Genomic DNA, 72,089 nt, shown 5'->3' on the forward strand with positions numbered 1-72,089 from the left:
TTCCAAACTGGTGATATTCTCCTTTTTTTGGCATAATGACAGTGATGGTAATAAATTATGAAGAGAGTCTATGTTATTTTTTATAATTGCAAAAAGGCAGAAATTCTGTTTTGGCTTCTCCCTTGCCTCACACAAATGTGTACTATAACTAGGAAAAAAAGCATTACCATGTACTACTATTGCTTCTAAGTAATTTAGGTCAGGGTTAGGTTTCTTGGTCTTTATATTATCCCTACTCTGATTCCTCTTGTTTTGCAGGATACAACAAACAAGACTATTGATGTTTTGGGAATGCCAGTATGAAAGACAGCTAATTTCTCTCAAATACAATGTGGACGACCAGCTTTCCTTCATTGCCAGACAGAAGTCATCCTACTGAATTAAGCTGTTGTTATTTATAGGCCTCTTCTGGCAGCTCCTAATGTACTTCTAGATGCTGTTGTAGCTGGGATGGCAGAAACAGCTACTTGCATGCAAGTGTGCAGTAGTGGGGCAAGGAGTATTGAGCTCTAACATATGCTGTAAGATCTGGAACACCAACTAGCTGGTTGTTTGCCAATTAATGGATTTGGCTATACATATCCCTGTTCTGTATGGGTCTATGAGCCGAGTTTTCATTAAAGAAAAGCCTCTCTTCCACTAACAGAGGAGGCAGAGCATTTCTTTATGAGTTGTGGTTATAGCAGTGTTACATCAGGGCGAGTGAAGTAAGAATCAGCTTACATAGATCCCTCTGGAGCTGTATGCATTGCAGAGGTCCTCAGGGAGTTCTGTCATACCATCCATCTCTTACTGGCCTCAGGGAACCGAGTGCTTGATAATTCACAGGTTTCCATGTCTTTAATAGCTTCGCTTGCAGACTGCCAATTCAACAAGATGAATGAGATACTGACCAGGTTTAACAATGCATTTAAAAGCATATGCTTAATATTGGGTATTCCAATAGACACTGTAAGCCTGCAATGGTGTTTAGTCTCTTTCTAGAAGTCAGTAGAACCGTCATAGGCTTGAATTCCAGCATGTAGTCAAAGTGCCCTGCTTTTTCAGGTCTCACGGTACCACAAGATTGAGAACCAAAGTCCTAAAACAAATCCTTAGACGTTAACACCTTGCATTTAATGAAATTTATGATTCTTCAATGGTAAATATTTTCAGTGAGAGAAAACAACCTTTTTTTTTAAAGAGAAAATTAGAATAAAGGGGGAAAAGACTTCTCAGCTGTTTAACCTTATCATTAGCTAGCTGAAGGAACATGTCATTTTACTTGATGCAGTATTTTTTTTCCTTTTTATTTGTTGTGGATTATTATTCTGCTGTTGCTCATGGGTAACAGAGCCATTTCAATGCTGTAATCAATCTAATAGTGTCATGAATAGATGGCTAAAGTTCCATACATTGGCACTAGTAGCCAGTAGGACATGTTGATGAATGAACTTATATTTTATTTCAGTGTTTAATTGTATTATTGTAACAATAAGTTTCTTTCTTCTAATATTTTTCTGCTCATGCATTTTCCTCTAGTATATTTCTACTTATATCAGTTTGTATATGATTTTTATAGGGTTAAGATAAAATTGTATCTATGTTAGAAGTGTAAAGTCAGAAGTATAATTATAACGTCTCAAATACTGAATGACAGAGACAAAAAATTGCGTTACAAATAAGGTAATTGTATGTTGCTAATAAAAAAAAGTCATCCTATCTCTGGCAGACTAAGTAAGGTGATTAACTAGGAGCCATAAACTCTGTCATTTTAATGCTTAATTGCACATTGTTAAGTGTCATAGTCCACAGATGGATACTAATCCCTGAAATGTAGCCAAATTCTAAAACCTGACAAGGACAAGTAGAGGTCTGGTAGGGAAAAAGGCATGGAGGTAGATTTTGAACAGCGGTATGTGCTAATTTGTTTCTCCTCCTGTTGAAAACACAAGCAGTTCTTCCCTTTGATGCATCATGGTAAAGAGTTATGATCTTTTTTACATAGCTGTTCCAAAAATCGGTTTGGTCTTCAGGATGACAATTACATTGCTTTCACAGGTCTTGTGTTATGACTCAGTCTAGTACAAGTTCTAGGTTGCTGCCTGCAAATTATATGTGAGCTGTCACATGTGCCTGTGACAACGAGGACACCAGATGCAAAAGACCTCGAGTTTGATTTTGGTGGCTTTTTCATATTTAAATCCTATCTACCATTTAAGATTTTTCTTTTGTATTAATTTGTGTCTAAATCTGGCTAGCACTACCAGCTCCCCGTGATTTTAACCTCTAGGTCTTTCTGTAGTTCAGTAATGGTTGTCAACCCCTGCGAACTGAGATCTGGCCAAGTGTTGTAAAATGAAATTGTAAGGACCTTCTGGGAACTGTGGCTCTGATCTTCTGCAAATGCATGCAAGAGCCTCCTTAGGATGTCAACATTAACATGGTTTCTGTGCAGGGTCATCCACGTGAGTTTGCAAACTGAGAGGCTTAATACGGCTGTTAGGAAAATGGCAAGGGAATGAGTATGTACAAGAAATAAACTGCAGAAGTGTTTCCACTGTTACTCACCTTTCCACAGTCAATATACATCCATGCAGTTGTTCTTGATTGATGGTTTTACCTCTTCCCTTAGATTAAATTCCTCTTTAATTTCTTTTAATAACCTTACAAAATACTGTATGCAACTGTATGTAATCTATATGTTAATCCCTCTTTATCATCTGCCTAGTCTTTACCAATACTTAAGAATATGCACTTTCAGCCTAATACTGTTCTTTTTTTAGGTTCCAGGACCAAGGAAGGAGTTGTTCATGGTGTCACAACAGGTAAGACAATTATCTCTCAATTTCAACTTCTTCTCTACATTAGATTAATCAACCATTTAGCTGTTAAATACTTTTTGAGAGCACTACAATTTATGGAAGATAGAAAAACATAGGAAAATTGAGAGAGCTGGTTGGGTGGGATGACTGAAGAGAAATGGCTTATAGGAAAGAAACAAATTTCAGAGTTTTGATCAAATGATCTGAATTTGTCACAGTTATGAGTGCTTTGAGATATTTTTTAGAACTACCTAATCTCTCAGTAGCAAGACTACTTTCAGACTTTGGAATTAATACCAGGCATGTAATATTCACAATAGCATCTCTACACCAAAAATGGAGTAAATTTGCATTTTAAATTGATTTGCAGGAATCGTTTTAGGTATGAACTGAAACCAGTAACAAATAATTTGTTTTAAGGGGCAAAATGAATTGAAGTCTTTGATATCTACAGAGTGCAGGAAAGCCTTAGCTGACCATAGTGCACTGAATAGAATGTGTAATTTTCTGCTATAGAATATGAGACTTCTGGAGATGTGAAGAAAATGCATGGTCAAGAATATTAATTTGTTTTTCCCCAAAGAAATGAGAAAACAAATAAGGTAGTAGAAAAGGATTTTTTTTCCTTAGCGTACAGCCAATGTGTGTTCACATAAACCAGTGCCAAGGATAAACAATGGTACATAAAAAAATGTCAGTACTTAATATTACAGCCCATATAAATGGTTGAAAAGTCAGTCAAGAGTATTTCTAGTAACAAAACTGAAGAGGACATCTATGATAGTCCTTCAGAGTTTAGCCTCTGGCTAAGCATGCGTGCTGTTGTTATGAGGTTTGAAATCTCAGCCTGTTAGACCTCAATTAAGAGAAATGTTCAAAGGGATCATTACTTTAACCAGTAGAGGATTGCAGTAGAATGAGATTTGAGGCACATATATCTAATATCATCACAGATGTGGGAACAAAGACTGACAACAGTTGCAAGCAAGTTAATAGAGGTGATGTACACCAAGCTGGGCTGTGGTAGAATCCAAGTCAAGGGCATTTGCACATGGATGAAACGTGCTGAAGCAATAAGACTCAAGTAGGCTAGCTCAGTGGGGGACTTCTTTCCCATCTCCCAAAAGAAACTACTGATCTCAAACGCTGTGAGTATCTTTCTTTATCTGATTGCAATATGTGTAGAGAGAAAGGAAATTTTAAGTAAATGAATAGAATTTTTGACAGGTTTGAAAAGATGTTAAATTTTGTTCTGGAAGGAACAAAACAGACTCTAAAGTCAAACATAAGGAGAACACATCTGTTATGTGCTGTGCCTATGAATAGAAAATTTGGAAAAGTTACTGTCAATTTTAGGCAAAACAGTGGTTGTTCCTCATGAACTTTATGAAATGGGTGTCACAAAGTGAAACACTGAAAGCTTAGGAGTAATGGGGTTTGTGCCACAGTTTGATTCCTTCTGGCCTGTTCAACTGTTTGAGGTGAGTTTGGCTGTTGAATGGAAATGGAAAATGAATAGAGGGTATTCAGGTTGAAATATGGCTGTGAGAAGACTTCAGGCAAAATCTAGAGAGCATGGTATCCAAAATCAAACAGTATGGACTTGGTACTATAAGAACAGAGACATTTCTTGGGTCATATTTTAAGAATAAAAACTAATTGTAAGTCTATAAAGAGTTGTTCTGGCCAGCAGAGAAGGTAGATGAAAACGGATTTGGGTTCAGTGTAGTCATGCTAGGAGGTATAACATGAAGACACTGAGAAATGCCAATGAAGTTGCTGTAGAAATCAAATCCCTTTAAATCAATGCTATTAAGGTTGATATAACAAAACTGCCCTTTAAGGCACTTGTAAAGACCTACTTGTCTCTTTTCTTAGGACTGGGAGTTCACAAGTTCTGGTCATGTTAGCATATTAACTCCCCAGTGCATCAGGTGAAACCTGAGGTGAAATAAACATTTTATTATGTACATAAAAAAGGTTCAAGAGGTTGGAGACAGTCAAATGCAAACTAGAATCACAGATCAAAACAAGTGTGTTCACAGTTGTACAGTTAGTCCTTTCTTACTGTCTGAGTTCCAAAATCTTGCTATTTTTGAATAGTTAGTGGTTTAAAACCCTATGCTGGTGAGATGACTGTGAGCTGACACACCTCAAAGTGCTATAAAACTAAATACACTCATATATATACACAGTCAATTACTTTCCAAACCCAGACATTCTTGACTGAGGTGTTTCTTGCTTTAAATGTGACCTGATTGTACCAGGTTTAGTGGTATAAAGACACTGTGAAATGAGGATCCTAGGCTGTGCTTCACAGGAATATGGTAAGAGTGTTATTTTTGAAGTCACCCTTTCTCAGAACTTCTGAATATGAAGCAGCTTTGCTCACTGGTTTTATGGGGTGTTTGCTTGTGTTTAGACTTGCCTTCCTAATTATCGTTATCTACTGGCCTTTGACTATAAATGCATAATTCATCCACCTTGCTTATCTCCCAGGGATAAATGTCCAGAAATGAACAGTATCAAAGATAAAATATTTACAGTTCATCTCCTGATATTCAAAATAAAGCAGTATTTGTAAATAGATCAGGGTGAAAAAGCCCTTGGTCCTTCAACCATACGTCAGTTTCCTGAAAGTGAGTGAAGACACAATATCAAGTTATGGACCATAGTCATGATTCAGCATTTTGCTGAATTATTTTGTCAAATCATTCTTGTTTTTCTTAACACAGTTAATCTTTGGCATTCCTGCTGTGTTTATTTTAACTCCATCAGGTATCTTACAGAAAAATTGCATAAATTAAAGGACCACCAATGTATTTATGGCATCTTTGTAAATGAATTCTTCAAGTACTTAAGACTAACTTATTGTCTGAAATAGAGATTCAAAAATATATTTAGTGCAATAAGAGTAAATTCAGAGAAATCCTGTAGTTTTCATCTACTTTTATTGTTCAAAGTTGAAAGCAACTAGTTATCATTTTGAATTAAGCCAAAGGTTTCACAATATTGTATGTTACCCAGGTGCCTATAATAAGTAGGGAAAAGAAAGCTTCAATGCTAATATTTTTTGCACCATGCTGTAGTAAGTATTTGAACGTCAAACTCAAAGTTAGCCTCGGGATGGTCGTTATGCATCGTCCCAGGGTCATTTAATGGAATGGACAGTCTCTGCATAGATGGAAGTAATCAGGCCAGAGCACAGCAGAGCTCTGCAGAAGCTGATTCACTCTGTTTCTCAACACTGATGCAAAGCATGTATCAATTCTACAAAGACTTAAGGGCTTAAGATCATTAAACAACCTGGTATTCAGATTAATTTAATTAGTTGGAATCAACCCCCTACATTCTGAACTGATTTGTTTGTGCATAGTTAATGCTTTCCCCTGCTTACTACTTAATGAAGGTAATAAAATATGTGAGACTGGAAACCTATTTTGGTTTTTCTTCTCCCATCACTGGAGTTTTGGAGCTGGATGGTCACCAGGCTGGACCTAATTATTAATCACTCTGGTGACTTTGATGATATTTGGGTGCTCTGATTTCTGAGCAGTGTATGAGAGATCTTTCATGGTAACTCTCATGCTGTGTCTGTGTGCGGGTTTTGGCTGGGGTAGAGTTTGTTTTCTTCGTAGTGGCTGGTATGGGGCTGGTTTGGATTTGTGCTGGAAACAGTGATAGTGTTGATAACACAAGGATGTTTTAGTTACTGCTGAGCAGAGCTTACACAGTGTCAAGGCTTTTTCTGCTTTTCACCTCACCCCACCACGAGGGTGGGGTGCACAAGGAGTTGGGAGGAGACACAGCCAGGACAGCTGGCCCCAGTTGACAAGAGGGATATTGTACACCGTATGGCATCATGCTCAACGATAAAACTAGGGGTAAGGTTGGTGGGGGGCAGCTGCTCGGAGACTGGCTGAGCATCAGTTGCTTGTTGGTGAGCAATTGTTTTAATATGCATCATTTGTGTTTCTTGGGCTTCATCTCTCTTTCTCTCTGTTATTTTCCTTTTTATTACAATTTGTTTGTGTTATTTTATTTCAGTTAAACTGTACTTATCTCAGCCCACAAGTTTTCTTACTTTTACCCTTTCAATTCTCTTTCCCCCTGTCCTACTGGGGGTGGAAGTGAATGATCAGCTGTGTGGTGGTTAGTTGCCAGCTGGGGTTAAATCACAAAACAGTCTGAAACAGAAGCAATCTTAAATATACCTCTTTTGTTACTACTTTTGTCAGCATCTTATTGTTGTGCCATTAACAGAGTTAGTGGCCTGATTCTTTCCTTTTTGATTTTACTTTGCATGTACTAAGCCTTTCCTAGGGTAATTTGTTTCTGGGAGGAGAAAACAGACTTCAGGCAGAGCTTTTCCAAAACCTTCTAATAGTGGGAACAGCAGCCACTGGGTAGTTGTGCTTGGTAGGTGGGTGTACTTACCAGGACAACATAGAAATGTGGCTTTAATAATGACATCAGGAATTAGGTGTTTTCTATTGAAGCATCCATAGTGCTCTCAATTCCACTCTATTTCTTGATATTTTCCTTTTGAGGTGCAGTTTTTTTAATAGCTTGAGATAATGAAACTGATTATGACTTGGCAAGGAACACAGTGCAACCATACTTTTATCGTTTTATCAGAAGGGGCAAGTGTGCTTAAGGGCAACTGAGCACGTGATCCTTTGTCAGCATTGAGCCTGCTGAATTTGTCCTTTATATGTTCTGCCATTCAACATGTTTTGGAAAAGGGAGTTTTCAAAACAGTGTATGTCACTTCCATAGAAAACAAAGTGAACAGAACGAAAGGACCCAGATTTATAGAATCATAGAATGACTCATAGACTGGTTTGGAAGGGACGTTAAAGATCATTTAGTTCCAACCCCCTGCTATGGGCAGGGACACCTTCCACTAGACCAGGTTGTTCATATCTCCATTCAATCTGGCCTTGAACATTTCCAGAGATGGGGCATCCACAACTTCTCTAGGCAACCTGTTCCAGTGCCTCACCACCTTCACAGTAAAGAATTTCTTCCTGAAATATCTGAACCTTCTCTTTCAGATTGAAGCCACTCCCCCTTGTCCTGTCACTGCATGCCCTTGTAAAAAGTCCCTCTCCACCTTTCTCGTAGGCTCCCTTTAGGTGCTGGAATGCTCCTACAAGGTCTTCCTAGAGCCTTCTCTCTTCCAAGCTGAACAATCCCAATTTTCCCAGCCTTTCCTTATAGGAGAGGTGCTCCATCCCTCTAATCGTCTTCGTGGCCCTCCTCTGGACTCTGTCCAACAGGTCTATGTGCTTCCTGTGTCAGAGGCCTAGGAATGGACACAGCACTCCATGTGGGATGTCACAAGAGGGGCAGAATCACCTCCCTTGACCTGCTGGTCACACTTTTGATGCAGCCCAGGATCTCTCCCAAAAAATGAATGAGACAGAGGAAAATTGAAAAGTAATACTGAAATGTATCCAAAACACATCTTTTTTTTTTTTTAAATATTTTTTTGAGAATAGAATTTTTAAATCTACTTCTGCAAGATGCCATTCTATTTAACATCTCTGTTTGAGGTTTCTTTTTGCTATTTGAAATAATATTGGAAGCAATAGAGAGTTTCTGTCTCATAATGTTTCTCAGCTTGTTTCTGAAAGACTCCATGTACAATCAGGTCTTAACATTCTTTGCAAGATACAATGTGTCACTAGGACACACTTTAAGATACGTGTTTACAAGAACTAGTTATGTGTAGAATCCAAAGCTTTTTGTAGTCTGTAGCTGGTAATAATCAAGTGGGGCATCTTAACAGATATCCTTTTGCATTTACTAGCATTAAGTTAAACCTTCCCTGAGGGCAACATTTGCTTTACAGCAAAAACCACTTTTGATTTTTTTTTTTCCTGGAAAAAACATGGCAGTACAGTAGTGGATGTATGCAATAAAATTTCTTGAGAATTTTTTTCTCATTAGCATGTATAGTTATGGAACAGACTTTCTCTGTTTCTAGTTTCAGACAATGTATAGTCTGTTGTTGTCCTGCTCTGTAATGAAATCTCCTGGTCATAAGAGAGATAATACTCAATTGGTTACTAACTTTTCCCTTTCACTTAGTTAGAATGAGCATTAAATTATCGGCATCCTTTTTCAGTCAGCAGATATTTATTATTTGGGTCTTTAATAAAAATTGCATTGTTTACCTTTCTAGCTTTTTCCTGATTGTTGTTTTTAATGTCAATCATGGCAATGTATTCTGCCTGCCCTGCGATATGGACGGCTGATCCTCTTTATGCAGGAAATTAAAGAAATGTAATTTGTCCACAGAAAGTCTAATTTTTTGCATGCGCTTCCCCAAAAAAAGACTCAGAAAGGGTGGCCTTACTGCCAAGCAGAATCCATCCTGTGCTCAAAAAGGATGCAAATAAAGCTACAAATACATTTTATGGATCAGAGGGAATTTATCCTGGAGGAAAATATAGGATTAGTTAGAATTACAAAAATATATGGATGTTTTTGAAGAACAGTCCCTTGTTTAGATGAGTAAATGTGTTTTTTGCTGAAAATCTGGCTGCATAACTTTAAGGCATGAAGTCATTCCATCTCTTTTCTTAGTTCAAGCTGTCAGAAAGAGCCCTTGGGAATGAATGAGCAGAAAGAACCCAGTGATATTCTGAAAGGTAGAATGGCAACTGCTGATGTATATGTAGGCAACATGAGTTATTGTTTCCCTGGGGCTTGGAAGTTAGCTATTAATCCACTTTGCTTTGGCATCTTTGGCATTCAATCTTTTTGTAGATTACTATTTTATGTGTCAGCATCAGGGCAAAAATCTCCAGAGAGTCTGATAAAAGGTTGTATTTGAAATTCTCTGGTTGAGCATTGGTAGATCTGCTTTTTAATTAAATATATTCTAAAAATGAAAATAAAAAGAATAATCAATGCTTTTGAGTCTAATGAAAGAAATCTTGTCTTCCATGCCCTGTACCATGCAGCAAGTGTTTGGTGGACTAATTGGAATGCATTATCAAACTGGCATATATGACACAGTGAGTTGAACATAATAAGGGCCCTTAAAGAATGACTTTTCTTCCCTAAAGTACAGCTAGACATGAATGAAAATGTCAAATATCTTTCACATGAAAGATATTGAGCCAAAAATAAGGGTTATTTTTACTTCTGCTACTCCAGTGTTATCAGTTGGATAGTTTAATTTCTTAAGATCTACTTGAGGTACAGAAAATGTAATGGCCTTATTGCTTTTCATGATGTTGGACTGCCAGTGATAAATAAAATTCTCTGAAAACCCTATAACTCCCGGAGCCCTAATGTGTTTTTCCATCATCTGTTTCTCCTCAGTGGCTGAGAAGACCAAAGAGCAAGTGTCCAATGTTGGGGGAGCTGTGGTGACAGGAGTGACAGCGGTGGCCCAGAAGACAGTGGAAGGAGCAGGGAACATCGTTGCAGCCACTGGCTTGGTGAAGAAGGATCAGTTGGCCAAACAGGTTTGTTTATTTACAGTCTTTTCCAGGTGAAGAAGTGAGCAATGAGTGGTCTCCATGAACTGAGGGACAGGTGGAGTGCTTTCTTTTCTGTCTGCCAGTGCTATGAATGCAGAATCATTTGTGTTACGTTAAACAAATGAACAGCAAAAAAAAAGTCTGCTGTTTATAGCTTGTAGTTTGAGTGACTTGAAGAATTTGGGAACTTGAACAGGATTAGGCATGAAACTTTACTATTCTGAAATGCCTTAGCAAATTTGTATCATGGTTTAAAGTGTGATCTAGTGATGATTCTGAACTCAGCAGCCTCTAGTGGAGGCCAGCCACTGTAGAATAGCTGTTTGGTTGAATGAAAAGGTAACTGTTTTTCCCAATAACTCAGGATTAAAAAGCAACCTGCTGGTGCTGAAAGGTCAAACAGCAAATCTCAGGTTTAACGGCACAATTTGTGTCCACTGTAGCTGAAGAGCAGAAGGGTTTGTGTACCAATCCACTGACTGGTTAGACATATTACATCTGAAGTCAAGATCTAGCTGAAGAGTTGCTATCTTCCATTAATACAGCGACACTACCTCAAAAATGCCTCCAAGTATTCTGAACTCTTCAGATTAAATTTGCTCTAGCTCATCCTGTAAAGCACTCTGTAGGTGTTTTTATTCCAGCACCAAGGTGAACAGAAGTATTTGCACAATATGAAGTGTTACTACATTTTTGTTGCTGATACACTGTGGTTATGTTCTTCCACTTACACTAGGTGAAAAGTGACCCCAACTGGTGGGAGCAATGATTTCCAAAATGTGTACAGTGTTGTTTGGAGGCAAAAATAACCCAGAGGAGACAAATACCTCCCTTTGTGCTGCTTTCTGTATGAACATTTAAGACTTAAAAAAAATAGGATTAGGAAGAATATTTAGTATTTGCATAAAGATACTGTGTCACAGATTTAGCATGAAGTTCTATTGTGCATGTTATTTCCAGTTGGCATCCAGAGAAGCTGTTAAAATTGAATCCTTAAAAACTTTTAGTTTTTTCCTTGTCTGTTATTGAAGTGTATTCCTATCTGTCTGACAAATCCCATTGGTGCTTTAGTATGGGGAGCAAAAAGGGATATTACATTGTAGTAGGCATTCATTTCACTGTGGTGGATTGTTCTTGAAAATATCTCGCAAGCAGTTTTATTCTCTTTCAAAGCAGTTTTCCTGGTTTTTTTTTTAGTCATTTTTTATTGAGCTATGGGTGAAATGTTGCTTTTTATGTGGTTATGGTCCTTTGTAAAAGCTATGTTGAAGATTTGCAAAATTGAGTATCCAATGAACTGCCAGGGGATACACGAGTATGGCATGGCCACGGTAGTCTATGCCCTTAGTTCCCGCTAAAGCTCTTCCGTAGTTTTACACAGAGAATACTCATTTCTGTTCATAGCTCTTCAAACTCGGTGTAATAAGGATCATCACTGCAGTAATGCACTATTACCTACTTTAGTACTGAGCATAACTAATATTTTTTATGTCAATATACATATAGAGATCCTTATAAAGTATAAAGCAAATGTCTTCTGATTTTCATTTAAATATGTTCTATATATTGTTAAGCTTAAATATAAGTCGTGATGGCTCTAACAGAATAAAATCACATCTGTGAAATGAAAGAACATCCGTAATGTACATGCATATTATTCCATGGCCCTATAAATAGCAACATTATTCTGAACTGGTGCTTTGTTCTTTAAATATGTAAAACCATTCATTTGATTCTTGATACCGGTATTTTTAAACTGAGATTCTCAGTCATCTCTGCAGTATGGCCATGTAGCTGATTAGTATCTGCTGCTCCTAGTGGTCTGCCTTAGGTCTCTGTCTCTTTCTGGTTTTGCAAGGGCTGAGTGATCATTAATATCAAAAATGTATCATGTAGTTTTGCATTCCTGTGCAGCTCAGAGGCATGAGATAGACTTTTGCTTGGCTTTTCCAGGTGAAGTGACAGTTGGGTAGGCCAGTTGAGGGCGTCCAGAATACCAGTGGGACACAGGTCTCTTGTAGGAAACAGAATCTTTCTGAAATAACAGAAGGTGTCAACCAGGCATTCAATCAAAGTATCAATGTAACTTTGTGTTTTATCTCTGTAAGGTTATGTGACTTAAGGCTGTGATTTATCTAGTCTACTCTAAACTGGGAATGAGACCATGATTAGCAATAGCAATCTCATTCCCTGAGCTTCAGTGTGGCTAGCCAAATGCTTTTGTTCCTAGGAACATCTACTTGGAGTTTATAAATTCCATATAAAGCAAATGGCTGTGTATATCATGTGCAAGATGAACGCTTTGGTTGCTTACACAGGGTAAGCCATTTGATTTAACAGGGAATTGCAAATGCAGCATACCACTGAAAGCAGATAGAACCATGATTACAGACTGTTTTTCCACAGAAGGCTGAAAGGCATTAGCCAATAATCTGTTATTTTTAGTTGGCTTCTAAACTTGTGACAAATTATTTCTTCCAGTTCACATGAACCCACGTAATCTAATCTAAATCCTCCAACTGAGCGTAGTAAACAGTGATCTCCTGAGGTCCCTTCCAATCTGAGTTATTCTGTGAACTGCTATAAACTCAACCTCCATGCAAGTGAAGGGGTTTGCATATTTGCCATCTATTACAGAATCAAGGACTGTGAAATAAATATAGAGTCATAGAACATCTCAAGTTGAAAGGGACTCCTAAATATCATCAAGTCCAGCTCCCTGCTCCTTGCAGGGATTAGCTGCTTCAAAACATGTTTCTGGAAGCCTCCTGAACTAATGTCATTGCTGGGATCTGCTGCTAGTGATCTGCTTGCCTGTGTGAAAGCCTGCAGTCTTGTGTGGTGGCTGGCATTTTTCTTGTGCCATGATGGAAGTCTGGTTTTGACTTTCAACCGGTTGAAAACACTTGTAATGTTCTTTACCCGTGGATACAACAATACTTATGCAAAGGAAATACTAAGCAACTTCTTGGAAAAATCCTTTCTTGAGAAGTTTGTCCAAGCTTACCTAGTGCAGCCTTTAATATTGGAGTGCTTTGGAGCATGAAGCAGAGGCTTAACCATCCGACTGAGGCCAGGCTGGAGGGCTGCTGTCACACCACACTGTCACCTACCTGCCCCACAGCTGGTGTAAGCAGGCAGTGCAGAGTGACAGCTGAGACTAGTGAGAGACAGGGATGACTCGACAGTGCCCATCTGAGGGCTGCCCAGGGGATTTCTGCTGTGGCAGAAACTCACTGCTTAACACAGCAAGGGCAGTGGCGGTTAGTAGGCTTGAATTAATTATAAAAGGGCTAGTGTACTGCTAGCACTATGTTAATAAACAACAAAGCATTTATTCTGTGCCTGTACATGTTTTATTTCTGTGTACAGTGTGAATGTGCTTCTAAATTAATGGAGTGAAAAAAAAAAAAAGGAAAATTATCGATGATTGCATTTAATGTAGAGAAGAACATGTGGTTTTCCTGAGTTAAGAAAGCTGTAAAATCCAAAGGATTTTACGATTTGAATTTTACAATATTTTGTTTTTAGCTCAACATGAATGTATGGACCCAAATAGTCTGGAGGGGTACTGTAGTGTATAATACTGCCTGAGAACAAAACACAGATTACAAAGTTTATTGTTTTCACATAGGTAATTAACAACGTAAAGTTCTTAACCTCACTAAATTCATGTAATTTGGTTCCCTAGCATCTAAAGAATAAAACAGTTGGTAAGTTCTATGATTTCTATGGTGAATGATATTATTTATACTAGCAGCAAAATCCCCAGTCATGCTAAAACCTCATGGTTCTCTGCATAATATGTCAGTATGTAGTCAGATAGATTTCATGTGCTGTAGATTTACTAAAGTAAATAGAATAGCAGACCTTGTCCTTGCCATATTTGGGATCTATATGATCTGTATAGGTCTTGTTTGATATCTATATGTGCTAAATCCTTTTTCTTTTTAGTGTCTCTTAATTTAACATATTTATGGTAAATACCACTGTGAACACAAACATAAAACTACAGTAGCAGGTAACATAGGTAGGTAATATACTTACAGAGCAGGTAATATAACTCCTTGGTTTAAAAACAAAGCTTTCAGAGAAAAAGACTTTTAAATGTCAAGATTGGCAATTTAAGCATTAGGCATTTTCTTCTACAGGGAATATTACTTAACTAAGAGCTCTTGCTAATTGTATTTTATGTGAAAATTAATACAGAAGAATGAAAACAATGTCAAGTTTGCAGTATCTCCCCCTCCCCACCCCCATGCATTTCCTGGCACTCCTTAGAATGTGAACACTGTCATAGCATAAACGTTCAGTGCAGTGGATCCCAGGCATAGAGTATTTCTTGTGTTATTAATTTTCTTGCGGGGACCCCTGGTGGCCTAGTGGTTAGCATGCGGGACTCTCACCGCTGCGACCCAGGTTCGAATCCCAGTCCCCCCGGGCAGATGGAGCCCGTTAGCCCTGTGAGGCCATCCATCTATGAGAAGGTCACTCTAAACAAACCTACGTCCTGAGGACCTCACTGCCATTGTCCAAGCTTGCTTGGCCCCGGCAGATGAACCTTAGGATTAAAGGGTGGGCTCAGTTCAGCGCAGGCTGTGTCTCACCTAAAAAAATCCATTGCGCAGGCTGGAAAGGTAAAAGACCTTTCCCCAAATCTTCTTTCGCGAAGACTGGCCATTACTTACTAATTTTCTTGCCCAGAATAGCTACTCTTATGAACAACCAAAATTTTCCATGCACCATTAACCATTGTTTAGAGCCAGTGTGAATCCAGTCTAGGGAATCACCATAATCAAATATACAAATACGTAGGAGCCTTTTTCATTCTTTTTACAGGGAAGCTCCATGAAAATAAAGACATGATGAAACACCCTTTAATTTTAATGAGAGGAGAGCGACTCCCTTTTGGTTAAGACACCAAGCATCATAGGGTACTCCAGCCTGCTATTATTTATTCATTTGGGAAATCTTATTAGTAGAAGGAAAGCAAACCCTGCAAGTGTCTCTGAAAATTTGTCTTTCAGTGGCAGAATGAAGGTTTCTTTTTGCTTTATTAAACACTGTTTTTTTAAATGCAAGTGAAACCTCTTCTTTCAAAGATTTCTGTTTTGTCTTGTTGCAGACTAAGATTCCTGTGTTCCCAAAGAAGTTTTGATTATCACTTGTAGTTTAAAAACCCAAAAAGTTGAATATGAAATCTTTAGGTTTTGCACTTTATATTTTGAATTTTAGATCAGTTTAGAAACCCTTCTGTAGAAGTTTTATGGAGAAATAACCACAAACTTAGGATTGACATTTGACTTTTACTGAAGTTATCTTGGTTATCAATCACAGAAATTTGAATACCAACATTGGACTCCCCAGTGCTGTTTTAGTGTTCTCCTTGCTACTGCATACAATATAAATGCCTGGCTTGGTAGATGAAAAAGCTCCAACAGGCATTTTCTCATTTAGACTCTTTCTATCCTTTGAGATCTATTTAGTATATTATTTTATTTCCTGCTGTGCCATAATACTGACATGTCACATGAAAAATTTTTGAAACTTTTATGTCTAATTTTTTAATGTACTTTTTTTTTTTTGTAAATAAGATTCCAGACATAGGTCTAATCATGACAAAATTTGGATTTAGGTGGAACCATGTATTTTGGTAGAATATGAATATCTCCTGGTTTTCTGACCATCTTTACATTCAGTACACTGTAGAGGATGCGTGACTGTTGAAGGATCACTGCTTTCCATCTTCTTTCCAGTCTGTAGGTGAATCAGTTAATCTTGAAAAGCTTATCTCAAAAACAAAAAGGAAAAGTTAGGGAGCAGAGATATCCAATTGCCTTATTCAAAAGGGGAATTAGGGATTTTTTTCCAGCTTTGCATTATATTTTATGCTATTTGCCAGCTATGTCCCAAAAGGTCAACAGACCCTAAGTAAAAGCAGGACAGTACATGCAAGTTACATGAGACTTAAACTGTTGTTCTTTAGTTGGAGTAAGCAGATTTATTCATCTCTGATAGCACTTAGTATGAGCAAAACGTCAAGCCTAGCCTTGAATTAAGCAAAGAAACTTCAATAAGCTTTTGATGTGCCAAATGCAGAAATAGCCTCCACCCAATTAACTTCTGGAGCTGATGCTTTTCTGTAGACACTATAGAGCGAGCAGGCTGCAGGGGCTCAGCAACATCTAATTTCTCTCCTCAACTACTTCTTGCTGTTTATGGCTCTAATGAAAGGTCACAGTAAAGAATGGATAAGTTTATGATCAAATATATGTAACCTAGATCCCTAGCCAGCCTGCCAGGCAGCAATAGGTCTAACCCTCTGCACTTGAGCCAAGTAGTGCCAGTTTCTGTCTTGCTGTGCAATGCAGAGAGGTGGGATTTCTGGTTGTTCAGGGTGGGCCTGACCATGGTTCTGATGTGACACTCTTGTCTGGTCTGTAGGAGCAATTACAGCAGTTTGGAAATCATAGAATCATAGAATGGTTTGGGTTAGAGGGGACTTTAAAGATCATATTGTTCCAAAGCTGCTGGCATGGGCAGGGACATACTTCACTAGACTGGATTGCTCAGAGCTCCATCCAACCTGGCCTTGGAAGCTTGCACAGTGTGGTTTCTGGTAGGATGACTAGCAGTCAGTTAGTCTTCCTCACGGAAACCAAAGTGCTTTAGGTGGTGTATAGGAGAAGGCCTGCTCAGGTAGTCACAACTAAACATCAGTCAGACAACACTTGCTTTCAAATTTCTATTTGAATCATAATGTACAGAGTACATAGTATGAGGTAGGTTTTTCTTTATCCCTTATGGTTTTATTTCTTGATCTCTGCATAATGTATGAGTGATTGCTGCAAAACAGAAAGGATATTTAACAGCTATTAACACTATTTCCTTTTTTTAATGTATGTAGATGGATTGAGAGTGGAAGAATATTCCCCATTAGGGGATCCACATTGCTCAGGACTGAATCACAGAAGACCCTCTTAAGAGAAAGCATTTGTTAGCTCTTTCTTAAAATTCATGAAGAAAGTGGGACTGTCAGTGAACTGACATATCTCTTTGATTGTGGTGTAGCTGAACTGGTTTATTTTGGTAGGGCTTTTTTTACCGAGCTCAGAATTAATGATGGTGTATTGTAATGATGGTGTATGTGTAACAACTCAATCTGTAAAGCTACTCCATATTCTTTAAACAGGAAACTCCGGTTTATTATAAATCACAAGGCACCCATAGGTAGATGATACTAAAGTTTTGAGTCTGCTTTATGTACACAGTCAAATCTCTTCCTCATGACAGTGCATGTATTTTTTTTGATGGGAAAGCTCATGAATCATCTGCTTTGTGTAGAGGTATGACCGTCAGTAGACTTGTGAAATTGCACTACACTCCTGTATGAACACTGTATTGGAATGAGAGTGGCTTTAATTCAGTGATTTGAATTTATTAATGAAACAAATTACATTACAGTTGATTCCACTTAATGCAGTTTCATTAATACAGTCCTGTTTCCCTTTTCTGTTTCCACATGGACAGATGGTCACATATGTAGCTTAGTATATGTCAATAGTGCTTGAAGCAGCCTCTAATGGTTTCAAGCAATTTTATTTGATGAAATGTGCTAATGTTGCCCACAGGAAATAGGTGAATAAATAGGAAGGGCAGAGAAGTCACAAAGCCAACAAGGAATTACCGTGTTTTTCTTCTGCCTTTCTTTTTTGCTTTATAAGATGTCGCTTCCTTCTCAGCAGGTATGTGCATGTTCTGGTAGCACTTCTGGACATGAGTAGATTAATTTTATTTCACTTTGAACACCACCGTTTGAAATATTTAAAATTAGGATGGGCAAGGTAGAAATTAATATGCACAGAAAATAACAATAATGGGGGGAAAACCAAATGGCAAAAGATCAGTGATTCCAGATAGGAGTGCTAGAGTTTCTGTGTCTGTTTAAGAGAGTGTTGAAATGCTGGTAGGATTTTGGTAGGTCAACTTGTGCTTGGCCTCCCTGATTGGCAGAGAAAATTCCTTTCCTGCTGTGGGACATGTTGTCAGTACTTTTTCTCAGAAGGTAAAATAGGAATATTTGAAGGAAGACCACATTCTGTCTGTCAAAACATTTCCGTGCATTCGCATCTGTGACTTAAGCAGAACTTGAAGGAAGAAAACTTGTGTAGTGTTACCAAAATATCCTGGAGGTTATCGCTCTTCATTAATTCAGGAACAAATATCAGTCTAATGTAAAGGTCTTGTGAGTTTTCCTGGTTTCCTAATGGCTTTCATGCTGTGAGATAACATTTTAGTGCAGACTGATGTTCAGGGTCTACCTGCTGCCTTCCATACTTCTGACCATAATGTTTTCCTAATTACCTGTGGAGAAAATTAATTAAGAAGCTTTTGGGTGGCATCACATTGTTCTTTGTTTTCTAGCAATTGCTCAACCACAGATTTATCTTTGACCCCGAAGAAATGAAGTACCCCAATCTTAAACTGAAAATGCCAGTCTCCCTCAGTGTCCAAGAACAAGAATTATTTGCCAGTTGATAGAAATATGAACACATTCTCCATTAGGAATTGTTCATGGCATGATAATGAGATAATATCTGTAGTATCTACAAATAACAGAACACAATTTTTCATTTCTTTTTCTTTAACTTGTGAGGGAGAGGCAAAAGACACTCCCCATCCTTTTACCAGGAGGCTGCCCTTTACATTTGTTATAAGGGTTTGCTTGTCTGCAGTCTGCTGTTTCATCCCTTTACTTTGGTCTCCCTTCCACCTCCTATATCCTCCATCTCCAGTTTCCATTCTAACCACCCCCATAGTGCATTCCAGGCTGCTCTGAGATTGTATATATAGCCATTTCATTATGGGATTCTCTCAGGCTAACTATGGGACCAGTTCTGTTTCATAGTGCCCCAGTCTCTCCTGTGCATCCCTCTGTGGGATTTCATGAAGTAGTCACAGAATTTTTTTTTTCCCTGCTCTAAATAATTGCCAATCCTATGTTAAATGTTCTGGAAGGTGCTACTTGCTGAGAGGAATACTTGTAAGTTTATTTGGGGATGATTCATATTCATGCCAATTATTCCTGTTCTTGCCCGCTGTTGTGTGAAAGATTCGGCTGTTTCAGATGGGAAATAGTTTTATGTAACCCATGATAGTTGGGCAAACTTAATAGTGGCATTTTTGTGCAACTTGAGGTAAAGGTTTTATAAGCTTGCAAACATTACTAGGTTACAATAACTGTCTCCTTAGCATCTTCTGCCATGTTTCAGTGCTCCTTTCTTCTGCTGCCAGGATGGAGTGTGTAGCCTTGGAAGGTAAGGAGCTTAAATGTGATTCATTCAATGCCTATCTGGAAGTCATTATCTTCAGAAGATTTGTGATGGTAGCTGGTGTGACTTGCTGATGTCGTAAAAGCCCAACACTGCAGCTGGCAGATTTTTTTTTAGCTAGCAGTGAAAGTTTATGGTGCTGAAATGACATTTTGGCAAAGCACTGCAGTGTGTGTTTATGTCTGCCAGTCTGTTCAGCAAAGCACTGCAGTGGGATGCTTAATAGGCATGAGTGGCAAACTGGGGTCCTGGATTGAAGTAATGATGAGGATTGTATAAACTTCAAAGACCGAAGTGTGGAGTAAATACCTCTCTGTGGAGAAATAGATTAATCTGTGTTTTCAGAATGTCAATCCAATGTCAGCTCCCACAAAAACCCCCACCAAAACCCTGTAGGTTAAGAGGGAGAGGGAGGATGAAAGAAATAAGGCAGGATGCTTTTATTAGGACTACCTAATTATTGGTGGTCCTGTCATTACTGTTAGTAGAATGAAAGTTTATATCTGAGTACTTGTGATGATCACCAAATACCAGTGGCATATGATAGCATTTTGGTGGCAATTTTGACCACTGATAAAACTACCTAAACATATGTATCCAGTAATAGATAAGAGCTTGTACATAGCCTGTTTATATCTGGGACTTCTTCAAAGCTGCTAGCACATAATGAAGGAGATGACCCATTTTTTCTACAGTAAACTGTTATTAAACTTTTTGGCTCTCACCTGCTTTCAGCTGTGTTAAATTTGTCCCTTAGAGGGAGTTGAGTGGCCTGTATAATTTTTCAGTTTTTAGGTTACTTGTCTAAGAGTGTTTCATTATATGTATGGACACTGGAATTTGTTACTGGAGAAAGCTACATGGAATGTCTCAGAAATGTATCTGAAAATTTAGATGGTAAATGTCTTTTTTGCCAGTCTAATGCAAAATATTCCCTGTGAGGAAACTGGAGGTGTAAGCTGCTAAAGTTGTCCTCAAAAAAACCATGCTTTTTGCAAGAGTGAAGCAGGCAGAGAGCCTGCTTCTGAAATATATTTGACATATTGATTGCCCTCCATGCTTTTGGTGTTAGCTTTCAGAGCTGTTTCCTTTATTAGCACATACCCAGGAGGTTTGCCAGGCTTGGGTCAGAAAAGTCAAAATGAAGCTGAAGATGAGGAGATGCAGCCAGTAAAGAACTTCTTTTGCTGTGCTTAGTAGGTTAGCTATGAGCAGAGAGAGAAGCCGTCTGTAACTGCCTCTCCTTTGGAAGCGCATAAAACAGGATTTGTGCCTTTGAAGCTGCTTAATCCCTCTGTCCCACCTCCCACTCCATCCTGTGTCAGCCATGCATCTGGAGCTGGGGGACAAAGCAAAGGCCTGAGGCTTTTTTGGCCAACCTTTGCTATACCTGTTCATTGTGTAATGTAATTCTTTCTTTGTGTGCTATTATATGTAAAGAAGATATGTGGATTTATTTTTTTTTTCTTTCTAATTCCCTGTGATGGTTTTAGGGCCCAAAGGGTTCACTGTGGTCTAAACGGACATGCATTGCCCTGGAGCTGTGTGAAAAATTCAATTAGGCATCAAGGTCAGTGTCACTCATGAGAAATGTCTTCTTATCCTTAAAGACAGTATTTATAACAGGGAGTGTCCGAGCTGAAGAAGGGAAGAAGCAGTGGTTGAAACAAACTATCACATCTAAAGAAAACTATTTTTACAGCTAGTAATGCTGAATCTGCTTGGGGAAGGAAATTACAAGAGCAAATGAGCTGGGTTAGAGAGCATTTTTAGGACTTGAAGCTTCTCTTGATTTTATGTGAGCCTTTAGGAAGGAGGCTGGAAGCTGTAAAACCTGTTAGCAACTCTAGTATTGAGAACTGACTATGAGCTTCTGATTGCTTCTAATGCGAAATGTTTGTAATTAATTAAGCTAATAATTTATAGTAAGTTAATACTTTAAAGATGTTGAAATGTGTGGTTTAATTCTAAGGATGTATGCATCGCTGGCCAGTTTGGTAAAATTTATATCCCTAATGCAGTTTATAGATGATAATATGTGCATGAAGCACTTATGCTTTGCATAATGAATATACTTATGTCAATTTAAAATAACAACATTACACTAGTGGCATCAAACACTTCAGTTCATTATTTAACATCCAGCATATCTTAGGCATGTAAGAACTGCACTCAAAGATGCTTGTTTAACCCCTGTCTGACTTAGCTAGTACTTCATGTAGTTGATCTGAACAAATGATTCTTTTCAGATTCCTAGTAGCATCAGTTTTAATGGCTGGGTCATTTTTAATTTTTTGAATGTGATATGTCATCTTACAAATCCCTCAAAATATAACTGCCCAAGTTCAGATAGACATACTGTACGTAAATTGTTTTGTAGAGAGAGGTCAGAGATCAAACAGAGCTGGAGGCTGAATTAATTTCCCTCTCTGGAGAAAATTATTCTAGCAGGTCAAAGTGAAGTCACTGGCAAGGTGATGTAAATGTGAATGTGTTTTGCATGGTTCCTCAGGTGGAAGAAAGATTTCCCCTCTCCTCCTCATCTGTATCATGGTCTTAGAAATTTATCTGAAGTGAATTTGTTGTGTTTGATGGTGCTGGACCAATGCATTTAGCAGCTAAACGCTCTTCCTGATCCACAGCACGGAGACACTGCCCTGTTATGAGCATATATTTGTATAGCAGAAATTTAAAAGGCAGAGACAGGAGGGGTTAGTGATGGCTGTTGTGACAAGAGTGCAGCACAGAGTTGTTAGACCAAGAGGTGGAAGATGGAAACTTTTAATAGGAACCTTATGTCAATTGTTACCTTTTGTTAGCTTGGAATTTATAAAACAGCTTCTTGAAATGAGGGTAATTTTTTTCAAGTATTGTTATTTCCAATAGATTCCAGGTGTCGACTTTTTTAAAAAACATAAATAATAGCTATCCTAGTAGCTTTGAAGGAGGGCATGTGTTCACATACAGCTGACCTGATGTCTAAGCCAGAGTAGTGAACTTGCTTTTCACAGTCATCGGCACAAGTTTCCTTCGTAGTCTATTTTTGGAAGGGGTGGTGTGCTCATCATTCACAGGAAAGGTAACAAATTTAGCAGTGCTTCTTTCCACCTCCTACACACCATCTATGAGATGGGGTTTTTAAGTCTTAGCTGTCTCTGCAGTTTTTTCACTGAACTACATTTCAGATATATGCTTTATAATGCGTCTGGTTGGGCTGCTGTAAATGCCAGCTGTTGTCCAAACTGAGAAATAGGAGAGGCTGGGAAAAGTAATAAAACCAATTTAAAAAGAAAAACTTAGATGTTGCTTTGGAATCTATTTGTGGTAATATAAACACCTCAATGACAGCTGAGAGTAGTGGATTTGTTCGTTCGTCTTTTCCCAGCTTCTGTTTTCCTGAGCTCAGTTATATGCCTCTAGATTGTATGTGGTACATAGTGGGAAGGGAAGCAGCTAAACAGGAGCCTTTGCTGGCCTCCTGAAGGAGAATCAGGTTTGGCAATTCATCCTGGTATCCTCTAGATAGAAAAAGTCTCTTTGTGGAGACAAAGCTGATGTGGGGGATGAGTTGGATTCAGGAAGGATGGAAAGACTGGGTAGAAAATATCTGATGATCAGGAATCAGAGGAAGGAGGAAAGAATGGCCATGTATGAGAGAAGGCAGTTCTTGTATTCATCTAGTATTCAAGCACCATGAGACAACCTCTTAATCCTGTTTCCTTGGGGTATAGGATGCTGGCACAGAACTCCCTCTCCAGAAATCTGTTTCTGCTGCTGGGAACAGGGAAGAAGGGCTCAACCTGTGATAGGGGATGTGCAATGGATTCTATCTTTCTCTTACACCCAGTTGCTCATTTTTTTTTGCCAGCAAAATAGCGTCTTGGAAGTCTAGCAGCCCTGGAATTTGAATATTGCAGCCTGATGTTTTGCCTTTTTGGTGAACATCAGTAATGAACATGAATCCTATGGGAGGAAAAAATTACATTTCAGATTCTTTTTTATAACCACTCTGCATCAGTCCTAATGTTTTTCCCTTTGATAATTGCCAGGAAACTTATTTGGAGCAGAACTTGGTGAGTGCTGACTGTTTTGAATATCGCATCCTAGCACTTACAACTGGAGTTTTTGAATGTTCTGTCTTAGTTTAGAAAGGCAGGGCTTTTGAGTGTTGTTTTTTCAGGGGCACAAATTCAGCTGAAATTTCGAATTATCTGAAAGGACTTGTACAGAGTCCATCATGTCATGTCCTCCTCTTCTGCATTCCTGTTCCATCCTTCAGTGCCTGAGGCATGTTTTAAGCTGTGTGCAAACCATCACATCAGCCTAAGTCTTCCTAGATTCTGTGTTTTGACATTTCACTAGCTCACCTAATTAGTACCCCTTACCCAAGGAGAAAGAAAGTTATCTTATCTGATCATATTCTGAGGATCTTGTGTTTGAATGGGTTTATATGCATTAAAAAAAGGAGAAAAATAATTTTTTAAGATTATTGAGTATAAGAAAAAGATACAGTCATGTGCTTTGTAGGTGCTTATTAATTATCCAAGTTTTTTAAAAAATCTAAATACCTTCTAAAATTACCAGTGAGTTAAAATCTGTTCTTACTTGGTGTTAGGTTCGACTCTCCTTCAGGCACTCTTACAGATTGTGGAGGAGACCTGTCCTTTTGGTTTGCACAGGGTGCACAGTGTTTGACCAACTATTTCATCAGTCTAGTGCAACATCATATTGTGCCATCACAGAACCATCACAGAATGGCTTAGGTTGGGAGAGACCTTAAAAATCATCTAAATACAACCCCTTTGCCATTATCCAACCTCCCTGCCATTATCTTCCCTCCTCCTTTGTCATGATCTCTCTAGCTGTCCTTAGGAAGTAAAGATGACCACCTTGTGTTGGTAGACACTAATCTCCCCTTTACCAGGATGGCAGGGGAACTGCCTGTCCCTCCACCATTGGGCACGATACTGACAATCAAAGGAAGTGGCAACAATTTCAGCAAAGTGTAAAGAATTCACACGAAGTGTCTGTTATGTGCATACCAGAGTTGTAATCGCTTCCTTCCCCCGACCTCCCAGGTAGACTGGTAGGAGATCAGAACTGGATTGATGCTATTCTGCTTTTCTTACAAATCATCAATGTGCAATTCAAGCTACCTTTTTTATCACCTTAATGCTCAGCTTCATTTTTATAAATCTGTCAAAGGCTACCTTGCTTGTCCATGTGTAAACAGGTACAAGAATTTTATCCAAACTGTCTATGCAGTAGAAATTGAACCTGGAGCTTGGCTAGAAACATCTTTATTAAAATATAGTGGTTGCCTAAGGGAAGTAAGAGCTTAGGCTGACTTTTTGATTTTTCTTTACATTTAACTGAGTGTATCTGGCATTCAGGGAGAAAAACACACCTGTCATAGCATTTACCAAACATTCTTTAGAAGGAAGAAAACTTGAAATAATTTGTATTTTTTGTTTTGACATGAACTGTCCACTGCTAGCAAAAATCGCTTCAATGTAGCATTTAAAATCATGACTGTGTTTCGAGCTACTGTATGTAGCATATTTATGAAGAGCTTTTGTGTTACAATATCTCATCTACTATGTCTCTTATTGTAAGACTGTCATGCGATTTCAAAATGGATTGTTCCATTTTTTTTAAATCTCTTCTGGAGGAGAGGGGGGAATTTGGCTGGCTCATCCCCAGATATTGTGGCCTGTCTTTGAAAACACCCAACTATGTGTTGATTGCTGGCTCTCTTTGTTAGAAGAACAAACCACGCTTTGACAAAATGTCATTCTGCATGTGGCCACCATTTGAGAATGATTTGAGAAGTGGGGGCAAAGAAGTGCAGAAATACCAGTTATCTTTGCATTAGAGGAGCTGTCTTCCTCACAGTGAGGCACTGCATGAAGTTCCCTCACTTGTTTTGGATAAGTAGCTAACAGAGGTTTGGAAGAGCTGCTAGTAGGATCCAAGCTATACAAGCTTAGGAGTGAGGGACTGGACAAAGAAGCTCCTCTTTTGACTGATGAATTGAATTTTCCCTCTCAAGAGGCACAGCTTGCTTCAGTTCCAAAACCAAAGGACAAGAGACCAGAGTCCAACTCTTGCATGCTCTGTGGTCTAACATTGGAAAGACTTGGGATATGCATGCAAATCATTCACTGAAAAAACAGGCTTGTGCTTGAGTACATGCTTCTCATGATCATCTTTGTTCAGGAGTGTTAAACGAGCTTTGTTACGCTAATGTTAAAGCTAACAGTGCATTAAGGGTAAGACTTCTATTTTTCAACCACTCAATAGTGCTTTGGTGAGCAGGTAGACTGAACTGCAGTGAGTGGGGCTTCTCGAGAATATGGAAAAGTTTCAGCATTTGACAGGTGAAAAAAAACAAGCAGAAGTGAATGGGCATATTGATAACAAAATAATCTAAAGTACATACACAGGTACGTACCTAATTGGTGAGGTAGAACTCTACAGTATTTTAGCAATGATAGTATATAATTTCGTAGTTGTTCTGATTTACAGAGGGCTTTCTCAATTGTATCTGCACATATATTGGCTAAAGGAGTCCATAGTTTCATTAGGCAAAGTCAGCCCTTGGGATATTTCCATGCCTGTTTTGTTGGGGTTTTTTTTTGACTGTATTCAGAACAGTTGTGACTCATTTCTGTTGAGCTTTTGCTGTTGGAGCAGTGCTGCAGTGTTCAAATTTTTATTAGTAATCTCAACCATCATCTGGTAAAGTTGTATATGAGAGAGAAATTATAATAGTTGTCCTTGACAAAACAAAACAAAACAAAACCCTGAGAGTTTTGCCACCAGGCATTATTGAATAATGATTAAAGAAGTCTCTAGAGGGTGGAAATAAATGGGATGTGTAATTTTTCTGACTTTAAAATTTGACATGATATATTTCGTTCTTCTTTGTTCCTTTTATTGTTCTTGCATAGCATCTGGAGTGTTGTCTTCTCTACTGTGGGGGTCAGCATTAGTCATCTGGGTGGATGCTCTTCCAGAGTCATCAAGCTGTAGGTGGATAACATCCAACAGTACAGAGCAGCAATAACATCATATTCTTACCATGTGAAATGGTGTTGGGGTCTGTTAAATTCATCCCTTATTCCCATTTGATACACCTCTTTGGCTGCATGAAGAAGGGCTGTTATAAGCCTGTCAACTGTCAGTTCTACCTTGTACTGTTGTTTCTTTGATAAACCTGGTATGTCTTCTAGATTGGCAAGGTTTTAAAGAAAATAGAATTTATTAAGGACAAGATGGTAAGGCTGGTACAGTGGCAGCTAGAAGCAATTAAGTTTTCTTACTTCCTTTGACAGTTTTTATCTCCCTGTTTGTGCAGCCACTGACACTCTTTGAGGATGAGTACAGCAAAGAAGGATGAGGCAAGACAGGAAGGGACGATGTTGTCAATCAAACCTACCCAACAGAAAACTTGTTTCATTTTCTTGATGTTTGCTTTCTATTCTTCTTTCTCTTCAAGATTTTTCTGATCTTTGAGTACTTAATTATGCCACGTAAATAGTTTTGTTTTTCAAGACTGTGCCAACTGAACGTCTGAGAATCTGAGATAATTTGGTGCATGGCTGTATTTCTTACCAAATTATTTATTCCGCTTCTTGATCATCAGTACTAATATAATTGTGATATTAGTAAAAAGATTAGGAAGTACAAAAGCCAGGGAGCGAGATGTTCTTGTCAGAGGGAAATTGGTTCTTCAGCAAATATGCAAATATGCAAAATAATGTTCAGTCAAGCATTGCACAGAAGTACATTGGAATTAAAAAAAAATCACAGATGTTAATTGTGCTATTGGGCAGATCCGCCAGACCATCATGTGTTTGCTTTCCTGAATCAGTATGCATTTAGTCTTGTGTATGTGCCATGGTCAGCAACTCTTTTCCCTTATGAAATACCAGCGTATTTCATACTCTGTACACGGACTTTTTAACTCTGAGGTAAGTAGTAATAATTTAGAATTATCCTGTCCTTTTTTATTGCTTTCCCCTCCACCTTTCCCAGCTCATGTAGTTTGGTTCTTCATTGCCATAGTCCCTGAAATACAAGTAAGCTATTAGAGTCTTCTTCAGACTGCCAGAGAAGCAGGTTATTACTGCAAGGTGATGGGAGTTTTTGATTTGATACAAGATAGTGATCACAAGGCTGGTGACCTTTGGGTTTTCAAGCAGTTACTTTATGAGGACAGAGTGCTAGAACACCATACATTCTAGTTCTTGTCCTTCATGTCCATAACTGCAAAGAAAGGTGTTTAGGTGGAAATGGAACAAAGGGAATTTTGTGGCTCCTGTGGAGTTTGGATTATTTGAAATTTTTTCAGTCTTATTACTGGTACTGCTCAAGGATGGAGGCATGTTTACAACAGGGAGACGTTCTGGAAGAATAGACCTGCAGCTATTAAAATATCAGTGGATGTGTGTGAAATTTCACACCAAAGTAATTACACTTTTAATTTCAGGGAAAGAATTTTGCCTTGCTTATTTCTGCGATACCTTCTAGTGCATACTAATTCTTTTATCCTTGTGGTTTAAGTGTTATCTTAGTACTTGGGCTGTATTTGAAGTGTTTCCTACCAAAGCACATATGCAGTAGCATGAAATGTGATAGCAGTACCATTCTGTGCATGTTTTTCTTGACAGTGTCTTTCTCCTGTGTCACATTATTTAGACAGGATTGGCTCAAGTGCCACATATAAATGTCTATTTCTGTTTGAGAAAAGAGATAGGAAACTGAATTAAATGCTCAGTGCCAATTAATATTTAAAGATACAGTTAAAAAATATGTATTCAATCAACCTGAACTGGCAACACTTAGCTCAAATGTAGGTGCTGCAGAAAAAACTGGATTTGCATGGCTGTACTTCATTTTAGAAGATGGTGAGCACCACGAGTCCGAGTCAGTCTCTCAACATTGACTGCATCACCTTTGAGACCAGTCCTTGTGGAGACTGAATCACTTCACCCCTCGCGTGGCTGGGGAGGAGGATGCCTTCTGCCTTAATGGATTGCAGCGAGGGGGATGCACACAGGCCATGTTGGCCTGAAGTTGGTTTGTTGATACTTTCCTTTGTGTACTTCAAATCCTGGACCAGACCCCCCAAAACCACGTTCCTCAATCACAGGAACTGTTCTCTAAGCAGCCACAGTGCTTTCCTAAAATACAGTCTGAACTGTGAGTAGAGCATAGCATGTTTTTTAGTAATCTTTGGGTTAAGACCCCCATGATGGTTGTCTGAAGTCACACTGTACACATGAAGAGTGTAGTTTGAATGGATGGAGAAATGCACCTCTCTAAGTTTGTAGCTGTACTGCTTTTCTGCTTTGGGATTTATTTGTTTTTATCCAGGAAAAAAAATGTGACAGAAATGTAACTTGTTAGAATAGGATCCTCAAACATCTAAACTGACAAAAATCATTAGTCCTTACACTCTGAAAAGTATGTGGATTATTTCAAAGCACTTAAAAGCCAAATGTCACTTTTCATCTTTAGAGCAGATGCTTCTAATCTATTGGAAATGCAAGGCAGGAAGCTTGGATTTCTCTTGCTGTTTCTGAAGCAGAAGAATATAAGCTACATTAATTAGTCCTATTAGTAATGTTGATGTCAGAGGTGCTAACCTGAACTAGTCAATTGTCTGCCAAATGTGGATGTGTAAGCATCGATACTGCCTGAGTATTGATTTAAACACCTACAGGTAGTGTTTAAATGGTTTATTGGAACATCCTATGGGGCTTTACCAGCAACTATTCACACTGGTTAATATACACTAGCACTGCTAAAGCATTTTAGAAACTGTACTGTCAACAGCTTCTGAACACTGAAAGAAATCTTAACGCCATCTGTCTAGTCAGGCACAGCCCAACCCTGATGAGTTGCTTGTCCTCTTAAATTTAAACTAATTAAATTTTTAGTTGGGTGATGACTGTCTTCAGCTTTTTTGAGATTAAGTTTCTTATAATAACAGGAAAACAAAGCTTAGTAGCATCTCTTTGAACAATGTTTTTATTTAAAAGCTTCTAATACAAAGACAAGGGAGAGTTGCACAGAGTGGCATGAAATACAAACATGACACTGAGTTGAGCTGTTCAGACTCAGAGCTGCAACTTTGGATATTGCTGCTTTAGTGTTCAGCATTGGGACAGATTTGCAATGTAGATTTAAATTGTTCCTCGTGCTTCTTGAAGTTATAACCATCACTGGAATGTTTGAAGTTTCTTATGGTGTTAATATTATGTTGATTTTTTGAAGAAAAAAAATGGGTTTTGACCTTCTACACTGTCATCTGAATTCAAAGGAAATGTTTAAGTTTTGTTTGAGTGAACAAGACTCAAATGGCTGAAACTTCAGTGTACATGTATTGCCATAGTCATATTTGTTTCTTGGGTCAAAAATGTCTGAAAATGTATATCAGTTTGTCTGGGAATTATTCTGTGAAGCTACTGTTGGGGTTTTTTTTGTTGCTTTGTTTTTGTTTTTTGGGGGGGTTGTTTTTTTGGGGGTTTTTTGTTGGTTGGTTGTAGGAGTTGTTTTTTGGGGCCTTTTTTTTTATTTTGGGGGCTTTTGTTTGTTTTATGTTTTTGGGTTGTTGTTGTTTTGTATGTGTGTGGGGGTTTTGTTGGGTTTAGTTTGTTTCTTTTCTGGGGTGAACCAGGTCAGACTAAAGGTATATTAAATTTGGGATGTGATAGCAGGCTGAGAAATCCCTCTGTCTAGAATGATGTTTTATAACATGAGGCATGTTTCATACTCAGTAGGCAACACTATCCTGTTGCTATAGAAGAGCACATGATTTAACTCCTGATTATAAACATGCAAATAGGTCATGGGAATGGCAGCAGTGAACATTCAGTACTAAGGACAAAAAGAATTTTCCTCCTCAGAGAAAAAAAAGAAGGGAATTTTGAAACTAAAACAAAAAAATAGTGGTGGGTTTCTTACTTAATGATGGGCTCCTTGTGACTTCACTTGCCATTAGCTTGAGAAGGCATTGATATTACAGTAAAAAAATCAGAAAAACATTTAAGGGCATTTATCTACAGGATTATTCACTTCTCAAGTGAATAAATAGTATTTACCTTCAAGGAGATATGGTAAGTATAAAGAAAAATAGCAGCTGAATCAGTCCCTATCTTCTTGAGAACTGTCTTCCAAAATAACTGGAATCAATCGTATGGTGAAGATAATTGTGAAAGCCATAAGGCTGTTAATCATCGTGTGGGGTTTTTTTTTCAAGTCCACGGAGGACGGAAGTGGCCTTTGACACATTCTGGATTCTTGTACTTTCCCTTCCATATGTGTAAGCTACATTGAATGCATTGCTCTGTTAAGGGATCCATCACTGGCCACTTTTTTTTCTCTTCCTGGTGCCTATGGACTGAGAGAAAACTTTTCCATCTTCAAGGAGTCACATTGATTTCCTAGAAATATGAATAGTTGCTACAACTATCAACAACTACCTATTCTCCCCACCTTGACAATGAGCATTGGATGTTTTAGTCCTTTTGCTTATAAATGCATCAGATATATTAACCTAAAAAGAGTTTTAAACATGGGTGTGGCGTGGGAATCTCATCTCGAAGATGCAGGACATGCATGGCAGGGTCTCACTCTTCCCTTGCCAGCGGGGATTTGCAATTGAGGGAGTTCCTAACTCAGAGGTGTCAGTAGGCTATATGAAAAGCCCTGTGTTTCTCTGTGATACCCCTCAACTTGACCAGCAGTTATTTGAATCCATGTAACCCTCTGCAGCCAGTGTCCTACTGTAAGATTTTGATTGTGGCACTGGTGATTTTATTTAAAGTCCTTTAGTTTTCATCTGTGAAGACAGCTGATCTATCATTCCTTATCGTCTTTGTGCTGTTTAGCAGCTAAAGGTCATGTTGATGATCAAAAAAATATCAAATCTGAGCTCTTTCAGGTGCTCTTCATCATGATATTTTTTGGCAGTAACTGAATTTCTGTTTTTATTTGCACTTCCCGAGAAATATCCACTTTGCAATAAAATGAGAAAGAAGAAGAAATCCTACTTTTTTATGAAACTTACTTGTTCAATAGAGCTGTATTTTTCTTATCTTAGACTGAATGATTATAAAGAAACTGGGGAAGAAAAAAAAGGATAAGCTTTCCATCTTGGTGCTAGTAGCCATCTTTTTCCTGTAGTACATTTTCTCATTTCAAAACTTTATTATGCAGAAAAGAAATTTAAGCTATTTTGTCCATAAATGATGTGTGAGCAGATTTCAATTTTCATTAATTTTCCCATTATTCAAAATTATTTGGCTGTTTCAGCCAATAAGTTGCTCTGTCTGTTTTTTGCATTTTGTTATTTGTTCTGTGTATTTGGTCACTGATCGCACAGAATGTTCTTGCTCTTGGATAGAAAGTCTTCCAAGCTCACAAAGCCTTTCTGAAGGAACTTTGCAAATAAATTGCTGCATGCATATTTGCAGTGGCTTTTCATGTGTATGATCATAGAATGCAAATAAAAGGAATGGTGAATGCAATTGAAATGGCTATAAGAATTGTGTTCATATGAGTATCCTGGAATATTTTGCGATGCCTTAGTGTTACTGCATCTTCTCATGAATACTTTTAAAAATAGGCATTGTAAATACATTGTCTTCAAATTGTGGGTATATATGGGCATTAGCTGGGTGCTGGTTTTGTAGCAAGACTTACTAATTTTCCTGACCTTTAAACTGTTGTTGTTAGGTTTCTGACCTAACAGCTGGAGGTGAAGGGGAGATGTGGCATCTCTGAGCTGGTTTTGGGTCTTTCTGGGGTTGTGAGCAAACACATATGTAACAGTTATGCTTGGCTCACGTTTTCAAGACTTCCTGCTAGAAATAGTGGGGGGGGAGGGGGGTGTTAAGTGAAATTTTAAGCTTATGATCAAATTAGTTGTGGGATAAATTCTGGAAGGTTTATGCTTGAGATTCAGTTTTTAGATTTTTGTTTTCCTGTTCTGCTGCCAGAAATCAGAATTTCTTCCACTTCATTACCACTTCTAAATCTGTGACTTGTGTGCTGTCTTTTCTGTCAGAGATCCTTAAGGAAGATATTTTTAAAAAATCCCTTTAGTAACTGATGAGACACTTTCCTTCAAACTGAAACGCTGTCATTTATTGTTCCTCTTTCTTTTCAGTCTTTCACTTTCAATTCAAAAGGCCTTGTTTTTATTCAAATCAATTTGAATTAATTTTTAAAATAAGATTTTGAGGTTCAACACCAGCTGCTTGATTAAAATCTAACTAGATTCATTTCACTGTGCACTCTTAATACACTAATTTTGCAATTCTGAGCAAAAGAAGAAATCTTGTCAGACGAGATTTGCTCTGGTGTTTTATTGCTCATGATTCTGTTTCCCTCCAGGAGCAGGATTTTTCAGCTGTGTGTAGTGTTGGCTGTTGCAGTCAGAGAAGTAAGTACTGGTCTCCTCTCTGAGAGCAGTGTTAGTGCCTCTGGTGCAATTCTCAAATCCCTACCCTGGCCTGCTCATTTTTTTGTTCATTAAGTGCCAGAGCACCATGCAACTGTCAGTGGTTGTCGCTTAGCTTTCATCAATGCTTATTTTGGACCACCCAAAGATCTGGTTAAGCATTTGATTGCAAATTTGGTAGGAGAGTAACCAGTCTTTTGAAAAAACCCACAATATTTCACTTCTAGGAGTTTGGAGTTTTTTTTTAGTTTGTTTGTATAGGCTTGTACTGGTTATTTTACTCTCCTCTCCGAAACAACTGGAGGGAAGGTTTCCTTCAAATGGAATGCTCTTACTCTGTCTCTAAGGCTGTGAAAAAGGAGAAGCAATGTTTGCTTGAGAAACTGGAATAACATACCCATTTTAGCTTTTTAATGAAGCAGTTCTCTGCCATCAGCCTGTGCTTTCTGTACAATGGGGGCCTATTCTTGGCAGTGGAGAAGCAATTCAGTGAAGATTTATTTGCAGATAACTCTGCAATTTTGGCTATTTCCCTGTAAAGGAAACTTAAATTGCTGGTTGTCCTGTTGTGTTAAAAAGTACCAACTAATTACTTTGTTTGCATCTCAGCAGCAATGGAATAGGTGATGTCATTTTAGTATTAAAAATTAGGTGACTGTCCAAGGCAATTGTTGAGTGACCCATAAGTAGGATTCTAACTTCAAAGTGTCTAATTTGAGATTAATTATAAGTGTCCTGAAATAGGTATTTTTAAGTGCTTCCAATTGGGCTTCTCAATGTTACTAATGCTGAACCACTCTTAAATGAACACAGACTTGGCCAAAAAGTCCAAGAACAAAAGTTCCTCAAGTTGGTGATTAAAACCCCACACTCCACCCAAATGCGTGCCATAAATAAGTGACATACTCCTACCGTGACAAAATTAGTTGAGGAGAAAAAAGACTCATGGTAAAACTTGTAAATGTCATCTTTGTTAGCATGGGACATGTAGGAGCCTTTTCTAAAAAGGAGGATTCAGTGCTCTGTGAATAGACGAGTACAGTATGTTAGGGCTCGTGAATAACATAGTAAATCTCAGTGTCTTGCATTATGCAATATGATGTTGGGAATGCTATTTTTCACTGTTTAATTTGTAAGATCTACTGTTCTACCAACTACAATGCAGCACACTGAAATTATTGCTTCTTTGGGGAAAATGAAATTAAATGAAGTCGTTGGTTTCATCTGTTTGGGACTCTGAGAAAGCTGTGATTGTGTTGTGTCTGAAACAAACATGGTACAGAGTTGTCTTAGAGTTTGGGGACTCCAAGTTCATAGCAGTGTGAGTACAACTTAGGACAGGTGAGACAGGAACTTTTATTCACTGTGGTCCTAGTGAAAGAACACTGGGAGAGTGTTCCCCCCTCTCTAGTATTATCCTACCTCAGAATTGGGGAGTTGGAAGCTATCATGGACTGTTAATAATTTTCTGTACCATTGCTTGAAGTTCAGCACCTTTTTTCAATTATGTTGTTCCCCATTAAAATAGAGTTTGATACATAATTCTGCAAGAAAGTAGTTATATTATGGTTCTTGGTGATTTCTTTGAATGACCTGTGAAACTCTAAGGAATTTGATTCAAACAGAATCAAGACAAATGGAGATTTAGGAAGGGTACAGCAGGAAAATAGAAATTGGCCGCAATGTGTCAGAAAACTTTTCTGTGAACATCCTGCTGGAAACTGATGGAAAAATCACAGCACCACTAAAACCTCTGAGTGCATGTTCTGCCAGCATCATCCTGCTGTGAACAACCTGAACTCAGCATCAATTACCTGGTAAAGCTTGGCTTTGATGGTAATGCCCACCAAATGTCCCAAGGACGAACGCGCAAATCGCAGGTGATATGCTTAGTTACACTTTGAGGACTCAACTTTCAGTTCCTGTTGGAAAAGAAAAACCCACATAGTCATCAGAGCAGAAGAGAAGCCAATAATGTTGCACAATCTCCACCTTAATTTTTCTTTTAAGGGCAGTGAACAGAGGTGCCAGGGATTACAGAAGGAATGACAGATAGTGTATAGTTCCTGCAAGTAGTTGGTGGGTTTTTTCTTTATGGTTGAAAGCATGGGAGCCGAATGAATATCAGAGTTTGTAAGTTACCCTAGATGGTGAGGGGATGTAGCCAAAACAGATATACACAGCTTGTGGCTGAGGTAATGATGGGAGCTGTGTACACTGTGGAAGCAATCTGTTTTTTTCCAAAGAGGGACGGCATGTGAAAATAAATAAAAAAAATTAGTTCAGCAGGCAAAAAAATAATAATAGTAGTGTCAGCATATAAAGTGATCAGCAAAGACCCAGCAGGGTATCCAATGTGGAGAACATGGCTGAAAAACAATTTAAGACTGCCTTTTCCTCAGCAACAATCGATGTTTTGGGGGAGGAAAAGTACTCATCTTGAGCAACATTATTTGGGTGATACACAAACTTTCACATGGCTCCCACTGAAAACCCGTTTAAAAGAGGAAAACTTTTTTTTTCTGTACATTCATGTCCCTTTTCCCTGATGAGGACTGGGAGGGAGCTTTGTGTGTGAGGCACATGCAGGTGGGTTTTCTTCATAGAAGACAAAGCCATTCACGGGGTGAAACTGGGAAAGATAGAACATGTGAAGGTTTTGTCAAAGCATCTTTAGTTGAATTGAAGTGTAGTTATGAAGCTGGTGAATTTTGGGCATATAATCATTAACAATTAGATGTTCTGTCCTTGGAAACAAGCAGTCAGAGAAACTGACAATAATGCAGGATAAGCTGCCTGATGGCAGACAAGCATGTGGTCAAGAGAAACTCTGCAAAATGTGGGAAGTGACATTTGCAGCTGGTGACCCCATAGTGAACTATGTGCATCCTTCCAGATGTCAAGAGAAAATCAGAAATTATTATATTGTATTATACTGTTAAAAATAAGTAATTTCCATGAATTGTTGTTCTGTTGGGAATAGGGATAGTGATATTCAGTTAAGGATTAATGTAGGAAGCAAGGAAGAAAATTCAAAGTTGGATGGATCAAGTGAAGCTTTTTCCAGGTTCTCTCAAGTACCAGTTGTAAATTAAATGGCTGATACTGAACACAAGCTGCTTCTGTAACAAAAAGGATCACTGAAACAACTTCCAGGAAAGTAAGATACCTTAAGGGCACATTGCTAGGCAAGATTAATTTTTAACTCCAGAGCTTAAAATGCCTGGGATGCATTTTGAGCTACTTTGAAATTTGGATCCGTGGACAGAGGTTGCTAGAGAAGTAGGAGGAATGGTTCTGGTCTGTCATAAACTTCCTGCAGCTTTACATTTAATCACTGGAGACCTAATAAATCTGTTTCCTTACCTGCAGAGCTTGCATTATGTTTCTTATCTATGTAAAATGTAAGAGCTTGGCATGATGCTGTAAGCAAGTGGAAGACTTTTGAAGAGGTAAACATCAGCACAGTATTTAGTAAAGCAGTGCTAAAATTCATGTCTAAAGAGATGTATAGACTCTGTTTGATCTCACTTAAACTCCATGGCAGACCTTGAGCACCACTCTTCCTATGCAAGACAGGTTAACCCTGGATATTTTGTGCTGGGTGATCTATTGGCCAGAAGGTGATTAAGTGAAGATGGAGTCCCTCAATAACCGGGGCTCATAGTTAATATAGCTGCTGTCATAATGGTAACCCTAGGAAAAAGAAAAAATTAAAAATTGAAGCATTAGATGGAAATTATGGGAAGAGGGGTTGAACGTAAGGTGTCTGAAGCAGTCTTACTAGCTTTGGGGTTTTGTTTTATTTCTTTCTTTATGGGTTTATTTCTTTCTTTATGGGTTTTAATCAGTTAAGAGATCCCTTTTTTCACTTAATTCACATATTTCCCATCAGAAACTCTAGAGAAACAGAGTGGTCAAACCAAGGACTCAAGAGCTTCATCAAAGCTACCATGAGGCTTTTCCTTTCTTTACACCATGGAAGTTGGATTAGTAATGATAGCTTTTGCTAGTTCATTCCTTTTTTCAGTGACCACTGTTAACAGCAGCTGTGGAATGCTGCCCAGGTGATCATCTGATCTGATTTGTAGTAGCTTAAAAAGATGGATTCCTGTATATGTGAGACCTATGTCTACTCTCCCCATAACAGCTGTACTAGAAGTAGCAGCCAGAGATCAACCAAGCAGATCATTTTATGATCTGTCCTCTTTCTTCTCAGTCTTAAAACTAATGCCTAAAATGTAAATGTAATTTAAATGATTGATTTAGATGATCTGCACTGACAAATACATAAATAAAAATCTGGCCTGGGTTTCTAAATGGGCTAACTAAATAGAGTATTCTTTGAGAAACAGGTTTCTAAAAGCTGTCTTATTTTGAATATTCAACCACCTCTGATAATTCATCCAAAAGAATTTCTTACAGGCAACTTACAAATCCTTGTCTCCACTGCCCGAGTTGCTTGTAGTAGATAAACTGTAATGATATGTGTGGGCAATGCTTAGGCAGTTCTGCTTTACTGTGCACTTAAATTATATTGCTAAATATAATATTTACCTGATAAGGTTTCAAATTTCCCATTCCCAGTATATTTTACCCATTTTGCCTGTGCTCTCTTAGTCTAGTGCAATGTAGTAAGGAACTTCTGGGTTTGGTGCTGTAAGTTTTGTTTGACATATCAAATAAATGTTTTAATTTTCATACTGCTGTTCTATCAATTTCTTTATTTCCTACTGAGAAGAAACACGTCTTGGTCCACATGGCACTCAGGAAACCTCTGAGCACAAAACTGGGTATTAAAAATGACAACAGAAAAAAGTTGTTACTTGGAAAATAGTCTGAGGATTGTTGCTTGTGTGGCAGGAAAGCACAAAATTCATTGAGTAGTTAGTGATCTCAGTGGTTTTAAATGTGGAGAAGGAATGGCTTTGTTTTATTGAGGCTGGAGTCTCAGCAGCAAAAGAGAGGAGGAGGTGACTTTAGAGGAAGTATTCAAATGTTCTGAAGTCCTGGTTTTTCACTTGTTCACTTGGGGGGGAAAAAAGCTGTAAAATCAAGGAAATTACTAACTCACTATTTCACATTGGAAAATATAGGTAACAAAAGACCAGAAACTCTGAGAAATGCCTCACACAAATCACAGTGCCAGAAACACCAGGACTTGTAAAGGACCGAGTGTATGCTTGGATTCAATCTTCTGTGTGGGTACAAGAACTCAAGTATATGTACATAGAAATCCTGAGTGGTATTAGGATGTCAGGGTGCTGTTGTTAAGTTTAGCTGGTGGGTATTGTTAGTTTAATCTTTCTCGTGGCAACCCCAGTGCTTGGGCTGAGTGAGGGTCCTGGGGTTCAGGGCAACATCACGTTCCTCCAAGTGATGCAAGTCTCCTTGCACCACCTATCTAGGCTTGTGCCTATTTCTTCCTTAACACACATGGCTTTAAAATAGCTTCTAACCTGGGAGCAAGTTCTCTATTTTCTGGCTATGAAAGATACTGTTGGTGATACGGGTCTCGCATGAGTCAGATATTAGTCACAGAGCCTTCTGCAAAGATCCAGGCTGTAGCATGCAGAGAACAGAACACTTTTACGTAGTGCAGCCCCTAATTTCCACTTCAAACAGACGATCAGGATGATGGAGTTAAAGACTTTGGATCTCATTAAAGGCCGAGGCTGGGACTGAGGTTTTGGTTGACACCTATATAAGGGATGCAGTGGGGAGAGAGCAGGGCATACAAGGTGCGATTCTCAGGTGGCAGCTACAAATAAAGGGACCCAAATCCCTCAGCTCTCAACTCAGCTGTGCTGAGTCAGATGAAAAGCACCAATCAGCAGCATTGCTTGGGCTGCCCTGCTCCACCTGCCAACCAGAGGTGTGCTGGTTCCTCTCCAGTGCCTACAGCACTTATCATGAGCTGTACCCTGGTGTCAGCGGGCAGTGGCAATGACATACTTTCTGTTTCAGAATAGCACTTTATGTAAAAATAAAACCCATGTGAAGCAGCTGAGTAACATGTAATCGTGATAGTGTAAATTTGGCAGGACAGTCAGAGATTGCACTCGTTCCCTTAGATGCTCAGGTGAGGAGAGAATGAGATTGTAATCGATGTGGGGCTTGATGTTTGAGTATTGCCTGGCTTCCAAAGGCAGACAGTTCAATTAACTTGTCTGTCAAGAACTATGCCTATGTAAAAATGCAGCTTACAACAGGATTTTTCAGATAATCTGTGGTCATAGTTAAAACCAGATTTTTGAGAGATTCAGTGTGCTGCCCTGGATCTTAAGTGTGGTTATCCCTTTGATACCCCTGTGGAAGCTGAGCTACTTTGAAAAATAGTCTTTGGAGTATACTTAATATCATAAAAATTTTAGCAGTCCAAATCTGTCTGAATGGCTTTAACTTGCTTTTCTGAGCTGCTGACTTGTACCAGTTTTCTCAGGCATCAGGTGGATTGGTTTTTTTTTCATTTATTTTAAATAAAATATAATTGTTTAACTTTTGATTGTGGGAACTGAAAGCATAAGAAAAACACCCAATATCATGAGGAGGGTGACTAATGTTGGCAGCACTGGCGATGCTGATAGACATTAGAAGATAAAGGAGAGCAGATGGCGTTTCATGATTTTTTTGAGTGCTTTGCTTATTTTTGCCTCTCTAATGTAGTCCTTTGAAGAACATTACCTGAATTTTAAACCTTTCCCTTCTCTCACACAAAAAAAAAAAAAAGAAAAAGAAAAAAAAGAGTGGGAATAATCATAATGTTTTCAAAGCAGAGACTGTATTATGGTCACATCTGGTACCCAGAGTGCCTCTGCATGTCTACAAACATTTGTTTGCACTTAAAAGGCACTGCTTTGTATCAGCAGTGAGCATTTTATTTTCAACTTTTCTCTCCAAAATTTCCAAAAGAAAACAGAAATTGCAAGTAAACATGGCATGCCCTTGACTTCAAATCCATGGCAAACCTCTGGGATTGTTTTGCTTTCTAGCAGGGCAAAGCTCATCAGTCCACACTTCCAAGTGAACCTCAAGAAGCAGTCTGGGAAATGGAGAGGTTGTCAGGGAAGGGGCTGGGAGCTGATTCCTGCTGTGCAGTTTGTAAAGAACAAGCATCAAGAGGGCCTTTTTTAGCTTGTGAACTTTACAAACTTCAAAATAAGGCTCTTTCTCAGCAGTCACATGGCACTGGGAGTAAACAAGTAACTACGCAGTCTAATAATCAATGAGAAAGGACAGAAATGTTGTTGGAGAAGTGCTGGCACATCTATACTCTCCTCAACCTGGCAAACAGAGTTAAATCTGTCACTGACTATATGGAAAGCTTGAACAGATTCTGTGTATATTGTGAAAGGTTGTGGTAGATATCTGAGGAAAGATTATATTTAGAAGGCAGACAGATATTGGTAGAGGTCTCTGAGGAACTTCATCCCAAATGTCAACAAAGCTTTTATAGTAAAAAACAAAAAAAAGTTGAGGAAGTTTTACAGTGTGTGCTATACTGGTAGAAGAACTGCATTGCAAGAGCTGGTGCTGGTGTAGACACATCAGTACAGACGGACTGGTTTCATGATCCCAATATGTACAACTAATACAGCAAAGCTTTCCAGCGGAAACTTATGGATGACCTAATACTCAGACAAAGCAGGAGCTGATGACTCCAGACTTCCCTATGCTTAGACTGTGCTTGTATAAAAGACCAGGGGTTCCTTGGTTTGGGATCCCTCCTCAGAGGCACCAGTTTGAGCTGTTATTTAGTTACTGCACTGTGATCAAATTATTTTAAGGATCAGGATGTCTGAGAGTCTGCTATGGGAAACTGGGTGTGACTGTGTGACTGTGGGGTGTAGAGCTGTGAAGGGACCTCAGTCCCAGCTCAGGTGGTGCAAGTGTGACTTCCAGAGTAGCTGTTGGATGGTATGGTCAGACAGAGAAGTTTCCTTAACAAGCAGCTTACTTTGTTAAGTTCCCATGTAGAAAGACAACTTTTAACTTGCTGTTGGTTAAATATGGGCTTTTGAACAGATTCCCCTGACTAAAGCAATGTATTGTGGAAGGGAATAAGAAGGGTTTTTATTTGAACTAGAAAGCTCCTTTAGTATTTTAATGATCACTCGCTGTGCTGGGACACTTGAACACCCTACTGGATGGTTTACTAGTATTTCAAGTCTGTGGATCAATTGAAAATTAGAATAGACATGGTGAAGCAGCAGCATTAACATTCCCCAAGCTGGAGTGTTGAGCGAGTTACAGGTTTGGTCAGTACTGCAGTTTGGTAATCTTCAACTACTGGGCCAGCATGCTGGAGGAATTGTGCTGACATCCGGCAACAAGCAGGGCTTGGAGCAAGGTCGTCCTTTGGGGACGTAGAGGAAAGAAGCTTCATGACTTCCAAAAGTCTGGCCCCTTGGGCTCGACATCTTCCCATGTAATGTTGTTCCTTACCACATGTCAGTGGTGACTTGCCTTGGAGGACTGCTCTTACCCAAAGTGAGAAGCACAGTGAGAGGGGGACAGTGAGGTCCTCACTGAGGACCAGAGGAGCTGCGGCAACTCATGTGACAACACATGGCTGCTGGGTTTGCAGTTAGTGATCCTAAAGTGCAAAAAAAAAAAACCAAAAAAAACCATCTAAAGCAGAAGGGGAAACAAAATGTATTTCAGGCAGAAAAGCAAAGCCACCTGAGACATGAGCTCAGCTGGGCTGGGAGGGTTGTCAGCTGTGGGCTGCCCCTTGCTGCTGTGAGCTCAGGTCTCTGTTGTCTGACAGCAAAATATATTGCTCATATGTAGCACATCTAAAAAGTAGGTTGTTTTCTGTGTTTAACCACATCTGTGCCAGAAAGGTATTTCTTTTAGGCAGGCAAGAGGAGGAATGAACACTTCCTTTGGGTTAGCCACAGGCACTTGTCCTGTGGAAGGAAATTGAGTGGTGTTTCCAAGATATGAGTGCAAGGGAATTATCCACTTAGCCTGGTACATCCACCCTTAGTTGTATTCTAGGCTTTTGTGGCATCCACAATCAGGGGAAAAGCTTTCCCTTTCCTTTGTGGAGAGAGCTATACATGAAGATCTGTGCCTTTGGCTTGACTGAAGCAAACCTCTTTAGCTGAAGTTAACCAGCTCTCTGGGAATTAGTGCCCCGAAAGATACAAATAGTCTCAATCATAAGCAATCTGTCATAGTAGATAAGTGGTCAGTCATGGGGTCCAAAGTCAACACAACTGCTCTGATGTGCCAAATATATGGTTGTAAATAACCCATATGTGGTATCTAATAAATATTTTAAGAAAGTGATATGTCAAGGAGTGGTACAGCCTTGATGTATTACTTACATATCTGTCAAGTTTCTGATAGATATCTGGTGTGTCTGTGCTCTAATCTTGGTATCAAATGGTACACTTGGCAATGTAAGAAGTTATAAGGGACAGTTATTCTGTTAGTCTCTGTGATGAAGCCTCTTACATTGTCTGAATGATTGACAGGTGTTTTGGCATTTTATAAGAGAGCAAACTGACAGGCTGACTGGTGAACATAAATTTACATCACTTATACACTGTTAGCTTTTGCTAACAGTGCACTCTACCTTGGTGTTTATTTGTGCAAAACCTGCTTAATCTGGAGTAGGAGGCCATGTTAAGTTGGTAGTTAGTGTTAATAAAAAAGGTCGTTTTTCAAATGGAACAAAATGAAGTTGCTACAGAAATAAGTAAGAAGCAGTTAATTGAAATTCAAAGGAATGCAAAGAAGGAGCTGTGAATCTGATCTAGTGGTCTGGGGTGCAGAAGAGTCCGTGAAAAGTCAATGCCTCCTCTCCACGACCTGCAGTTCTTCTCAGTGGCTTTCTCATTCTCATAACACAGAGAGCGCCTTTTTCAGAATATTTTGAGGGATTTTTTTCTCTTCCCCTTAAGAATAAATCAATTTACATTCATTATTTATTCTAGGTTTTTCATACTGTTGAACAAGCTAATCGATGATTTTCCTACAGGAAAGGTAGGCTGGGCTATGGTACAGGACTAATTCCCTGTGCAAGCCTATCACTGGGAATGCACCAGCAGTGAACTGCTGGGCACTCACACAATTTAACAATCACATTTTGAAGGCTGTATTTTTGGCTCATAGCAAATATCCAGGAAACACCCAACCCTGGGTTGAAAAAAAAGGATTCTGATCATCAGGTATTTTCTGTGAAGTTACAAAGTCCTTGCTGAACTGCAGGGCCTGACCCACAAACTCCTTCCCTGTGTTTGTAATGCTGAAGCCTGAATTATTCATAGAGTGGGGACTAAGAGCAAACTGCAGAAGCCAGCACGTTTAGGGTGATTAATGAAAAGTCTGAGCTGGTGCTTTACGATGTAGATGAGTCATTAGTATAACAGACACACTAACAAGCACGGGAGAGGGTTTGTGTGGGAGGGTGGAAGAGTCATCTCTGCTTAAGTTGCTACAGACTTGAGCTGGAGCCACAGGTCTGGTTACATCTCAGTGCTCCCAGCTACTTAATTTCATCTCACAAGTTAGGGACACATCCCCTCATACAATGTGATTAATATTACAGTATAAAACAATCACACATGCTTCAATGGGATTAACAAGTTCAAGTGCATTAGGGTGTTGCTGCCCTCAGGACCAGTGTCCTACGCCTTTGACGAGGGTGGTGTTAATGCTGCGTTCAATGTGTTGAGTGTGTCTCCAGCCACTATTCTCAAGGCACTTAGCTTTGAAGGGGGACACTTACCTTTGAAGGTAATAAAAATTTACTACATAGAAACCCCCACAATGTACATGTGTTCTGTGCATACAGGTTATGTAGCTTGTGGGGTTCACAGCCCTATCTTCTGTCTGTTTATGTTGCTTCTGTCTTCTTTTTTTCATTAGTTTAGAAGGCAGATCGATGTTTCGTTTGAGGATTTTTTTTTCCCTTGAAGAAAATGGTAGGCAAATGGTCATACTTTGTATTCACATGAAGGAAGTAGTACTAGATTTGAAACCGGTTAAACAATCCCGGAAGGAAAAAATTCCTTTCTTCCTGACTGCTAAATATTTAACAGGCTGCTGAATGATCAAAGGTCCCTTTAGGATTTTAAAATGACAAGATAAGAACGAGTTTAAATTCTCTAACATTTGCATTTGTGACAGCAAGAATGTGAGAAGCAATGTCAAATGCTTGAAGTCCGCCCACTCGTGCAGTGATCACTGAGTCATTTTACTGATAGAAGCCAACTCAGAATACTTCACCCCTTCTATAAATGTTGGACCAAACTCAGCTGGGAAATGGGAGCATCACCCACACAACACAAGCCACTAGAGCATTTTCCTTTTGTACAGGGTAGTCAGCAGCAGTATTAAAAAAATAACTTCAGTGCTGAAGGGGTTCTGTTTCTGCAATGAGTAGTCATCGGGGGAATATTGGCTTCTAAGTTTGCTTTGCCTTAAATCTTGGTTTCCACGGGGTTGGTGAATAGTGTTAGGAAGACACTGGGCTTGAATACTGTCTCTTTATATGTGAATCTTATGCTCCTGCTGCAATGAGGGTACAGTAGAAGAGCTCACTTGTCACTGATTTAATTTGGGAAATTACAGATGGATACATGCTGAGTCTGTCTATCTAACTGGATAAAAGTAGTTTGCATCAAATTTCCAAGATGTTGTACCTTATCATACTAAGTAGTTTTGGGTTTTGGCACTTGAAAGACTTTGGATTTCTGAGGTTTATTCTTGATTCACTATAGTGTTATGGTACTGTTCAACCTATGTAAAAGCTTTGATTTGAGTGCAACTAACTACTTGCTGAAGTGTATGCTTGAAAATCTTTTGCTGAGTCAGGGTTTAGATGGATTTAAATGTTTAAAAATAATTCAAGTTGAAGTAGATCAGCTTTTAAGCTTTCGTTAGTAATGTTATTTTAATCTTTTTAATCTTCTTTTATCAGATTGCTTACATATATGTTGTGGTTTAAGCCCAGCTGGCAACACAGCCGCACATATGGTATACGTTTGTTGTCGTGGTTGCAAAGAATGTGTTGAACTCTTTTACTGCAATAATACATTCAGAAAAATGCTTCTGAATACTTGGGATATGGTTATTCTTCTGTAAATAGCTTTTTGAGGATGCTAGATGGTCCAAGGCACAACCTGGCAGAAGTTTCTTTTGTTTAGGTAAATGTAGCCCACTAAGCATCCACACTTTGCATATACTTGTTTGCAATGTTGCAGGTATAGCAAAGAGATTAATAACATTAGAGCAGTCAATTGTTGCATTTTCTGATGCCACTGCCTTTCTTGGATAATTCCTGGCAGATGGGCAACTAAACTGGAGAATAGGGACCAGTTGGTTTGTTGCCTGCTCTTACAGAAATGATGCACGTATAACAGAAATCACTGCCATTTTCACTGGCACTTCACTATTTCCTCATTGAATCTGCTTGTTGAACAATGCTTCTTATGAAATAGTAAAAATGTTATCTGGCTTTATGCTACAAAACTACAAAATTATCATACTTTAATGAGAGCCATTGAAACACCCCTATACTGGGAATGCACAAATACTCAGCAGATAACTGAAACAAAATGATTTGGAAATCATGATTAAAAGATGATGATGCAGCATACTGCTGAATTTCATTTAGTTTGTTTGTTCATGTCAAACTACATTTACTTTTAGCCTCATGTTCCACAGAAGTATTTCCTAGTCTGTATCATTTCTAAAATGGCATTTGCATGTTAATTCACCAGCTGAGTGTCTAACTGATACTGCTCAAGCATTTCCAAACACTTGGGCATCTGGCTGTGGCAGTCTTGTAAGTGAGTTGTGTTCAGATCTGCATGGGTGATTCTCAAGATCTGGCTCTCCTTCTTATCTAAATGTTAACCAGGCAGCATGTGTAGAGAAACATCTTTATGGCTGGTAGCAGATAGGTTTTTGTGTTGCTTTCAAACTACAGGGAGTCATAAATACACATCTTTTTCTGAAGAATGGACTAATCCTGCCAGTCTTCTTGTATCATCCTCAGTTCTGAAAATACAAAGGAGCAGCATTTAGGTTCTCATTATGATGGAGAAATTGTTTTATTGCTTTGAGCAGTGTATTGATGTTCAGGGTCTGCAAATGTGGCTTGTAGGAGAAAGAACTGTACCAACTGTAATTGAACATGTGTTCTCTCCTCCTCTGTTTTAATCAAACATCCTTGTCTCTTATAGAATTAGCTTTGTTGGTAATCATTCTCTTTGGCATGACATACATGAAATTATTCTTCCTCAGCTTCATCTGAGCTTCTGTAAATCACATGTAGCTAGCTGTCTGTTATGCCATGAATTTGAAGAAAAGTGGTTTGGTTTGGTTTTTCCTATTTATCCCCAGAGTACAGAGTGTAATGAGTGCAATTACTAAGCTGTGTATCACTCAAAACTTCTTGACAGAATTGTGATTTTACCTGCTGTTCTGGATGTTGGGAACAGAATGAATGCTTTTATCTCAACTACATTTTTTGTATGCTATCTCTATGGTGTGTATGCATTGTTTTTTCCTCTGGTATGCTTAAATTTAGATGGGGCAGTGGCTGGAGTATGATTAGAGTCCCCTCTCTCAAATCATAATAGTAGATGTGAAAAGAGATATTTTCCTTTTGTTGTGTTCCCTGTGGCTGTGGGACTGACTGCTTTCCTGTGAATTGTAGCAATTTATGGTGTTATCTTCACTGTGACTTAGGTGCATTCCTGGGTGCAGAGGGCAGCCCCTGCTTAGCTGGTTAAGTTCATACAGCTAGTGTGATTAATAATAAGAAAGGACCAGAGGAAAAGTGTCATTTTAACAATTCTGATAACTAACATTTGATGCTTCTTTGATCCTTTAAAAGCAGCTTTGCATTTTAATTTCAAGTGGTTTAATGGAGTTTATTCATAGAAGGCTCCTTCTGGTAAAAACAGTGAAGTAACATTTCCCCTTTGAAGATTCATCTGTGGCTGAGATCATCATCATCATCCCACACTGGTTCAGGTAGTTTTCTGACTTTAGGCACCACTGGGGCTTGCTTGCCCTCCTTTCCTCTTTCAGCAACACGATGAGCAGCATCTCTGCCCTACTTGACTCTGTTCCAAACACCAAGCAGCCACATCCCAACTCTAGCAAGACTTGCCTTGCATGCAGTTCTCATAAATGAGCAACAGAGACACAGGGTAGGGGATGCTCAACAGGTTTTTCCTAACTGTTTTGTATGGAGAGAATAAGCTGGCTTACCCCAGAGAAGACTGAAATGAGTTAGGGTAATGGTTTTTCCAGTATCAAACCCTTGCTATAGAGAGAAAGGAGACTGTGTCCACTGGGAACAGGACTAGAAATATTGTTGCTAAGTGGTAGTGAGAGAGATCAAGGTTAGACACCAGGAGAGATGCTAATGGTAACAGTAATTAAGTGCAGGAATAGATTGCCTGGGGATGCTGCCTGGGGATGCAGGGAATTTTTGTCACTTGAGGCTTTTAATGTGGCTTTTCCCAAACATCTGTTGGGAATTATTTGAAGAAAGCTGAACCTGTCTAAAACAGAGGTGTGACTTAGGTGACTCCTCAAAGGCCATCCAAACTTGCACTCTTATGATTTTCTATATATGAAGTAGTAGTGAAGATTTTTATGGATCCCTTTTGGGATAGCAGCACATGTCTGAAGAGAGGGTTATAAACACAGGCTACTCTCAGACATACAGATATTAAGTACAAAACTGGCTTAGTGGGGAGTAGAGTACATCAGGCTTTTATTGACGTAGAAGGAGCAGAATTTGGCCTGGGAAAGGTTGTGTTGCATTGAACTCCACTCTCACGCAGTGTAGATGATAGCAGAGATCAGTCTGCTGCTTTCCTGCATCTAAGGCAGAAGTGAAAAGCAAAGATAACAGTAACAGTGCTGGGAGAGGAGGGAAAGAAAACACAGATACTCAAGTATTATATATTTAGGTACTAAATAATCTTTTATACTACATAGTCTTTTATGAGTCTCCTTAACTATTACACCTTACTAAGTAAACTTTATTAAATAATTCTTTTCACTTAGTTGAAGAGTTATTTCTCCTTCTATGGAAGAAGAATAAGCTGAAGTGATACTTGTGATGTTTGTATTTCATGCCACTGGACTCTGAAGAAACCTTTCCCAATTCAAGTGAAAGCTCTGAATAGTTGTGTACTTGCTTCTAGATGAAGAGTGTCCCTTCAGGAACATAAACTTAAAATACAGGCTGACTCTCTAGTCTTTTGTAGTGTTTCATCTGCTGCTGAATAGATAAAAATTGCAGGAAATACATCTGAAACCCTTATAATTCAAATAATTGTTGCAAGTAGGTTTTTTAGAGCAAGTGCTTGTTTACTCCTCAGAAGAAATATATTTTAAAACTCCCCAGCTAGGTAAAGTGTTGTAGTAGGTTGGAGTTGAAGGAATGCTTTAGAGAAATGCTCACTGGTAATAACTGAAGGGTAACCACTTCACTTACAGCACGTACTATCAATCAATCAATCAATCAAAGCCTTTGAAGGTGACTGTCCTGCCACTAGATCACCTGTGAGCTTGCCACTCAATGTGCTGGAGAGTAAAAGCAAAAGAGCCAATGCTGATTGCATTAGCTTCTCCTCTCATACTCTAGGAAATAGCAAAAGGGAGAGAAACCTACCCTCTTTCCACTACCTGTAGAGAGATCTTCCCCTTTCTTTAAAAACTTCCTTGGGAATGAGCGAAGTTGCTTCCTTGCCTTGTGAATACAGTCACACGAGATGGGGTACAGAACTGAAATGTGTGCTCTCTCTGGGACCATGTGTAATGGAGTGGGAACTCATGCTTTTCGTTGTGCTAGAGGATGGCTGGTCCTGCAGTTTTTTGTAGGGGACTTTTCCTAAGAGTAATAGAAATAACTATGGTTTAGACATTGCTGTTTTGGATAATACAGCATTGAATGAACTGTTTGCATAATTGGAGAATTTTTTTAGAGGAAACTTAATTTTGCCTTTAGGAAAGAGAATATATACTCATGGAGTCTATCCAATAAATTCTGGAGTTTATCTGCACTAAAGATTTATGTAATGTTGATATTCAAATTGTTTTAAATAAAGTATGGTAAAAAAACTTTGCGGCTTTAACTGGGACCATGCTGTTCAAAATCATCTTCATTGACTTAATGGAGCCAAATTTGAGCAAGGTTGCTCTTTTCTATGCTGACTGCCAAGCTGATGTGTACCACTCTTCTAGTTAATGTGATCTGTCAAGATCATGTGTTGTTATGCTAGTTTTAGTCAATGAAGGCGAAGCTCAGGTATCATCCTTGGAGATCGTTCCTGGTGATGGGTTCATACAGATTGGAGAATCCTCCATTACAGCAAGGGGACAGATGGGTTTAGCTAGTCCCAGGACGCTCCTGACAGACATAGGGTCTGACAGGTTCCTTCATCTTTCCTCTCTTTTCTAGGATGTGATCATTCCTGCTATTCTCCTTTGGGATCTTCCAAAATCCCCAGCAAAGTGTGTTGTGTAGGCTGAATTCTGTATTCAGGAGAAGGGACTCTTGGACTAGCTTAGACCAAGTAGGTTACCTCACAGGCCTTGTTAATACATGAGAAAATGGCTTCCCTTTTTTGCAGTAACATGACATTTCTGGCTTATATTATTCTTTGGCTTTGTAATTATTTTCTGTGCACCATTTGCCCTTCATCTTTGATTTTGTGAGCCTAAGTGTCACACCTTTTCCTGTTGAGGTGCATGTTATTTATTTCAGTCACTTACTCAGTTTTGTCAATGTACCTTTGAATTATGTAGTAAGAATAATAAAAATAAACTCCAACTGTGTATTGTTCCTTCTTAATGCATAAGACCGAGCAAACACTTAAGTGCAGTCCTTGGTTCTTCTTCCAAATCCTTGTTGAAATTAGTGGTATTACTTGACTCAAGATTCCTGTGAAACTGCACTCTGAAACTTCAATTTTGAGAATGTAAATCACAACATTTATAGTTGCTGTTGTTCAAGCAGATCCCTTAGCCTAAAATATTGTTATTACCTTGTTCAGGAGAATGTCAGGAGAGGCAGATCTGTGACCACATCCCTCTGATGTGATGTCCAGTTAGCGTGTATCAGTCCCACTATCTTGCAATTAGAAATTACTTCAGTCTTTCCAAACGATAAGCCCTAGTTTATTCTTACCCTACCTGTGGAGTTTTCCATGTCACCATAGATTTCGGAAACCCAAAAGGATGAATCTGAGAGGACTGTGTGTTCTGGATGCACTTACATGCGTTACTGATGTCACATTGACTCATCCCGTGGGCAATCTCTTATTTTAAGTCACCTGTAATTAATGCACATGTCCATCACTGTAGAACTCATATGACCTGCTGGTCTGGCCTGGGAAATGAGTGGCTTCTCCATGTAATCCCTATTTATCAGCAAATAGCAACATACCAGTAACTCTAATTAGGTATTTTATCAACCTGGTTAATGCAAATGTGAATCTGAGTTTCAGTAGAGTTGATTCCTCGCAGAAATGTTCCTGTTTTACTCTGAACTGAGTCTCATCTTTGCAAGCAATACTAACTGGGGAATTTTAAAGGAAGGGAAGAAAAAATGTACACAATCTGTGTTGTACTGAAATTTGTTTTTCAATGAATTTGAAACAGTTCATAAATTGTTGTAAACAGAAAGTATTTCCAGCCGTTTATAAACACCAATAAGAACCTGTAACCACGGACACTCAGTCCTCACATTCATTCCTCTCCCTTTAGGCCTCAGTCTTTTTCCTTTTCACTTTTGTCATTGCTAACTAAAAGGCATAAAAACACAAATTAAAATGTAGCCTGTAGCACTTGCAGGAACTGTCTTAGCCTTTCATTGGAATTGTGCTATTGAGGTGATATTTATTTGTTTAATTAAATGTCTCTTCTTTGTTTCAGTTCTCCATTTAAGGAGAAGGAGGGCAATAGTCTCATTTCATTATTGGTACTCTAAATGAGTTGTACACTGGAACAGCTAGTTTCCTTCACACATAATGCTTTCTCATCAGTTCCTTCACTTAGGTGATCAGCTTAGGGATAATTAAAACAATTTACTTTATTTCTAGCTAGTGTGCAGATACACCTCTGTATCTCCAGAGTAAAACTGCTAGACTGATGATGATGCTTTGCCATTCACAGCTGAGTCTTGGAGGCACTGACTATTGCAATGAGTGAGCAGGAGCTTTAAAGCATCCTAAGCTGACCTGGCAACTCAGTTATAACCAGTAAGCTCCATGAATTTAATGTCTTAGGACTAGGAAAGTAGATGAATTGAGGCCATTTTAGCATATCTTTGTTCTGCCTCTTGTTGGAATTGTTTGTTCAAGGGTTTTTCTCCCATCCAGATAAATTGGGCTTTATGGTCAAAATACCTGTAAAAAATAAGTTACCAAATGATAAAGACAGTTATTTGTTCTTTTTGGTCCAATATCCAGCCTCTGAGTGTCCTGGTGGAGTATGTTTGGTGGAGAAGGAGAAATACAAATTATTTTCTTTTCAAAGGGGAATTTTAAGCCCATTGGCACAATTGCTGTTCGGCTTGTAGCAGGAGGTGAATTTGTAGAGTAACCATAACAACTGCACTGAGGGTATAGAAAAGGAATCCCAGAATTTTTCTTTAAACTCCACCGTGTAATGACTGACAGCTCCCAACAAAAGTTCTTACAGAGGGCGTAATACCAAAATGAAATGGGTTTAGTCAGGCTGGAGGGATATTGAGTTACCATTGAGTTACCACATATTGAGGCAGCCCTGCCGAATTATAGGTTTGGGATGCGATAACAGGCACAAGACCAATAGCTTTAGGGATAAACAGTTCATCTCTAAATAATGATATGGTGATAAAGACAGATTACTGGTGCAGTTATCCAGACTGTAACAACAGCATGTTCAATAATTCACTAATACTGGGCTAGACTTAATATCTGGGCTTACAAAGATGTACAAGACCATGGCTGTCAGACAGGCAGGAAGCAAGGATGACTTCTCTGAACAAGCTACTTGGATCAGTTCACAAGCTCAGGAAATGTCAAATTCCCTGATGGGAATTCCATTTAGTTGTTGAGTCAGGAAAGCACTGTTTCCTTTTGTTCACCAGGCATCATATCCCACCTCTCAGCCAGTTCTGTCTGTGGTGTGCACAGAGCTTGCTAGTACAATATAAGGCAATCCCACCATTACTTTAATATTTCAGCACATGATACTTTTGCAAGATAATAATGCTTTGGATGTGTTTTTTTATTTTGAGCTCTTGCTGGTGCCACCACCTCGTGTATATGAACAACAAATTGAACTGTATTAAAATGGCTTTGCATAGAACATTTTGTTGGAGGTTTTAAAGGACTTTCCAAAAGAGACTTCAAAGGTCTTTATAAATGAGGTTTACCAAAATTACCTTGTAAAACAGCATTTTCCCTATTCTAATTCACTGCTTTTTCCATAGTGCCTCTTATCTTGATTCACAGTTAGTCAGTAATTATAAGACACAAAATAACAGACTGGCAAGTGATGTAGTGTGACCAGTGCTCATTGAGTTTATAATAATCTATTTTGTTGAAACTAACAATGACTTCTCATGTTGCATTAACTTTTTAGGTGTTTGAGACAAGCTTCACCTTGTTTTTATGTATATAATTAAATGTGGACAGTAGGGCTTTCTGTCAGAGAAAAGGTCCTCCCACAATATCTGCATGGAAAATTTCATAGAGGTCTCAAGAACAGACAGAAAATCGGCAATTGTGAAACAACGTGAATCCTAAAGTTTATGGGGGGAGCTTATCAATGAGTATAAATATATGGTGGCGGTGGTGGTAGAGATTGAACCAGACTCTTCAGCATTGCCCAGTGATATGTCAGGAAGCAGTGGGCACTGATTGAAATGCAGGAAAGTCCATTTATATGTAAGAAAAAGGTTTTTCACTGGATGAGATTATCCAGCAAGATTATGGAGTCTCCATTTGTGGGAATGGTCAAAATCCGATCAGGCATGGCCCTGAGCAACCTGCTCAAGGTGGACTAGACAATTTCTGGAGGTGTCTTCTGACCTCTGTGATTAGTGGCTTCCAGGGTGATCACCTCTTGGCAGGATAAACGTTTTAAGAGCTGAGAGTTTGGTAGCCTGGTTTATTTATCTCAGAATGTGGAATCACTCCAGAAGGAATTAGTCTCCAGTAATCATGAGAATATGCATGACTCCTTCAGTGTTCATAATGGAAGGAAAACACGTAACTAGCCAGGGAGATAGCACGTTATAATGCTTAGATCAGCTGCTAAATTACAATTGAAATGCTTCCTTTTGAAGTTGCTTTTTTCTGTGACTTGAGATAAATTTTCTTTCTGGTGGCAATAACTTGGTGTTCCAGCACACATCACTGAGAGAACAGAAGGCACACTCCTGAAGGTGCCATCACTACATGGTGCTGACATAGGAGCAGTACCATGGGCAGAGCATTTGGTCTGTTTTCCGTGTGTGGAGGATCCCAAACAGTCTCTCCCCTTCCACCAAGAGTGTTATGAGGTGGGAAAGAGAGCAAAGGGAAAGAATGAGGTGCGATTTTCACCAAAAACACTGAAATAAGGGAAACCCATCTGGAGACATTTTCCTAGTAAAAGGAATAGTCCTGAAGTTTTGTCAAAGAGTCTATATTTTAACAGGTCTTCACTTTAACCGGGTCTTCAGGAGGACTTTTTCATTTAGTTTCATTACTATTTTATTGCAAAAGTGGGTCATTTCACACTGTCGTGCACAGAGCTTAACAGGATTCATTCCCATAGTAAAGGAGAAGGAGTCAACATTTTGGAACCATAACAGCACCTTCATCTCTGAGAGCCTTTAGTTAAGCTTTTCAGATCATCTAATAGAAACCTTTCCCTCTGGAAATGACCTTCTGTGTGGTCTAAGAGAGGTTGCTGCTTCTAGAGAAAAATGTGTCTTTCATACTAAGACAAGAATTGGTCTATTGGGTGGTTTTCTTCTTCCATAACTGAATTAGGATATGGAATTATTGATCATGAGAACGTGAAATTGCATTTCTTTGTTTTAAAGGAGGTAAATTATGATATAAGGTGTACCTTAGGTGGCTCTCTGTTACTGTGGGTGGTTGTTTGCTTTTGTGATATCCTGGAATTAGAAAAACGGTACTTCAGAAGTAGAGAGCACCACCATTAAAAATTATGTGGTCACCTGTGCTCTACATTTAAATGTAACAGATGTGACCTTGAGTAATATCATCCTCATCTAAACTGCAGTGATCTGATCTAAACTCAACATGAAAGGTGGTGTTTATGTTACTATTTGCAGCTGGACAAAGGTGATAAACCTATCCCATGCAAAGAGTTCCCTTAGTGGTTTGGTACGGCTTTTGATTTGCTTCATTTGAAAAAATAATGGTGGTGTGATTGATGTTGTATTTTTCTAGTACTGCTGATTGTTATTTTTGAAGCTGTAGAGGAATCTCCATCCTGAACTTGCTGAAGGAACTTGGGAAGATGATAAGTTCAGTCTTTTAGGCATTGTGTCTTTGTAATCCTGATGGACAGTCGAGATCCATGGCAGAGGTTCCTAACAGACAGCAAACAAACTTTGAAGCTCTTATTTGAAATTCGACTGGCAAGTCTTTGTCGTTACTAATGGTCCTGGCAGTTTCACTTGCCATCTGTTTTCCTGCTACAGATAACATTAAGCTGCATGCTTTCTTTCTTTCTTGTGCAACCCCAACTGTTCTTGTGCACAGTTTTATTTGATTGTTAGCTGAAGCTGTTCCTTAATGATTGGGAGAAGCAGAAATTAAATTATATTTTGGATTAAACAGGAGAGCAGGAGGCTGGAGGCTTAGGTCCTTAGAGCTGATATGTTAGATCAAGTGCACAGTAACAGCTTTAAAACTTGCATCATGTACACTATTTAGCTATTTCAGTCATAGCTGGTAGGGATTGATGCTACTTCTCATAAGAGTAAATAGGCATAAATACCCTTAAAAATTTATTTAGAAGCTAGGCTAAATAAAAACTGAAGGTCAGGTCATCTGAGGAGCTCAAGTGTTTTGATAAGCTGAGGCAGAACTGTAATTGGGCCTAGTTTTTCTGATAATTTCATACTTGAAAAATTACCTTTCATTTTCACCTTCAAAAATTACCTTTTACTTGAAAAATTACCTTTCAATTACCTTTTGAAAACCCCAAATTATTGGCAGTTCTGGGAGACAAAGGTACCTATTAGATACCTAAATAAAGGTATTTGCAACCTTATTTTTTGGCGTCCCTTGACTCTTTGGAATTTGTCTGTGTTACCTATACCATAGAGCAGTGCAGGATGTTGACTCAGAGCAGGCACACCCATGGAGGGTACTTGGCAGAATAGTTATTAGGTATTGACTCCACATGGACTGTACTGTTTACCTCTAAAGGAAAAAACTTATCTGGTCCCACTGAGAAGCAGTGGGACCAGATATCTTCATATTTGACCTTCTGAAGTCTGAAATAAGAGCTAGAGAGAAGAATCCATGTTATGGAAATAAATTCTGCACATCATAGACTTTGATGATAAGGGTAAAAAATACATGTACCCGCATATGCATCAGAAAAGGTGACTGATCCAAGGAAGAACAGGATTACTATCTGGCAGATAAAGTCACAATCTGGGGAGGTGCAGAAAATGAGGAACAGAGCATTATGACTATGGTCACCTGGTTAAACCACAGAGGGAGCCAATACATGGCAAATGGTGAACTTGTGTATTATACTCTATTTTGTGTTAAACTTGCAGAGGTGATTTTCAGGTTTAGCTTCTCTTACCCTCATTTTGTCTGTATCCTAAATTTAATTTAGCACCATTATCCTTTAAATTGTAGACTTTGAAGAATTACCTCATTAGTCTGGTTTGTGACTTACTTAATTTTGTATTTCTGTCTACTCTACCAGCCTGCAGGTGGTTTTTTTAAGTGAATTTCTTCCTGAGTGTCTGTAATTGTGTTTTAGTGCATTTCTGTCTAGACTGACAGCTGGTATAAATCAGCATGATCACAATAGTTCCACTGAGATACTCTGCCTGTTTTCATATAAATTTTCTTACAGTTCAGGATGAACTCCAGCACTTTTTGCTCTGCCAGAACTCATGTTTCTTCTCTGTGAACTTCTGTAGGAATAGCTACAATGGGGATTGGCCCAACTGAAATGTGGGTTTTTTTCCTTTGTGCTTGTTTCAGATGGTATATAGTATCTATAGTTCTAGGATAATAATAATTTTACTTTAATAATCTTACTCAGCAAGTTATTCCTTACTCCATTGCAATCCCATTAATTCTAAGAGGCTCTTATTAAAATTGCTTTATAAAATAGAAGTGCTTCTGTAATAAAGAAAAAAATGAAAGAGGCTGGGTGACAGGTATTATATTATACCATGTATCATATACTAATAGTGTATAGAATAACGTGCTGGTTGACATAGGAAAGAATGTAGAGGTATGACCCATTAAAGGAAAAAAGCAATCCCCAGTACAATTGGATTCTGAAAGTGAAGGAAAAAACCAGCATGCAGTAATCTAAGTCATAATAGTTTTCCCTTTTTTGGCCACTTTGCAATGTATTTTGAAAAAGCTAAAACTTTAAAATAAAGATTTATGAGGGTGTGGATGTGTCTATAATATTAAAAAAATAGATAATTGAATTATGATTTCATTTGCGTGTCTTGGTACTATCCAATTCTGGCCTGCAGGCACTTTTGCATACGTGTGACTGTATTGCCCCAAGCAGTTAAACAGGAATTAACGTGATAACTTAATGCGATGCTTAAACAGTTTGCATAGAACTTTGTTTCCCAGATCAGTTTCTTAAGGCACAAAAAAACTTGCTTTGGTTTGCTTCCTGTCTTGACCAAAGCATTTTCTGTGAGATTAAAATATTTTCCAAAGATATTCAGCAAGTTGTTGTTGGTAGTGTTCTTCTGTTAGGATTGACTTCATAGTCTGTCCATGGCAAGAGAGAAATAGAATCTCAGCTATTCAAAGAGATGATAGTAGTCATTCCCACAGATACCCCTGTGGAACATGGAGAAGATCCCTCTGGAACTAATGTCCTCTAGCTCTTCACAACCCCTGGCAAGCCCACAAACAAAGTACAAGCCAAGAAATCTCGACAGGGAGGAAAGATGCACTTTGGCATAGGTGGGGAAGCAAGCAGTTACTGTCACTTTTCTTTCTCTATTTTAAATGTAGAATGAAGAAGGTTTCCTACAGGAGGGAATGGTGAATAATTCAGATGTTCCTGTGGATCCTGAGAATGAGGCTTACGAAATGCCTCCAGAGGTAAACCTGTTGTGGTGTTTGCAGTGAATGCACGTGAGAGAAGGGCACGGGAGGAGGCTGCCTGCATGAGTTATGTGAGCCCGGCACACACTGATGCTGTGAGCTGCAAGGGCACAACAGAACTGTGGTCTCTTTGGCCAAGGTCTGCCAGAGGTGTAGTGCTGGGAATCAGAAAATTAATTGCTATTTTTGTTAGTAAGGGAGATAAATGGGAAAATACCGTGTGTGTTTCAAAACACTTGATCTTGGGTTTCTGAATAACGCACAGTAACCTTGTATCTTTTTTGTATGTTTAAAAGGGAATGCAGGACAAACTGCATCTTGATAGATTGTTTTAATAGCTTGGCCACTTACCAGTCCATCATGCTTTGTAAAACATGAAAGTTAATGCAATTATGGGAGTAAATTATTTTGTTGTTTTTTATGAACCAGCTATCTAAAATATTACTACAATATCTGGCATGATGCATGAGTAGTTGGAGTAGCAGTTTTACGGTAGCGCAGATAATTAGACTTAAAATGAGAGGTATAAAAAATTTAGGCCATGATCCAGTAAAAGACTTAAAGGCACATTTGAGCATAACATCTTGAATATCAGTGAAATTTTGGATGCTGCTCATATGTCTGTAGATAAAGACTCCTTTAAATGATTGAGCGACTTGTATGAGGATCCGCAGCACCTGGTGTGCTGTTCAGCTCAGAGGTTGTTCTCCTCCCTCTGCAAGTGAATTTTCATGGGTGGCCTCATGAGTTCCTGGCAACATCAGCTGAATTACGTGTAAGTCACTGTAAAAGTGAGAATTAGTTCTCTTCTAAGTACCATATCTTGTAAGGTACAGGATCTGGAAAATGTGACAAAATACAAATAAATGTCAAGATCCTGAGGAAATGAGAATCCATAATATTTTGGCATTGAATCCACCAGGACTAGAATAAACAGTGAAAGTAGGATGTATTTATCTAAAATGCTAGTAGTGCTGATTTCTGCTCTCCCCATTAGGAAGAGTATCAAGACTATGAACCTGAAGCATGAGAGTCCTTTTCTTCCTTTTGTCACCTGAAATCTACTAACTACTAAAGACGTCCCATCCTGTACAAGTGCTGAGTTCCAATGTGCCCAGTCGTAAAATTTTTTTACAGTTTTTACGGTGTATTTTGAAGTCTTCCATCAGCAATGATTGGAGTATCTGTGACCGCATCCACCTTGTTTCAGCATTTCCCTCCTGCTGAAATGAAAACGGTTGGCAGGGTCATTGTTGTGCTGTGGATATTGTGGCTTCAAGTTTAAAAGTTAAAAAAGAAAATCTTAAGTAAAAACACCTAAGTGTCTAATGCTTATTTCTAATTCTGTACATGTTTTGTTGATAGGCTGTCAGTAATTTGATATTGTTTATGATACAGTTTTTATTTGTTTCCTATGACTATTCTTTCTGTGCAGAGATGACTTATTGTGAGAGCTTTATATATATGTGTATGTATTATACATATAAAAAAAAAGTAATTGAGCATGAACTATGCACCTATAAATATTAGCTGTTGAAATTTTATTGTTTTGTGATGTGTTTTATTAACTTGTGTCTGTAAATAATGGTGTTCAACTGAAGCAAATAAAACATAACCCATTAAAAACCAATTTCTAAATTTGTGATGATTCCTAACACCACCTTTCCCTTCCAAAAGGCCCTGTTAAAGCCTTCAGACTTGTTGCTTCTTGTAAAGGAACTGGAAGAACAAAACCAGCAAATGGCAGCCCAGTCTGTGCAAAAAAACAGGGTGAAAAATGAGAGCATCAGGGCTGCTGCCTCAGCTGGAGTAAATTGTTGACCAAATAGATTAATTTGTAGGGCTAATAAACTTTCTGTTGTAAGGACAACCTGAAAGTGAATGAAGTCATTAATAACGGGCTGCAGCAGATTATCAGGAAATCATGAGGCCTTTGAAGAATTACTGTTTTGAGGTTGTTAAAGTGCTGGGGTATACAGTGATGGATTAGTTGCAGTGAATTTGTCTTGTATAAAGTTCCAGTTAGGAAAAGTACAGTCTACTGTCTGTTTTTAGACAGATTAATTTTCAGTTATTATGTTGCCTGGGCATTTTTCCATATAGTAAAAAGATTTAAATGTGAAATGTTTTTACTTTTATCATGTTTTATTATTTGTTATTTTGGAACTAATGTTGCCTCTAACCTGAAGTAGTTTTGTATTTTAGGTTCATTAGTCTTGAGTAGGATTTTGAACTTCCCTTACAGCTAGTCTTCAGTGTTCTGGTTAACAGGTAAGTATCATTGTCTGGTTTTGTAAATGAGAAACTTAGGCACAACCACATAGTGCATATCACTGGTATTGCACAAAAAGAGGACCAAAGCCCTGGAGGCTGAACTCTCCAACTTGTTCTTGAATTGAGTTCCTTTCTGGCTTTCTGCAACCTCCCCGCTATTAGCATGCCCAATCTTTCCAAGTATGAACCTATCCCAACTGTATACAGTATACAGTGAGAGTTGATGGTGTAATACTATGGGCTAAAATCACATGGACACGCTGGTTTCACCATGCTTAGAAAACCAGTGCTTCAATTTCCCATGTCACCCCCCAGTCCCAACCCTGTATTTCTAAGGAATTTCATTTATTTCAGAAGAATTGCTGTATCTTTTTCAAAGCAATTAAAATTCCCCTTGATCATTTCAAACAACTTGCAGGCATTTTCATCAATAGTTTAGTTGCTTCATGGAGCCTAAAGTCCTGTGCTCTTTAGCAAAAATCTTTCATGCTAGCCTGCAACAACCCACTAACAGTTTTCAGTCTCCTTCAGAAGTGGTGCGTCAAAAGAATTTCTTGATTTGGATGCCTCTACTGTTAAAAATCAATGCCTCAGTGACAAATCTATTGATTGTATCCCTGGAAAATCAGGACAGGACAAGTAAGATAATGCTTTTATAATTATTAATGTTGTTTTAGGAATCTTTCTATTCTAGGAGAAGGATTTGGGAAGAAAAGCCCAGTGCTGTAGTGTGATTTTTTCCCCAGCATAGCAGCAGGGACTCATCCATTAAAAGCAACAACTGAAACCAGTCTCATGCTTAATACTTCAGAAAATAGCACTGGAAATAGTAGCCTAAGTAGAATATGTATTTCTGTTGTTCGTCTTCTCTTCCACAGCCCTCCAGGTCTTAATTGCTCTATTCTCTGTTAGGGAATCAAATTAAACTGGTTGCTCACATGATGCAAATAAGTCATGCATTTTTTAAATAAGCTATGGGGAGCAGTATGCCATAAAGAACAGCAACAAGAATAAATCTGCTCCTGAGACTGGTCCATTGTCTGAAAATGTAAGAGTTAATTAATTTTTTTCGTTGGTTAACATCAGATCATTTAGAGGTTTTAGGTCATTTAAAATGTACCATAAGCGATCAGTTTAGTTCTTGTGCCTCTTGCAAACGTGCCCTCAGATGGCCCCAAAAGTCCATGGGACCCCTGGTTACTATGGCAGCACATTGTGGTGCATTGTTCTGGTAAAATGCTGCATTTTAATTAGATTCCTGTAAGGGCTGTCAGACCATCCTTTCCAGGTAAACTAAGTGCCATTTTGTCTTACTTTCTGCAGTGATTTTGTCTTACTTTTTGAGATGAATTCTGACATGTGGATTGCAAATGTCAGAACTGTGTTGGCTGCTAAAGCTGAACTAAATAGATACTGCTGCATTCGGATTTTTTGAAGTGTCTACTCTGGGAATTAGAAAATGTTTAGATAAAATTTGTTTAAACAATGTCTGCCAGAGAGGAATATAACTTGGAGCTCTTTTTTTTCTTAAGAGCTTGGATTTTAACTTTAATCAAAAGCAATCTTCTATTCTTATATAAATAGCTAATAATGAGCCTCACCATATCCTAGTACTCCAGGGGAAAAACACATGTAGCTTTTTTGTTCTAGTTTGACAACTTTAATTGGTCTTATAATGGTTCCTAATTAAACACCTTGTAATAATATTTTTATTACTGTAAATCATAGTGTTAATACTTGTGTTACGTGCATACATACATATAATGACTTTCAAGTAATTTTGTTTCCCTGCCAAGACTTTCCTTCATTCCCTCAAGACAGCTGTAGACAAGTTAAGGTAAATTGCAATGTCATAAGCTCAAAGAAAAGTAACATGCCTGCATCTCTTCAGGAAGCACAGATTTTATTCATCCTGGCTTTCATAGCTTGGGTGGCCCAGGCTCAGGGATTCTCATATATGAAGAATCAAACATGGACAGTGGATCCATCAGCTGCAGCAAACTCAGAGTAGAGACTTTTGCCTCCAAGAGCTGTGAGACTGGAAGATGCAGGGCTGTCCGTTTAATGGCTGAAATTATTCCAGGAGCACAACAGAAGACAGGTGCAGAATGGCTGCCTACACATATTCATAAAATCTTACTATACCAAGTGTGTATATATATATATATATATATATATATATATATATATATGTACTACTTAATTGCCTCTAAGATTTGATCCAATCTGTGGAAAATTCCTACTGGCTTCAGATGGGTGTTTTAGGACACCTGTAGCTCCATTATACATTAGATCTTCTCATAAAAAATTCCATGTCGCAATCTGTACTGATGTGATGAGTTTCCAGTTCTTTTCGTTATGCTTTTTAGGGAGAAAATAACTGCTGAAACCCTGGATTCTAGAGTTGCCTAAGGCACTGTCTGTACAGTAGTTTTTTTTATCAGATAGGTGGTATGCAATGGGGGTGATGCTCCAGGGCTCTGAGCCCTAACTCGATGAAAATAAAGAGAGGTGTTTTTGTTGACTTACATGGATTTGGATGATTCCTAGTGCCTCTCTTAAGTCTGAACAGAGCTAAGACAGCAGAGGTCAGGTGATCAAGGTTAATTTACAGAATATCTAAGAGTAGCAAAAGTAGCAGAAAAACAAAGATATCACAATAATCCCACAGATAAAGCTTTACCAGACTTCTGCAGCATAGCTGTGGTCTTATATACTGGCAGAATACCATACCTCAAATGTTGGGTTTGAATGGAGTAGTTGCCCCTAGGTATTTCAACCTTAGAGGTAATTACTCCTTCAGGTAATAGATATTTATTCATATATTAATCCAAAGTAACTCTTTGTGTTCTGCTCTGAAATACCTTAGGAGGTAAGTGGTAGAAGACAGATGGTTCCCTGACACTGGTTTTGGGTTCCAGTGACTTTAACTAAATTATCTGATACTTTTTGACCCCTAGCTTGAGGCTTTTAATATTACTGGAAAAGACTCTAATAATGAGCTTCACAGGGTATCATTGTTCTGCTTGGATATACGAAGGTCTGAAATAATAGCATCAGTTTTCACATAAGCAGACCTGCCCTTGAGTTAAGGTAACCAAAAGCAAAGGACATCTTAGCCTTTAGTGTCTCCGTGATGCATTTTTAATGGAAAATATTATCTGTTTAAATGCAGACATAAATAACTTTTCTCCAGCCTGCCTGACATTTAACGTGTAACTCAGAAGGTTCCTCTGATACAAAAAAGACTGGCAGATGGAGAAACAGCAGGTGGAACCTCAGATGAGACAGCCAGGAGGTAGCAAACTAGGTCAGATGAGATTTCTTCCATGTTGGAATCAATGCTTTCACAAATGCTTCCTCCAGTGGATGCATAAAAGTGGTTTTGGGGCATTTTCCATTAATATTCACATCTCTGAATAGGTCAGACTCTATCAGCAACTGATAGAGTTGCTGATATTTTTGTGGGAAAGGCAGAAATGTCTGAGATTACAAGGTGCTTTTTTCAGCATAGGAGAACTCTTTACAAGAGGCCAAAGCATCTATGCATTTCTTATTGAGATTTAACAAGGAGAATGTTTTTAGGAAAAGGCAATTGCTGGGATACCTCAACTTCTTTCCTTTTTCTTTCTACTCACCCCTCTCACATTTATTTCTTTCTCTCCACTAATTGCTAAATTTTCAAAGGGTTAGCTCTTACCCTGTACCCACTGCTACGAGTGTCCATTTCATTGCAAAATTTTACTCCAGATGTGTCTAGTACATTGTGATGAGGCTGCAAGCATGCCTGGAGAGCTGGGGTTTTTAGTCTTTGATCTTCCCTCTAAAAAGAGGGAGACGGCTCATCTCCTCCTTGGTGTGCTCCGTCACTGTAGCCAAGGCATTGCCCGTGAAGTGGAGAGGCACAGTGCCTGTTCAAGGAGAGCCGAGGAAGAGGTTGGAGAAGCAAAGCAGACATGAGAGCCATGCTGAGAATTGGCTGGCATTCATTCCGCCTCCCTCCCCTGGGCACTGCTTCTGGTGTCAGAGGCTAATGATAGAAAATAGCCCATGGCTTTACAGTTCTGCCAGGGACTGGCACCTCGAGGAGCCAGGTAAATTCAGAGGCTCTCCATGAGGCAGAATTCCTGTGCTGTTTGAGGAGAATTGGCTTTTATCTTGAATTCCCTTTTCTATTTTTCTGCCACCAGAAGTCCTCTATACCAAGAAAATAAAAGCAATTGATCAAGTAGTATACTAGATTAATAAATAAAAAACTAAGTATGAAAGCTGATTTTATCAGTCTCCTGCATACAAGAGGGGACTGCACAATGCCCTTGGGACTGTATCCTCTGTTGTTTGTTCAGGTGTTTTATTCATGTGAATTTCAGTTGCACAATTCCGTGAAGCCTTGCAAAAATAACAAAGACAGTCATCTAATGTTAGCACTTGATAAGATAGCATCCGGCTGAATTGGTTGCATCGTCTACTTATCAACCCCCCAAAAATCTCAAAAGGAGCAGCCTTAGCAAAAGGACATAACAGTGCTGTTGAGTAAAGGAGGAAAACATGTTAATGGTGAAAATGTAAAGGACAGTAATTTACAAATGATACATAATAAGGCCAAAAAGAAATTAAATCTGTGATCTCAAACCACTAAGTGGCAACTTCCCTTGGCAAAGAAAGGTGACAGCATCTCCCACAAAACACTTGAAACAAAATTCCTCCTATTTATTCAGCCCCCTCATTCTGAAATTGAGTTTCCAGATCTGGCCCAGATTTGCAGCAAGAGAGTGATATATTTCATTTGAATAATTGGATGTTCTTAGGTGTGAAATAAATGGACTTCTGAAAGCCTTCAATTTTCAATCTCAGTTTTATGAAAGCTTAACAAATTCAAATACAATGATAATTTCAGTCTGTTGTAGTCTGTGCAAAAGGCAGTTGCAGTGCACTTAAGTGACAGCTCTCTTCTACTAACACATTTCAGATAGGTGAGTTTTTCCTTCTTTAATTGTTCAGAATGTATGGGCATTGTCATTAAGTACTATAAAGTGATACTATTTTAATAATTGTCTTTGGAGGTGAGGAGGATTATCCCAAATTCAAGGAATCCATTTTTAAGGCACTTAATATAAATACTAGGTAACATATTTGAAATTCAAGCCTCACAACTAACTGGCCAAATCTGCAGTAGCGGAGTTTTGCAGGTGTAACCCAATAAAACTACAAATCCATATGTGGCTTATCTTACCTACAGTGCAGGGCATTATTTGGTACCTTACAGCAAAATACACTGTATAATGAAGATGCAGTGTTGCTACTACACTTCTGGACTAGGTGTTCTTGATGATACAGCTACATCAGTCAAGAATCACATTTTTTCTCATCCATGTTGTGTTTATGCTCTTTTAGGGTCTGAAGCACTTGTCACAGTGCCAGTTCCACTTAGCATGGTACTAAAAGCGCTCTACCCAGAAACCCTGGCATTTCCTAGTTACACAATGGATTTCTTGGCAAACCTTCTGCTCCTAAGAACAGCGTGGCTTTTCTGAACCCAACTGCCAGTGGAACATTGGCTCCTACGTGACCACAAACAAGCTCTTCATGTCAACTGTAGACCATCATGTAAACAATCGTTCAGTCGGGGTAGTCTGTCTCTCTCTCATAAAGAGATAAGCTTTGCTGCTTAAATAAAGGGAATTATCCTGAGCTTGACTATACAGCTGAATAGATGAGTGTTACCAGAGCAGCTCTGCCCTGGAGCAGCTCTATGACAAGGCAGCTCTGGGCTGGCTAATGCAAGTCAGTCTAGAAATGAGAGCAAAAGTGCTCCCTCGCTCAGGAGGGTGGGTAGGTCTGAAAGGTGAGAATTGGTGGTGAAAGGAGTGCCCTTTGGGGAGAAACAGCATTTAACACGTTGATAAATCACCCATCTGTTTTCTTTCTTTAATCACTTTGTCTTGTCTTACCTGTTACAAGGTTGCTGGAGAAAAGGTCATTTTCTGTTCCATGACTGCTCAGTCCCTTGTACAACAGGATCTCAAATATTACTGAAACTTAAGTGGAGTATAAGGATAATACTGTTAACATGGAGGTTGGTTATACAGAGTGAGGTGTGTTGCCTCTGGAGACCCTTTGGAAATCTGCAGGAAAATGGTATGGATGGTGTGGGAGTGGAGTTCAGCTCTCAACCTCTGTGGGCTACTTCAGCTCTTTGTAAACTATTGCCTGAGTTCCTGCCAGGCTTCTTATTACACAAAACACAAGTGCTGTCGTGGAAAAGAAATGTTTGAGTTTACTCAACAGCAAAGAATTTTGGCATTGCTTAAAATAATGTACCTGTACCTTGCCAACTCTGCCTCCAGGTTAGTGCCTGAACTAGCTGCACCTCCACCTGGCTGACCGGGATGTAATTTCCAGAGAAGATGCTATCTTAAAAGTGAGATTTACTTTATCTCATCACAGAAACTCAAAATAGAAGGAAAGAAAGAAGAGTGTGTGACTTCACTCTTTCAAAAAGCAGATACTTTCTAGAGGTAAGTGGCAAGTATTGCTTTACAATTTCTTCAATACCTGCAGAAGCAGTGCAGCCAGTGTAGGGCTGTGTCTTCTGCTTTTTGTGTCTGTGATGGGCATGAAGGGTTATGATTAGAAAATTAAATCAGTGGGCAAGTTCAGATCCCACAACACTGCAGCACAGCAAGGGCTGTAATGTAAGATATAGAGGCAGACTTTAATTCAAATTCCACTAATTGCTTATGGTGTTGTGGTACGAAAATCACTCCAGCTCAGTTTATGACCCCACTGTAAAACAGAAATAGCTGTGCTTGCAAAGTGCTTGCAGATCTGAGAGGTGTTATTACTTCTAATTCTGAAGCTACTTTGACTCCCTTCAATAATATGGATGCAATACAGCAGAAGAACATAAAGAACTGGAAATTCATTTGTAGCTAATTGCCACAGCTTGATGTTGCTTTTCCTCTTCCTTCTTCTGACAAACTTTTTATGTCTTTTACCAAGGCTGAATGGCTCTTGTGACTTTAGGAAACACAGGACAAGATCAAAACAACTGAGCTGGAAGGTGTAAAAGAATGAGGTTGCAGGCTCCCCTGAGTCATGCAGGTATTTCTATTAAAATGACCAAGCCATACTGTTGATAGATGGCTGACTTTTAAAAAAAGAAAACATTACCACGAGGGGTTTTTTTACCCATTTATGGTTCTACTGGTGGAAAAGAGCAACAGAAGGTTTTATCCTCCAACTTCTTAATTTAAATTGAAAGCAAAGAATGGGCTCAGTGAGATGTAAAATGCAAGCAAGTCTTTAATTTTCTCATTAAATAAACTGAAACGTGAATGTTCACATGGATATCATTGATTTGCATGACATCAGTTAGCAGCTGAGGTACCTGAAGATTAATGTGTGTATATCTTCCCTGGCTGGGGTCATGCCACAGCCACATGCTGACCCCAGGACTGAGGTCCATCCTTCAATGACACCTGCACTAGAGGAGAGCTGTGACTTGCTCTGATCAGTTCTGAGTTTGTTGATTGGGGTAGCAAGAGTCCAATTTGAACTCTGGTACTGTGTGCCCAAGTGTTAGGAGTTGGAGTGCATCCTTCCTAGACTTTTTTTTTCTTCAGGGTTCTTCACACACTGTTTCCAAAACAATGTTGCCAAAGAATAGTCTGTTTTCTCTGTTAACTTTTGTCCTTGTCTTTCTGCTGATCTTACAGTGTTCAGTTACAAAGCCAAAGACGTGTTGACTATCAGGTCATAACCTTGCACATCCCTGATTCCCTGTGGAATCTCTTTAGAGACATAATGTACAGAAAATGCAGGATTAGTACAATTGGACATGTTCTGATTTAAAAAAAAAATCTGCCTTTTCTTGTTTTTATTTTCCATTTATGCTATTTCTAAACTAAATGGTTATGAACATATCCATTTTTGTGGGCACATTGCTACATAGTAAGTAGGCAGCTTGGCCATCTGAAGGGAAATAGAGCAACAGAGATAGAGAATGGAAATAAGCATTGCAGTGGCTTCTCCATAGTTATCTTTCTGTATTGATGATTCCAGTTACATAACACAGTGTAGTGAGTTTGCATTTGCAGAGCCAACAGGGAACCTTGGAATAAGTGGTCCAGGTGAGAACCAGGTGTAAGCAGGCTCTAGAGAAGCAAAATCCATTTTTAACTATAGGGACAATTAAACAGCAGACCTCAGAGTCCAGATTTAATTAATTGCTCATTGCAGTACAAGTAGTTTATTTCATACTTGTCAGTCTGGTTTTCTTTTTCCAGAAAGGGGACTGGGATCACCTTGCTGTTGCTTTTGAATCCAAATTTACACAGTACTCTGCTACTCAAAAATCCAAAAATAAGTGATTTCCTCTTCCTGCTTCAGATTTCTGCCTTTGGGCTTCAGATTTCTGCCTCTCTCTTTGCTGATGCTTATCAGATTTACCTTCAAAAGTAACTTGCTACGATTTTTGTAGGTACGCAAGGCTTTCACTTGAGAAAAGCTTGCTGAAGCACGGAGGGACCTATCACTTTCCTATTGCCATTCACCCAGGTTCACACAGTGGTGTATTTCCAGTGCCATTTTTAATTATATTCTTCTAAGAAAATCAGTATTTGTGACTGTCATATACAGTTTATCAGCCAGCTTGCTGGTATCATTTCTGTAGTTTTTTGTGAGAATGTAAATTCTCTGGACAGGTCTGCAGCCTGTTTCAGATATCACTTTCACAGTCATTACATAACCCTGAAATCCCAGGTCCTTCACTTATTATTTGTTGTTGATGCTAGGAGGGCATCCTCAGGCCCTAGACATGATTGGGCCAGGAGCTTTAAAATACCAGACTGGAGAAACAAACCTGACAAAGAATGTAAATGCATTGGCTGCTATTTACAAAGCTGAAAGGGAGATTAGTTTTTGGTGGCTTTTTAGAACATCTGGCATATTCCCAGTGCCATGCAAATAAACAACAGTATTGGAGGGAAAGGCTGTGAAATACTTTTGTTTTAAATGCCAGCCCCTATTTGCCACAAATTATATACACCTGAGGGTGAGGAAGATTGTTTTTCAGAGCCAGTTGGAAAAAACCTGGCTTGCAGACTGACTTGCGAGGGATTGAGTACTGATCCTCCAATGCATTTTCTGATGAAAAAGTAGGGGAACTGTAGAGTACTGTTGGTGGCTGAACATCAGGTGTCAGGATAAGCCAGCACTCACCATGCTCCTCACTTCGTTAGGATGCCACCACAGGGTCACGGCCAAGCTTTTCACTTCCTAAGCTGTAGGATCACACTTTACCTCTTTAACACAGGAACAAGGGTGTTCTGATGGGGATCTCTGCTGAAGGGGTCCAACTGGAAAACATCATCTCACCCCTGCACTGCAGATACCAAGCAGAGGTGCAAGGCAGACAGCACGGCGCAACTTTGTTTTTTCCTGCTAAGTGAGATTTTGGCAAAATTCCCTCTGTCCTGTGAGGGATTTAAATTTGAATGGAATTCCTTAAGGTTTTTCATGTTACTTTTGGCATCACATACTCTAGTAAGATCTTTTCAGTATTTCTACCTTGCAGTAAGAAACTGTCTTAAAACTGTGTGTTATTAGAGGGATAGAAGTATCTTAGTCCTGTCTTCCCCCTTCTGCCCCCTCACCCCCAGCAAATTCTGGTCTGTAGATTTATCATTCCTATTATTTTAGATTAATGACCCCCCCCCCAACTTCTGAGTCTAACCTTGTTGTGGAGCATCTTGAAAACCAGCATTATCTTTCAGGGCCCATGTCTGAATATACTTTAAAAACCCTACTAAGAATGTTATTCATATGGCATCATTTACGTACTTATTTTGAATTGATTCTTCTTAAAAAGGACTTAAAAAATCCCCACCAAAATTCTCTTATCTGATTTGTAGCACCAATATGCCTGGTTTTTCTTTTCTTAAACATGATTTGCCATTCAGGCCATCAGACAAGGAATTGAGGAGCAGATAAATCTGTTTAGATTTGAGGTTTTCTGAACAAGTGATTCACCAAATGATAGTATGCTGTTTGTATTCCAGTTATTCTAGTGATTAAATGGTATCAAATTAATTCCAAGTCAGGCTCTCAGTGAGGCAAGGCAGTGCATATGAATCACAGTGCCTGCTCATCTCTGCCTTACTGCTGCTGCTCCTGCTTCCCTATTTCTTCTTCCTTTGCCACATGTGCATGTGCAGCCTGAAATGTCTTGTGCAGCTGAAGAACTTGATGAAGCTTGTGGAGTTTCCAAGTCAAGGCTTTAAATCATGTGCTGGTGGACACACCGAACTACAAATATCAAGTTACAGATAGGTACAACCTTTTGTCCGAATATTTTTCCAGGAAGTCAGGGTTACTGTGCTAACACCTGAAATGCTTTACCTCTGTTTTTAAATAGCAGCTTTTTTGTGGACACTCTTAAAAATCAGACTTCACAAGTTTTTAGCTCTAGAGGTGTCAGGACACAAGACAGTGTAATGGACATGATTAGTAAGATTTTCTTGGCTTGTCCTTTTATTTGGGAGGAGGTTCTTGTCTTTGCAGACTGTCCGATACTTATGTGCAGTCACGCCACAGAGGCTGCTCTTGATTTTTAAATTACTATTGATTAGAAATCATGATCCTTTTTTCACTTGTGGTCTGTAATTCAGAGGGAAAACAGCATCTGCTAGAATGAAAGAAAACAGGCATGTTCTGTTTTAGCAGCTTTAAAACCAGTCATTTAACTTTGATACCTCAAATATATCTCATTTCGTATTAGTGAGTTCATATTTCTTGCATCAGCTCTGGCTTTGAGCAAGCCTCTTCCCTGTCACACTCACCTTGGACTACCTCCATGGTCATTTTAAAGGAGACACAGGGTGTGTGCTTTGAGGGGGGGATGCATTTGATTTTGAATCTGAGTTTTTAATTTATTCTTTCAGCACGTTAAAAACCCAGTGGCAAGTCCTAAGGAAAGTGTGGGGGTGAAGGCAGCTCTTTCTCCCCCAGTCTCTGGAAAAACTATAGAAATGCCCAGCAAGAGGCATCTTCCAGTTTGTCATTTTCACACAGGAAGTTTCCTTTTTTTTAATCTCTACTTGTGCACTCCCAGTTTCCCTTTTTACCCACCCTGGTGATCAAGGCAACCTCAGGAAACTCCAGCATTTGCTGATACTTCTCACTATTCAGCTGTAGCTTATAGGAATTGACTTTTAGATTTTGCACCAACTGTCCAAAGGCTGGGAAAAAGGAGACATGCAGAGAGGATGGTAGTGAAGCTGAGCGAGGAGAACATAAATGCTGAAGAGAAAGGTCTGTTGTGAGGAGAAGGAGAACAGAGCTGCTTCCTTTCCTGCCCTTAGTTGCTGGCTGGTGTGCTTATGTGCTTGAAAATCGGGATCTTCCATCTCAGAACAAATGTTGTCACTACCATGTTTAGACAAAGGAAAATGAGTGGTTGCTTGATGGCAATAAAATTGACAAAAGCAGGCTGGACTCAAGCTGATGCCTCAGTATAAAATAGCATACTGCAATTATGCCATGCCATTTGTTTCTAACACACCTGCTGCTGTTTGTTGTTTATTTGTTTAATATTTCTTTATTTGTACATTGCACCACCCTTCTGCATTCTTTGCCAAAATTCTATTGCTAATGATTAACTGCATGTGGCACTCCTGCAGTGAGGTGCTCAGTGCTGGGTTATTTCGTGCAGTGCTATAGCAAAACAGCAACAGAGAAAATTCAAGCCTAGAAAAGCAATAATTTGTTACAGTAGAAACGAGCACAGAATGAGTCACACCACTGACAGATTCTGACATGCAACCAATCTATTAAAGGTTTGCTTTTCTGCAAGATTTTTCTCCTTCTCTCTGTTCCAGATGTGCTCTTCGTAAAGGCTGCACAGAATGCACAAATATTTCCTATCTTGGAACTTTCTGTCTATCTACCAAAGCTTTTAAAAAAAGACCCTAAACCTGGAAATTTGGAAATGTGTGAAGGGGTAGCAGGGCTTTTCTTCTGTCTTATGATGCTTTGACATTGTTAGTAGAGGATGAATGTTAACAGCAAGTATTTTGGGACTGTAAAATATAGCCTGGAGGTGTAACTACCTGGTCTGTGAAAGGTTATTTGTGTTAGCCAAGTTTTTCCAGGAAGATATGTATGTCATCATCAGTTTCCTTGGACTTTAGGGCATTTGCTCATTGCCAAGATATGAAAATTTAAATTAAGGCAGCACCTAGAGGTGCATCTTTGCTCCCAGGTTCATACTGTAATTACTAGGTCAATCATCCTTTACCTCTTAATGGTAAGCAGTCTTCCTAAAGAGCAGGGTATTGAAACCTGCTAATGCTTTTCTTAGGACTGACGGCTCTGTGATTTAC

General features: G+C 38.9%; 1 protein-coding gene across 1 annotated transcript; it reads left to right on the plus strand.

Moving 5' to 3' along the window:
- Positions 1-2,726: 2,726 nt before the first annotated feature.
- Positions 2,727-59,059, plus strand: SNCA (synuclein alpha). Its single transcript, XM_027706584.1, has 4 exons — positions 2,727-2,807; positions 10,143-10,288; positions 57,340-57,429; positions 58,430-59,059. Exons 1-4 carry the CDS (start codon positions 2,732-2,734, stop codon positions 58,460-58,462), a joined length of 345 nt encoding a protein of 114 aa, XP_027562385.1. The 5' UTR covers positions 2,727-2,731; the 3' UTR covers positions 58,463-59,059.
- Positions 59,060-72,089: the final 13,030 nt, after the last annotated feature.

This window comes from Neopelma chrysocephalum, unplaced genomic scaffold (genome assembly GCF_003984885.1).
Source record: "Neopelma chrysocephalum unplaced genomic scaffold, ASM398488v2 Primary Assembly neopelma1_382, whole genome shotgun sequence".
Lineage (NCBI taxonomy): Eukaryota > Metazoa > Chordata > Aves > Passeriformes > Pipridae > Neopelma > Neopelma chrysocephalum.

Excerpts from the sequence above, each read along its gene's own strand:
- SNCA (XM_027706584.1), top strand. The coding sequence starts at position 2,732 with ATGCACTTTCAGCCTAATACTGTTCTTTTTTTAGGTTCCAGGACCAAG. Across the intron at positions 10,289-57,339 it reads AGGATCAGTTGGCCAAACAG|AATGAAGAAGGTTTCCTACA; the intron begins GTTTGTTTATTT and ends TTTTAAATGTAG. Across the intron at positions 57,430-58,429 it reads CTTACGAAATGCCTCCAGAG|GAAGAGTATCAAGACTATGA; the intron begins GTAAACCTGTTG and ends TCTCCCCATTAG.